The following is a 72,089-nucleotide window of genomic DNA, read 5'->3' on the forward strand; positions in this document are numbered from 1 at the left end:
TTGCCTGTAATTTGTGTAATCTGAGGCGCTTGAACACAACTCCAGGAGAGCTCAACTTTTTACAATTTTGTCAGCTTGAAACCAGTGTTCGAAATATGCCTCCAAAAGTTACAGGCCAGCCGGGCTTGACCTTAAAAAGTTACCGGCCAGCCGGACCAGCAACTGAGATGCCAGTCAGAAAAGTTACCGGTCAATCCAAAAAGTTACAGGCCAATGGCCGGCTGACCGGCCCTATTTCGAACGCTGCTTGAAACTCAAACTAATAAACTCTTATGAAAAGCACAATTTAGGCCTATTTAAAAGACACTATTTCGCACTATTCGTTTTTTACTAGAATCCCTACTCAAATTTGATCTTTTTTTTTTGTTCTCATTCTTGACATGACAAACTACTAAAATTTGTTGGGTCATGATTTGTGACATGCAAGAACCTATTATTTATTTTTTAAATGACAAGGTATTTATCAAATTTGACGAGTTTCTTGTCATGATGAGGATATCCGATTTATTTTAAGAGAAATTTGTTATATGTCCCCATCTGAATAGTTTCCCTTGTCAACTATTTTACCCAACATTGAGTAAACTTTACCCAGTGTTCTAACAGTGTAGGGAAGCCAAGAGGCAATTGCAGTTTATCATTATATTATTGAAACATATAAATCACTCTACTGAATGGCGAAAGGTTCAAGAGGGATTTCATTCTATTATACACTCTTGAAAAAAATGGTTCTTGGCTATCCTGTATATAGAACCCTCCAGAGAAAAGGGTTCTTGGAAATTTAAAGAACCCCAAAATGATTCTTTCTCGTCTTTCTAGAACCCTTTACAGATCTAAAATGGTTCTTTCTAGTCTTTCCAGAACCCTTTTCAGATCTAAAATGGTTCTTTCTAGTCTTTCCAGAACCCTTTACAGATCTAAAATGGTTCTTTCTAGTCTTTCCAGAACCCTTTTCAGATCTAAAATGGTTCTTTCTAGTCTTTCCAGAACCCTTTTCAGATCTAAAATGGTTCTTTCTAACCTTTCCTGATCAATTTTCTGTTCTTTGTAGAACCATTTACCACAGGACAGCCCAAGAACCATTCTAGGTTCTACATAGAACCGTTTTATCTGTAAAATGGTATAAAGATAGGCCTATTGAAATGTTTTCGGAAAAAGAACCCATGAAAATTAATGAAATTGGGTAAAAAGGGTATCAAATGGGCTAAAATCAAAGAAAAGTGCGGAAAGTTGGACAATAATATCCCTCCTGAATTCAGATTGCAAAACATAATTCAGAGTCAAACAAAACCTGTTCAAAATATTATCACTTTACTGGTTTACAAGGCTATTAGAGCGAGATATAAACAGTCTTGAACTTGTTACCGATCAAAAGATGAGTACCTCCCGGTGTGTGTTTTTCGTCATCATTGTGGAAATCAACTTATTCGATCACTTCACTGAAAAAATACCTACTGGTGCAAACAGTATGCACTCCAAACCTTATAATTGGCGTTTAACTTGAGCTTTTCTGATACTATGAAGCAATTTAGGCGAGTTCAAATTAGTCGAAATTGTCCCAGTGCCGCGTCTGTTTAAGGTAAATTAGCCGCCAATTATACTCGCCGACAGACAGCAACAAAATTACTCGGCTAAACACGGGGAGGGTAAATATACAGTGCTTGCGTTAGGGGAGGTGAACTGCGCGGGTGAGTAGGGTAGAAAATGTAATACTGTTACAAACATATCAACGAGAAAATCGCTCGCGCTGCAAGACAAATTTGAGGTGATTTTGAAATGATAAGCTTGATCTAACGTGCTGATCATGCAAAGTCTACTTTAAACAATATGATGAAGATGAAGATATAAAGGAACATGATGAAGATGGAGATGAAGATGAAGATGGAGATGATGATGAAGGTGAAGATGAAGATGAAGATATGGAGTTGGAGATGAAGATGGAGATGGAGATGAAGATTGAAGATGGAGATGGAGATGATGATGGTGAAGATGAAGATGATCGATGAAGATGAAGATGAAGATGCCGGGTGAAGATGAATATTATTATGATGATCAGGATGATTCTGTGAAGGCGATGAAGATTGAGATGAAGATGAAGATGAAGATGGAGATGAAGATGGAGATGATGAAGATGGAGGTGGAGGTGGAGGTGGAGTTGGAGATGGAGATGGAGATGGAGATTGGAGATTGGAGATGGAGATGGAGATGGAGATGGAGATGGAGATGGAGATGGAGATGGAGATGGAGATGGAGATGGAGATGGAGATGGAGATGGAGATGGAGATGGAGATGGAGATGGAGATGGAGATGGAGATGGAGATGGAGATTGGAGATGGAGATGAAGATGCCGGGTGAAGATGATGATGAAGATGAAGATGCCGGGTGAAGATGAAGATGAAGATGATGATGATAAAGATGATGAAGATGAAGATGCAGATGGAGATGGAGATGCTGGAGATGGAGATGAAGATGATGGAGATGGAGATGCTGATGAAGATGGTGAAGATGAAGATGAAGATGAAGATGAAGATGAAGATGAAGATGAAGATGAAGATGAAGATGAAGATGAAGATGAAGATGAAGATGAAGATGAAGATGAAGATTTGAGATGGAGATGGAGATAATGGAGATGGTGATGGAGATGGAGATGGAGATGAAGATGGAGATGAAGATGAAGATGCCTGGTGAAGATGAATATTATTATGATGATACGATGAGGAGAGGAGAGGTGGGGCGAGGCGAGGCGAGGGGGAGGGGAGTGGAGGAGAGACGAGAGGAGAGGAGAAGAGGGGAGATGATGATGAGAAGATGACGACGACGACGATGTGATGATGACCATATGAGCCTGATGAGGAGGATGGATAAGAGCTAAGAGGAGAACGCGAAGGGTGAAAAGGGATGGATGGATGCACGAAGATGAAGCTAACGGAGTAGCGGGAAGCTGGAGAAAGATAACCCATGCTGATGCAGCAAACACAAAAATGTTTTTAAAACGTTATAAATGTGTTATAATGCGTTTAGGTTTTGATAACATTTAATCTCAAAGAACTTTTTTTTGGTTCCAGATAGAATCATTTTTCTAGAATGGTTCCACTATAGAGGGCAGACAATGATTAAAAGTGGACCATAATTTCTATATAAAAGAGTGATAATAAATCTACTCTCTAAATGTAAAAGAGTGAAATTTTCACTCCCTGTCAAGAGTGAACTGATTTTCACTCTTATCGAGGAAAATAGGCTCCTATTCGAGTGACAAGAGAGTAATATAATTCACTCTAAAAAGATTGATTAGTTTTCACTCAATTAAGAGTGAATTACCACTTTATTGGAGTGAGAATCATTTCATTTCCACTCTTTTGAGAGTGGGTTTCAGTCTTTTAGAGTGAGAAAGCACTCTTTTGAGAGTGACATATTTTCACTCGTTACAAAGAGTGATTTTCACTCTTCAAGGACTGGTCCCTAGAGTCACTCTTTGTAAGAGAGTGAAAGAGTGAATTTTCACTCTTTTACATTATTAAGAGAGTAGCCTACCTGCAAAACCCTAACGCATAACGCCTACATCATCTATACGGTACAAACACCACAGTACTCTCCAATTAACCTCTATTTTGTTGCAATCTTTGTCGGTCACGCCGATATCATCGGCAGCACGCAACATACGAGTATACCTTCACATCTCCCTTGGATAGCAATTATATTGGAAATTGTTACCACTTATTCCAATCTTCAGTTTTTATCTTTTTACCAATTTGTGGCTTTTTGCGAGTGCATGGAGGACGATTTTACTAGCTGATAAAAATAGCTGCCATGAGTGTACTTTTAATCGAAATGAACCCAAAAGACATGCTTAATTCTTGTTTCAGAGAAATAAAAACGACCCACATTAATTATGATCATGCATGATGTTTATAATGTATACACTCTTAGAAATCGCCGTTTTTTACGGCACACACCGTAAAATTTTACAGTAATTTACCGTAAACTACGAGCAAATAAGCATGTTAGTTCCGTTAGATTTGATTATTTGCAATAGAACTGCCAGGTATTTTACCGTAAAATTTACGGAAAAATTCTAACAGTAACAGTGTACCTCATCCTAAGGATAGAAGCGAATTTCATGCTGCTCTTCAGTGTGTGATTTGTTTTTTACTTAAAGCAGCTTTTGATATTATGTTACAGTTACGTCTTTCTAGCATTTACACGATGACCATGATGACGTGCTGCCCACCAAGCCTCGATGATCACAGCGAATTGAATCGTAACCTTATCAACCAATAAAAATTCCTTTAAAAAGGAATGGGGCGCCCAATGTGAGCTTGGTCGTGATGTGGTGAATTTCATGGTGTTTAGATTTGTTATTATTATCTCTTGCAAACCCGGTGACACCTCATTATAGAAATCAGACCTGTTGATAGGTTGTAAGAGGGGATAGCCTTTTCCAGGCACAAATTGCGCCATATATAAAGAAAGTTCTGCTACTTTGCAACATAATAAAAAACTTAAATGCAAATGAGATCCTGTAGTGGCTACCGAGGGGGATTAAAAAAACTAAATGCAAAATGAGGTTTTTTAAAAATATTGTTTTCCAGAGTCAAGACGCAGGTATCATTATTAAGCCTCATATCACTTATTTATTGTCGAATAAGTGCAGAGTAGGTTAGATATGAATATTAAATGTTAGACCAAAGTAGCTCAAAGCACATGTACTTTACATATGATCCGTGAACTTGTCTTTTTTAAAGACAAATTCTTGTTTAAAGGTAGTTCTTGTTTCTGTTGAAAAGACAATATTGATGTCTAAGATCTTAATTATATTATTCCAGGGATATCATAGCATTTAAATTCAGGATATAATATTATCTATAAGACTTCCCCTATGGATACTGGATCTATTCCCTGATCCAGCATGTCTGTAAATATATATCATTAGAATTAACACCTGATAACGACTATTGACTAGTATTATAAAACTTCGAACATATTTCATATCTGCCTAAATTCTTCTGGTAGAACAAACAACCTTATCTCTGTTTCTGATAGCCAATTTATCTTGAAGGTCATCACAAAAATAATGCATACGCAGTGGTGATGATTTCTTGTTGGTAAGAAGAAAAGCCCAGCATTATTTCAAAAGAAAATATCACATTTTCATCAAAATGTACCAACTTTTAATGTTTTTGGTATCAATCTGGACTGGAATTGAATCATTCGCCAGATTCCGTTGATTACAGCAAAATTCATCCACAAATAAAAATCATATTATTGGGTCACCATATTGTAAGTTTGGCAACTGTAGTTTGACAATAACCACTATATGGATTTTATGGTAATTAATTACAAACAAATCAAATTTTGCACTATGATTGTTTAATTGAGGTTATTGGACTATGCCATTGAGATTAGGCTATTGTGGTCCATGGTGTTGGTCACCGTCTATCGGGTTCTAAGAGGCGGTAAACTGGTTTTTAACTGGTACAAAGGTCATGGTTTATTTGGTGTTTTTATAAGTCCATTAATTTTGTGTTTTAAACAAAGAATATACGCACACCATTTTATTCCGTGCATAACAGAAAACAATAATAAAATAAAATCCAAGCATATTGTGGTTTTATTTCTGAGCAAGGGCATAATTTTAGCAAAACAATTGCGGAGTAAATCTAGTAAGAGTGAAATTAGAAGCTTTTCACAAACTCATGCCTATATGGTGGGCGCCTCCGTAGAGGGCGCCCCAAAAATGTTGACAACGTATGGTATAAAGAAATCAGCAACAAATTTAAACCTTTTACAAATTTGTATCTCTCCATTTTGCATGTTTGTTAGGCATGTTAGGGGTTTTGATGTCGAATTAGGGCACGAATTTTTGCTACTGTTACGATATAGACTCATTTTTCAATCGGCATGCCATGCACCAAGGATTTATACTAAACGATCATGCTGGTATAAGGCCTCCAAACTTTTTATAGGACTACTTTGTTGGAGGTACGTGCACAGTTAGATCGTCATTGAATGAATGTCCTCGGTGCAATTTATTATTAGGGTCTATGAGCCCAAATAATGAATAATAATAATAATTTACAATGTTTCTTTCACAATTTGATGAATTTCAGTGATAAAACATAATAAAAATTAATGATTTTATTTTAATGATTAGTGATTAACCAACCAAATTATACAGCTGAGAGCCCACGCAACTCTCTTATGCAAAAAGAGCAACAAGTGTTAATAGGCTACATTAACACTATTTGAGTAACACTTTCTAAACATGTTAAACCGATGTGTTAAAATACTAACATTTGTGTTAAAATATTAACACTGTTACACTTTTATTGACACATTAACACTGTGATTAAATGAGGATGTTCATTTTTAAACGCTTTAACACGTTAACACCACTTTCCAAAAACAAGTGTTAATATATTAAGTGTTACTTTTTAAACACGTTAAACCGTTAATGTGTTAAAATATTAACATTTGTGTTTATATTTTAACCCACAATAATGTTAATATTTTAACATAAATGTTAATAGGCCTACATTAACGGTTTAATACGTTTAAAAAGTGTTACTCAAATTGTGCTAATCTATTAACACTTGTTTTTGGAGTGTTATAGGCATGCATATTGCATAGCCATGTTAACATGCTTTACGGATACTCTTTTTGGATTGGTAGAATTTCACTCGACAAGGAGTTAGACTGGAAAAGATTGAATTAAAGGTGGGTAACCTGATTGACAACCTCATCCCCTCACTTTACCCCATCAAAATGCTGATTTTGGTATCCGGTAAAAGCTCATATTTTTCTCATTAACATGCTGAAATTAGGTGTTCCAAATCGGTGTATTTCCGGAGAAATCTTCAAAAAAATGTCGAATTAGTCTCAAATATGGTATACCATATTTAAGACTAATTCAACAGTTTTTTGATCATATTTCGGAAATACACCGATTTGGAACTCCTTACCTAAGATCTCTCATTTGATATCAATTTATTACGTGAAACATGGGAACTAACCAGCGAACTTTATTTCTGCCTAACTATATGATAAGTGTTTGTGGAATAGTATGGCACGCGAGACAAGACAAAAAACGGCGAGACTTAAAAAATGACGTCCAGTTTAAAAAATGACGCCGAGAATAAAAACAATTAACGTCGAGAATAAAAAACAACGTCGAGAATGAAATGATAACGTCGAGAATGAAATAATAACGTCGAGTTTTAAAATACAACGTTGAGTTCAAAACGATGACGTTGAGATTGTAAAACCAACGCCGAGTTTGTAACGGGCCGAGTTTTTTCGCGTCCAGATTTTTTTCGCGTCCAGATTTTTTTCGCGTCCAGAATTTTTCGCGCCGAGAAGCGCCCTCTATAGTCTTTCTGTATATATTATATCTCAATACTAGTAATTATTATAAACCATGCAATTTATTGATTATTTACTAATATTATTCATATTTGAAAGAAACAACAATGATAAAGATAGCACTTTGAGCTGTGATTATTGGCAGTATGTTGTTCATGTTTCATTGTAGGTAATTGCTATGCGTGTTTGTTTAAGTCCATGATAGTGATAGTGTCTCCTTATCTATGGTCGAATCCAGCATGGTCTTGACTTGGTGGAGGTCAGTGCAGAACTGCCTAGCACATGAAAAAGCACATAGTATGGGGTGGGTTACCATGGTTATCAGGTCAAATTGCAAGGATAGGACAGGAAATGGGCAAGGTCAGTGATGTAATGTTAGGTATGGGTAGCAGGTAGGGTCAAAATGGGTTAACAAAGACACATTGGGTATGGAGGCAACATAAGACAAAACATGAAATTTATAGGCCTACCTGTTACAATAATTTGAGTGATAATTCATGTTTGACCAATTGGCTCTGGGGAGTGTACAGGGTGTCCCAGAAAAATAAAACTTGAACTGGACCTAAGTTGAGAAATAGGCATCAGAATCCAAATATTTAAAAAACAGCGTATAGCCCATTATAATACGATGATTTTACTTGAATCGGTTGAATGATTGCGAATAAATTAGCGATTACATAACGCATGAATCAATCACTTCATTTCAAGTTTGAAAGAAAGTTCATTCAGAATCAGAATCAGCATTTTATAGACAATCACCCAAACAAAGCAGGTATAAGTCAAACTAGATATTAAATGAAAATACAGGATCGAACATAGAGAATACAACATATTATTATGAACATGAGAAATTAACTATCATTATTTAACATGTTTAAAGAACGTTTTTTAAGCAGAATGAATGAAATTAGCAAGATCAGTGATGGCATCATTCTCATTATCGCTCATAATGAATATAAACTTATTATTATCATTAAGGTTGCCAATATCAAAAATTCAAACAAAGTACATGTCAATGGGCTTTATATTTTGGTAAAATTCTTTTCGTTCTTTAAATAATCTGTTAATAAGTTTAATCTGTTCAATAAGTTTGTTGCAGAAATCAAAGTTTTCCCGGACAAAATGTTACTTTAAATATTGTCCTGAATAATGAATGCAAAAGTTTTAAACAAAACATTGCACAGTATCAACAATTACACTGTAAATTGGCTAGAACACATTGAACACGTCCCCCTAAAATCATAATAGAAGAAACAAAGTAATAATTCCCATGTGCATCTTCCTTTTTAGCACCTCTTTTGGGCCCAAATGGGTAAAATTACACAATTGTACGCGCTTCGTGCGCGATGATCCATCAAATAGCAAAACGCACTTTCATCTAGGGCTAAAATAGTCCAAAATTGAAATATTTTCGTGCGCACAAAAGTCACATCAGCGAAACCGGAATGCTCGTCCCCTACTAGCCCCCCCTAGATGTTAATGCTTCCACCGCGACTGCTTAAAGCAGGATTAACATAACACCGTTGGATTATAAGAGGACTAAATTTAATGAGATACACAATCTTTATAAGGAAGGGGTAAGCAGTATGAAAAAGCGGAGGGGGGGGGCACTTCAATATGAAATGGATATAGGTGTAGGGCTGACACTTTCACAGTAAGGGGCATTTGGTGAGAGCAAAATATAAAAAAATATGGGGTCATTGGGTGAGAGCATACATATTGGCATTTGGTGAGATAAAAATGCACAAAATATGGGGTCATTGGGTGACAGACGGACCGTTTGGATCTAAATTAGTCGGGGCATTGGGTAAAAAATAGGGTCTTCGGACGAGACCCTCGAAAATTGAATTTCTAGTTCTAAATGGCTTCAAATGGCTTTGTTATTTCAAAATAAGTAACAAAATCAGTGATAGATGACTCGTTCCTGTTCAAATGGATATACATGTATAAGGGTCTTTGGGTGACAGATCAAAAGGAAAATATAAGGAGTATTTGGGTGACAGAGCATGTGAAAAAAAAAAAAAAATATGGGGTCTTTGGGTGACTGCGGTGCTGAAAGGGAGTCTGGCCCTACATACGCGTCACTTCCCCGCGGAAATTGCATTGATGCGGGCATTATTATGATTATGTAGGCCCTAATCGCTCATTTCTTCACAAACAGTCAACCGAATCAAATATAATTTGCGTACATAATAATATTATAATAATATGATGCACAATACAATGAGCTAAACGCCGCTTTTTACATTTTTGCCGATGCCTATATTTCTTGACTTATGTCCAAATTCATTCACCAGGGTATTTCTGGTACACCTTGTATATCATGTTATGCTGGTTATTTAAATTTCACACGACATAAGAGTCATTCCATTGAACTGACTATGGCAAGTATACATGCAGCTAGAAAGGTCGTAACTTAATTACACAAATGCTCTTCTACCAGTCTTCCAAGTCTTTCCACGGAATTAACCTCGGAATCAATGTCTGTCCTCTGAATCTCACTCATAAGATTTGCCACACTCACCATATTCTTAATTTCCGCCATTGCAGATATTGAAAATGACTAGCTACTTGGACCATGTCAACATGGCCAATCAGAAACTATAGAGGGCGCTTCTCGACGCGAAAAAATCTGGACGCGAAAAAATCTGGACGCGAAGAAACTCGGCGTTACAAACTCGGCGTTGGTTTTACAATCTCAACGTCATCGTTTTGAACTCAACGTCGTATTTTAAAACTCGACGTTATCATTTCATTCTCGACGTCATTTTTTCATTCTCGGCGTCATTTTTAAACTGGACGTCATTTTTAAGTCTCGCCGTTTTTTGTCCGGTGTGGCGTGCCATAGAATAGCAATGACATGTATATTTAATTAGCCTAACTATGCGATGATGCTCAAGCGCTTTCTTACCGTTCCACGCCAGCACCGTTCGGTGCACTGCTAGTGCGCCATCATTAGTAACTATTGCGCTCTTTTAGGTCTTTGGGCTAGTTAGCAAATTTACTTGTGTCCTGTGCTTGCTGAACGTCGACAGACGACAACTAAATTGTAAGTGACCGTTCAGTAGGCCCTACTGTGATCAAATTACTTCTCAATATTGAAACAACAATTCATTGATAACAAGAAACGAACAGCTTTTCTGTTTCATAAAATTAATAGAAAAATATACAACTTTATTCAATAAATTACAAATAAACAACTTTTTACAGAAATGGTCCATCTTGGACCTATATAAATAACTTCAACTTGAACATATTCTTCATAAATCATTGTGTTTTTATGCTAATATATTTTTTACCTTTTCTCTCAGGTCAACAATAACATTTTGTCAAGAAATAGAAACACAAAATACCACTTTAAAAAGGTTGGTCTAAACCCTGGAATTATGGAAACTTTCGGGCCTCATAACTGCTAAATTGTTGGTGTAAAGTACATAAAAGTATACATATTTAGAATGGCAAAGACTTGATAAGTTCATCTGTTAGGTCAAATTTGGGCCAAAATGCCATTTTTGGCCAAAAATCCCAAAAATAACGGTTTTTGGCCCACTTCTTATTTCGTGCATCGTAACAAAAAAATCCTTGGGCCAAATTGTTTTTAGATTAATTTTTAAAAACTAGATCAAAATATCTAGGACCCGTTTTTTCATTTTTTTTAATTTTGACCAATTTCACCAAAAATATTTGAAATTTGGGCCAAAATCGGGCTTTTTATGATTTTTTTGAAAAATCAGCATTTTTTACCAAATTTCTCAAAGTTGGTCGAAATTCAAAAAAAATAAAAAAACAGCCCTAGATATTTTGATCTAATTTTTAAAAATTAATTTAAAAAATTGGCCCAAGAATTTTTTTGTTACGATGCACGAAAAAGAAGTGGGCCAAAACCGTTAAGATTTTTGGGCCAAAAATGGCATTTTGGCCCAAATTTGACCTCACAGATGAACTTATCAAGTCTTTGCCATTCTAAATATGTATACTTTTATAGGCCTATTATACTTTAGACCAACAATTTAGAAGTTTAATGAGGCCCGAAAGTTTCCATAATTCCAGGGTTCAGACCAACCTTAAAACAGTCAAAATTGAAAATGATCGACGATTGATCAGAAGATGGGAGAAACAGATCGAGAAAGAGGAGAGAGTGTAAGATATTATACTCTTTTTTTAAACAAATAATTATTCATGCACGTTTGGCAAGGTCGCAATATTTCTTCTACTCAATATGTGTCCAACAATCATTCAAAACGATGCAGTTGTGATCTTATAAAAAACCACTGTTTCCGAAAGATTTAAGTTATTCTCTAGTCTCGTCTCTGAGAAATGATTTCTAAACTTTAAGAAATTGGTTTTCCAATTTCTTCTTTATTTTCCTTATTTTTGCAATACTAAATCTTTATATATCTCAAAAGTGCTTTTTCCGTCAACTACATTATTCTGATGTCATTGTGCACAAAATACATGAAATACTTTTATTAGTTAAACAGACAGGCAAAATATAGGCCATATACGGTACGGTTTGCTATCAACAAGTCGGGCTCGACAGTTGGTGAAAAAATAAATATTAATTTTATCATCGAATTAAATACTTTTTAGATTGTCATATACTCATCAATATTCTCCTGTTTAGGTAAATATAAAAACACACACAAATAACAAAAAAAAATAACAAAAAAAAAAAAACAAAATGTATGTCTATTTTGACTGAGTTAAAAAAGAGAGCTCGCATATTTCCTCATTCGGATTTTTTGAAATCTTTTGAAACGTGACAGGCCTACCATTTTCTTGGCCTTGCCCTATACCAGAGGATGATTTAAGGAAGCCCCATCATGCACTGCAAAAGTGTTATCACTTTACTTTTCAAATCCCATTGAACTCTGTGCAAAAGATGTTGTGTTAGAACTGTGTGTGTCATTATTACTTGGTCGATTTCAGATCTAAAGTGATGTATGCATAAAGGATAATTCACACCTTCTGTAGATAACATAAAATGTGAAATCGACTAGCTTTTTGAAGGTGTTTTTATTGTAAATACATCAGTCCAAATTCAAATTTAACCATGCACGTCTATGCAGTGGGCGGACAGTGGTGTCATGTTCACTCACACAGCTATGCTAACCGCAAGACTTGCTGGGTAGTGCTTAAATCATCCTCTGGCCCTATACCTAGTGATGCAATTCACTTTTTGAGATCATATACAGCCTGAAAAATGAAACAGTTTTGTGGAAACATACAATAAAAAATCCGATTCATTCGACATCCGCGTTCTTTTTCATTAGGCACGTTATCCCGGGACGTTATCATGGTTATCATGGCAAGATGTTTTGCACACAGAAGAATCGTTCGGTTTGAAAAAGACAAAAAAAAATAAAAAATGAGCGCTCAGCGCAAAACTGTCTCATCGCCATTTTGGATGAAAATAAGATTATGGTTCCAAAATTTTCAGTAAATAAAAGGCTTTCCAGTGACAACATTTTTCCAACCAACTATTTCCAACCCCAATAAAACCCACTGACCAGAAAATCTAAAAGACTTGTCGTTCAAATTTCACATAGCGACGAATCAAGTTTACATCTACCCGACTTCTGTCTAGTCTATTCACCATCATCTGTCGATTCACACTTTACATCAACATATCTGGCAACTCCAGCTGGAAACGGCACAGCTGGATTAAACAAAAACGCCGGCGAATTATACTGCTTCAACATGTGGGGATGGAGATCACGGAATGCAGGAAGACCTGCATTGGAGACTAGTTTCATTGGCGATTTCCGTTGGGAAGCACCAGAGGGCGCTATGTATGTAGTATGGCGGGGTGCCGGACACAGTTTGGCAGTGTTGCCAAGTTGAATTAGCTGTCCAGAGGTGGTGGCTTCTGTTTTTACTTGAGTCTGATGAGGTGCTTGCTGAGTTACTCGTTTAAGTTGTGGGAAATGAGGCGGGAGTTGGAGTCGCATAGTTTGGGCATGTTGGCCGCCATTTTGCCGTTTCCATTTCATTCGCCGATTTTGAAACCAATTTTTCACCTGTTGCAATAAAAAACAAAACAAATAAAAGATATAGGTTTTCCTGGCCAATTTCGCAACTTGTGCGTTCGATTTAATAAAAGTGTCATTCGTTTTCGCGCAAGATTGAATGTTTGCAACGAATCCCGATTTCTTTTTCGCATTATGAGCAATCGATTTCATTTTAGTTCAATCAAATTAATGTATGATCAGAACAATTCATTATTGTGAATTCAATTTCGTTCTCGAATGTTTCAATTTCACCATTAGACGTCTAATTTAAAGGAATAGGCAATCAATTTCGCAAAAGATGCACGGAGGACTGCGAAACGTTGTTAATCCTATTTTCAATTTCATGCATTGACAATCTAATTAGCGAAAAGGAATTCAATTTGAAATTATGCGGATTTTCAAGATAGGCCCTACGTCTACGTTGCAGCAGAAAAAAAGTGAGTAGCCCTATGTAACACAGAATAAACACACACATGTTTTAATGGGTAATGCTTAATGAGAAGTATACTTAAGGTACAGTGTTCATTAAAGCACATTAATACTTGCAAATACGAATACGAATGTAACATGTTAATATTGTTTTTAACACACGAACACATTAAAATATGTTTAAAACGGCGCTTAACACGTTCGGGTGTTAGCAATATTAACACTTTAACATGTCAGTTAATCCAGTGGCGTAGCGTCATAGGGGCACGGGGTGGGGGCACGTGCCCCCAATCGATCTGAATTTTTTTTAAATCCCACAGGAAAATGGCCGAAAAACGGCTTGTGCCCCCAATCAGACCCGGTGCCCCTCAATCGTGGTCGATGCCCCCCCCCCAATAAAAATTAATAAAATGTTATACTATATGCCTATATAGTTCAGATGTTCACACAATGAAATGGACACGATTGGGGTCTAAATAAACAGGATGTGATGTGAAGGATATGTTTATAAGTCGACTGCAAAATATGCTTATTTAATTTCTAGATGTTGTTTTGACTGTGTTCATTCAGTTTTTATTCTTATACGATAGATAAAGGTTATATTATACAATTAAAAATACGAAGATTGAAAAAAGATCTATCGTAAGAAAAAGTAGCATTAACTTAAAGGAAAAGTTTCATTATATTTTTATAATTTATATGATTAACTAGACTGAGCTTGATTGAACTATGGGACATACATCACTTTATGGTTTCTGAACTAAACCGGAAAAATGCTTTTAAATATTATAATTAGTTGTAATTCATTTTCTGTTTTACTAGGTCTATGCATACGGCAATTTTAAACACTACTTAAAAATATTTTTTCCCTGCCTTCACGTTTAATATAATATTATTCAAAAAATACAGTTTAAAAGTGAAGATTGTAGTGAATGATCAGTCCTTTATCATGTGCTTGCCACTATCTACTTTATAGTAAACTATACATTGCGAAATAATATAAAATCATTTTAAAATAAAATGTGCATGTAAGTTGAGTTTATATAGCGAATTAACTAACAACTGCAGTGTATTTCTTGACTTTAATATAACAACGTGCTTGTTTGAACCATGGAAATAGTAGATGTTTGAACAATGTTGACGATACATGTATCTAATGTTCAATATAAACACGATAAATAGCATTTTTATATTTGAACCATTGTAAAATATTTAAGAACTTCTGGATTTGATTCTGCACTTTGCGAATTCGATTGAACATTTTTCCATTTTGTTTCCGCATATATGAATTTGTATTTCCAAATAGGCTCTGAATTCAAGGCCACGTGAATTTGGCTGCACAATTTGCGAAATTTGCTGCACAATGTGCGAAATTGGGTGCACTATTTAGAATTTTGAATGCGTATTAATGAAATAGATTGCACATTTGCTAAATTGAAATCGAGAATGTAAGCGTTCATTCAATTTCGCGCGAAAAGGAATGAAACTTATACTAAACTGAACGCTCAAACTTTGAAATTGGACGGGAAAACCTATATTTAAAGGAGATTGATAAATGGTAGGCATTATGCATCAGGAAAATATTAAGCTTACGTTATTAAAGGGGTATGCCGACGCGTAGCCCCTTTATCAGGCCCATCGCTTTGGAATTACCGAAACTTTCACTTACATTGATTTGTTCGCGATTTAAGTTTGTCTTCATAGCAGTTTCACAAAATTGACCTTTTCGACAAATCCCATAATTCCTTGCGGTAAGACCTGAGATGTCGTCATTTGACGTCACGCATCGGCTTGACGTCAAATGACGACATCTCAGGTCTACTCCCAAAGGTTTATGGGATTTACCGAAAAGGCCAATTGAATTAGCAATCAACAAATTGCTTTTAGTATCTCTGCCTCATTTCCAATGGTTTTTGTGACTTATTTTGTTTTTGATAGCGAACTGCCTGCAAACATGAGTCAGTGTCGCACTGCCTCGTCGTACGCGTAGCGGCCCAGAAAATTTCAGTCGACCGACCGTAATTCGGTCTATGAGAATAGGGCTATATACTAGTACTTATTTAGCTCAAGAGTCGAGAGTTTTCATCTCTATTTTGAAGCGATTGGGTCATTCGCCTCCATGCAATGTTGTTGCGAGGGGATATCGCTGCACTACAACTCTACAGAGAGCCCTTCCCGGCATTTAATAAAGCTGGTACCCATTTGTACACCTGGATGTGGAAGGGCAGTAGGGTTGAAGAGCCTTGCCTAAGTGCACAACACGTAACGCAGCGGGGACTCGAACCCACGACCTCGAGCTACCTCGCGATTATGAGTCGAAGTCTTAGACTGCTGCGAAGCCGTGCCCCTGAGCCACAATCTTATAGTTTTCCATCGTTTTTTCCAAATTCCAATACATTTCGATTTATATGACCAATATGACCCGATCCTAAAATAATATAAGGTCTCCACTAACCTGGACATCAGAAATGCAGAGTTTCTCAGCCAATACCTTCCTTTCATCAGCGGCAATGTATCTACCCACAGAGAATCGTTCCTCCAGGACATCAAGCATCTGATTGGTGAAGGTAAAGCGACCTTTCTTGGAGCTGCTGCAGCTACTGCTAGCCTCATCGTCGTTGTAACTGCGTTCTGAAATAACGAGTTGAAAAATTGGAGCTCGTCAACATCATGCCTATAAAATTCTTTATCATAAGACGAGGATGGTAGGCCTACTTATTTTATTGGGTTGGACGGACAAATGCGAGAACGTATACGTCGACGTTATACTATTACTAGTATGTCAAAATACGATGCCGGTGTACGATAGAAGGCCAAAACAGGTTAGTCCGTCAAGAATCTATATACCCATAGCAGCGCGGCCAACTCAACCACGCCGAGAGTGTATTTCCTGACCATGTTGACGGATTGAACCGGTTAACTACCCGCCGAAAGTGTGCATCTTGACCTTGTTGACGGACTGAACCCGGTTGTTGACGGATTAAAATCGGTATACTAGCTGGCTTCCAAGTGTGCTTCTTGACCGTGCTGACGGACTAAACATGTTAATTGGCTACCGTTGGTGTTTTTTTGTTTGTATTGTTTTTACCATTTTGCAAGTTGATTGATAGCTGTTGAGGGATTAAAACCGGTTTACTGACTGCCTATAGGTAATCCTTGGCCATATTGACGGACTAGAACCGGGTTAACTGGCAAATTGTCGGTCGTTAATACCAAGAAATTTGCCCTGTTATAATATGATGAGACCCGCATTTGTGGCAATATTATTACGTAAGAGTGCAATGCCATTATCATGGTGTTGCATGCACTTCCCTGATTCGACAATTGCCGAGATATAGAAATACTGTCGAAATGGGGACGTTTTGACAGCACCGTTCAATTATTTATTCAGCATGCTATATTAGTTCGTATTATCTTAGAGTAATTGACCAATTGTTGATTCACAACTCAGCCAGACCTCCAGCAATCTTTTGGTTTTCCAATCTTTGACTCGGCAAGGGAGTCACCGTGTCAAAAGTGTGAAACCCTGAATCGCATTCGATAATATTCATATACCTATACTTCAACGCGCAACCCCTCAACCTGCTGCACAGCGACAACGCCTGATAAATAATTATTATATTGTACAGGCAGGGAAACTAAATCAATATCTGCTCAGTGCACGATTTAATATTCAGACAATAGCTCTTTGAATACCGGGGTAGAAAATGATGAATATCTCCCGTCATTTTTGGTTTCTAAAGAACCCAATTGTAAGGCTTGCACTTGAATATATGTGTTGAAAGCACATGATTGTCGTAACCGTGCGTATTGACAAACGACCGTGCGTTTTGAAATCGAAAACTGAAAAAAAATCAGATTTTATATACGTGCAGAACAAAAAAAGAGAGCTGCCCTCTTTCGTAAACACTCAGGTCACGGAACATAACACTTTACTATAGCGCAGTGTATAACCACTAGTGACATGGTGGAGGCAGTCTAAAGCAGATGACGTACCAGGCTCGCTGACATCTCGAGGTCAGTGACCAGGCTATTGTCAATAGCCTTAGTCTCAAAACTATTAAACAGGGAGGAACAATGTGGTCATGCGTCGCTGTTGAAGAACTAGAGGATTCGACCTACCACCATCAGTGGCGATTTCTGCCATGAAGATATTGAGGCGATGACACCGTGTGGTGCTCCCCGGGGGTGCTCCGACAAATTTCGGTGTCCCATTTAAAAGTCATCCCCTTGAGAAAGTATTTTGGGAATTCCAACCAAATTCAAACAGTTTTAAGGGGGTACTACACCCTTTGATAAATTTGTGTCTACTTTTGCATTTTTCTCAAAAACTAATAACACAGTGGTAACAAAAGTTATGTATATTATAGGGGCAAGGAATCCAATTACTACACTGGAATTTCAGTGACCCAAGACAAGCGGTTTGTTATTTATGATCAAAAATAAGGTACCACTTGGATGTACCTCGTTTCCTATCATATATACTGAACCGCTTGTCTTGAGTCACTGAAATTTCAGTGTAGTAATTGGATTCCTTGCCCCAATAATATACATAACTTTTGTTATACCAGTGTGTAATTATTTTTTGAGAAAAATGCAAAAATAGTTACAAATTTACCACATGGGTGTAGTACCCCCTTAACCATTCCATATCCAATAAAATAGACAGGGAAAGGTGTAGAGATCATTGATTGTCCTCGATCCACAGGTGTGTGGGGCTGAGTGTGGATTTTAAATGGAATAGCCCGTTTTGACATTGCATTTTGTACGGTGTACCATGAGGGACATGCAAACTTAAAATATTTTGTTAAAAAATGTGTTACAAACTCAAATAATTTTTTGCAAACTCAAATAATTTTTGCAAACTCAAATGCACAAATGTATGAGTGGCGGCACCGGGATTATTTCAGGAGGGACAGACGGACAGGGGTGGAAAGTGAAATTATATTCGGATTTTTGCCGAAAATATTGGTTTCGTGAATTTGTTTTGCTCTGACGGGGAGGGGACTGGGGGAAGCTCAAGTTGTTTTTGAGGGGGATTCCCCCTTGGTGTCGCCACTGAAAAAATATACTTACTCCTTGTCCGTGCTTGTCCCGGGAGTCTCTGTCCTACACCCCCTGCCATTACTGCTTCTGTACCTGGCGCAGGAGAACTCCTTCCTCCAATACTGCCATCAACTGTCATCAGCAGTCCCTTGAATGGGTTCCTACCGCCATATTCATGATATTTGGACAGATCTGTCGGAGGACTCAGAGCTGTGCACGCTTGTCTTTCTGTGTATACCGTCAAAGGCTGTAACATTATTAGAAATTAAAATCAGCATGTTTAAATGTTATTTTCACTAATTACTAATTGGTTGAGTATTTTATATCCTACGCCAACAGTGAGAACACTATACCAGATTCACTATTGTTGTTGTCCATAATCATGGCTCAATGCTGCCCAGCTACTTTGTAGTTACTCAACATGCTCAAGAGTACCAGAGGAGTACCAGTCCAGTACCATTACGTGTATTGTAGGCCTACGTGTGATTTCGATTATGTACTCTATAGAGCAGGTGGTGGTCGCATTGCATTCTCTAAATTCAGTAAATTTTCATCGTCAACCGTGTAATTGAATGGGATTATTTTGAAATTTTAAAACGCTTGAAATATCACAAACAAATAGGGCTATGTTAATAAATAATATAAATACAAGCTAAAACCGTTGGGGTTCGATAATGAACCCCACAAAACTAACCAAGTATATGGAAAATGCCATACGGCCGGACGGTTTCACAAGTTGCCGGCTCGATCATGCCATTCGCCGCCTGCTATAGAGTACACACATGGGGTACCAGTGAAGTAGCTGCGCGGCAGTCCCGGGGGGGCACTCACATGTTAAGGTGGTACGGGTATGTGCGGCGCTCAAGGGTCCCTTTTTCAGGCTCTCCGACAGTTCCTTAAGCCCCACATTTGGATCTGCTCCAGTTCTTTGAGCCTCAAACTCTGACAATTGTAGCGCTTTAAGCTCAAATTTGGAAATAATTTAGAAATTTTTAGCTCAACAGCCTATAATTTGGCCCTAATTTCAGTTCTTCAAGCCCCTATTTTGCCCGAAAATCAGTTCTTAGTTCCCAAAGTTCGGCGGCGCTCCGCGCCGCACACCCCTACCAAAATTTAAGTTGAGTGCCCCCCCCAGGGGGGCGGCAGTGTACCTCTGGGGGCAACAGCAGTAAGAATCTGGTTGTGAAATTTGGACACAAGTCACATACAATCTAATTTTATGTAAGTTTAGTTAATAAAACCATTTAAATTTTATCAGGTGACCATTTATGTTGAGGCTTGCTCTGTATGGGAATATACCCTCTATTTTGGTTGCCAGTTGGGTTTTTCTTCTGGGGATTTTCTTGATCCGTGTTGCAGAATCTCATCGAAATTGTGAGATAGCTAATACCGCGCCATTCGTCTCTGTTCATAGTTGTATGCCCCCCCTTTCTTATTTCTACAGCTATCTTACATTTTCGATGAGTTTCTGCCAATGGCACTCCATGTTTTAGAAAAAAAAGGCTAATTTTTTTTACTGCCACTGTCTCAATACAAGATTAGATGGGCTAAAGAGTCCTTGTCATGTGGGGCAGGATTAGATAATCAGACATACAAACCTGGGTTTGTGGTGGGGTACATACAATAGCTATTCAAGACACAGTGTATGTAAAGGATAAAATGTGCATATGAGATATGGGTTCAAGCGGAGAAATAGTTCACTCAGTGAACAAAAACTCAAAAGAGAGTGCATTTGCAGAAAGAGGCAATTCGACTTGTTCAAAATTTCTAATTGTTAAATGTGCTGAATAAGAATTTAAGAATGAATTAAGGAATGAAGAATTTAATGAATGAATAAAATGAATGAAAGGAATGAAATGAATAAAATGAATCAATGAATGAATATGAATGAAAGAATGAATGCTTATTGATGATTGGATGAATGAATACAATAAATGAAATGAATGAATTAAATGAATGACTGAATGAATTAAAATGAATGGATGAATGAAAAATTTAATGAATGAATGAAATGGAAGAATGAATAAATAACGAATAATTGAATAAATAATTGAATGAATAATTAAGTGGGTACTACACCCCTGTGGTAAATTTGTAACTATTTTTGAATTTTTCTCAAAAAATAATAACACACTGGTAACAAAAGTTATGTATATTGTTGGGGCAAGGAATCCAATTATTACACTGAAATTTCATTGACTCCAGACAAGCGGTTCAGTATATATGATGAGAAACGGGGTACATCCTAGCGGTACCTTATTTCTTATTATAAATAACAAACCGCTTGTCTTGGGTCACTGAAATTCCAGTGTAGTAATTGGATTCCTTGCCCCTATCAGAGGAGGCTTAAAGGCATTCCTACAATGCACTATGAATATGATTGGGAAATTTGATCAATATAACCTAATTTTAAAGGCAAAGTCCCCATTGCCACACACACAAAATGGTAATTTTAAAACTGCAGCCAACGAGCTAATAGTTGAGACTTAGGACTGATATTTGATTTTCTTACAGGAAACATTCATATTGTATTGTCCCACTGCATTAATTTTATTCCTAAGTCTCGATGTTTTGAATGTTAAATAATAGGATGAAAACACTAGATATTTGCACACAATTCCAATGCAAGGCATGGTCAACTGTATACCACATGTGTACAAAAGCCAGACATACAAGGTCATAAACCCCATTGGGTTGTGGGAATGTCTTTAAACATCCTCTGCCCCTATAATATACATAACTTTTGTTACCACTGTGTTATTAGTTTTTGAGAAAAATGCAAAAATAGACACAAATTTATCGAGGGGTGTAGTACCCCCTTAAATGAATAATAGAATGAATTAAGAAAGAAATGAAATGAAATGAAATGAAATGAAATGAAATGAAATGAAATGAAATGAAATGAAATGAAATGAAATGAAATGAAATGAAATGAAATGAAATGAATTGAAATGAATTGAAATGAATTGAAATGAATTGAAATGAAATGAAATGAAATGAAATGAAATGAAATGAAATGAAATGAATTGAAATGAAATGAAATGAATAGAATAATTGGATGTTTTGAGATTTCTTTATCTTTTAATAGGTTTCCTATTATTGTTTTGTTCTTTATTGTTGCATGCAGCTGGATAGGCCTATAATGTTAAATTAAGATGTCACTATTGAATGCAGCCCTCGTTGTGGGGGTCGGTAAACCGAGTACCCTAAAAACCGAGGACCCCAAACCCTGGTCTGAAATGCATTAAGGTTAACTATTTTAAACTGTTGCGATTTGGTAATTCACAGCATCTTGCGAATGGTAGTGAGCTTTGGCAAAAATTGCATTGATCATTTTATAGCGAGTGTGTAGAAGAATTCAAATATCACAGATATACTTTTGTAGGTCACGTGGTTCTTGAGTTATGTTGTCAATAGGGCTGAAACAACAACATTTTTATAAAACGTACATAACTCATTAACAACAATAAATCAAGGAAGTTTTCAAAGTATATGATTTGTATAATGAACTTTTGCAAAACATCAAAGTGTTATTTTTTAATAATAAATTAATTTAAATAATGGAAATCGATTTTTTGGCTGCTTCGACCAACAATATACCGGTCTACCCTTATGGATGTCTTCATTTGCGGAGTTTTCGTTTTCGCGGTCTTCGTTCATGGGGTCTTCGTTTTCGAGGTATGCGGTTTATCGACACCCCTCGTTGTGGGCAATCCAGAGAATCTTATATACCTTCTGCTGTGTCGTTAAGAATGTTAGGGTTAGTGTTAGGCCTACTGGTGTCAGAATGGCTTACCTTAATATCAGGTACTTGTTGTACAACGTGCATCCCATAAGGATTCGAACCCGAACCCAGGTACTGCTCAACCATCCGAGCCATCCCAGGACTTGGAAGAGGAGGTGTGGGGTACATAGCAGGTATCGGGTGACGCTGAGCCGAGAGGTGCGCGGCGTGCGATTCATACAGACGCACTGCTGATTGTGGATATCCCGCATGTGCGGGCGCTGCATGTTGCGCGCCTGAAGGAACTGGTGGTTTCATTTCTGGAACTGCATAGTGTTGTGCGCTGCGGACATAGACGCTGTGCGCCGTGGGAGCATAGTGAAGTCCATCATGAGAAGCCATTGAATAGGAAACTGAAGAAGGTCCATCTGGAGTCTGAGAAATGTAGTTGATCGGTTCATGCGGAGGATGGCTATCCGCTGGTTCTTCGGGAGAATTTGGACGACTGACTGGCACGCGTTCAACTAGCATGTTTTGATAGTACTGCGTCTGTAGAAGGAGCTCAGGTGTGGTTATCTGAGCACTGAGTTTCTGTCTTCAAACTTCAGAGCAAGTGTTGCAAAATTGCTGGATAGGGAAATGAGGAATGGAAAAACTGGATGTTTATCGTGCCGTTGTTGTAAGTCTAGACCAAAAGGATGTGCATGTGTTAGACTCGGTGATGACCGCGTTAATGATGGTGATAATAATGGTGATGATCAGTCTTGACCACGTTGACTAAACCTTTCAGCACCAAAGCGCGGCACATCATGTTGAAAAGCGCTCAATTTTGGCCAAAACAAACATTGACCGTCTAAAGTATCGGCCCAATGTGGTCTTTGATCTACAACGATGGCAACATAATCACAGGTGATGAACATAACTGCTCATTGACATAATCATGATAATGAGGGACAATGACCAAGAATGCAAACTGATTATCCGATAATCGCTTCATTTGGTGGCATATTGTAATCCCGGAATAGCTGCCATCAGTTGTCTGCGCTAGCGCTCTCTAGAGCCACGGAAGGGATTACCACCCGGCATTCAGGTTTTTGAAAAAAAGGGGAAAGAGGTGTACCAACCGGGGCCCCTGGTTCGAAATACATGGACTAAATTGACCAAAAGTTGTAAATCAGTGCGTCTCCCTTTTGGCCCGGTTCACTTTAAGTACTTATATAGGCTTATCTTTTTATTACCCATTTTCGCGTAAAAATTGCACATTTTTATGCGCTTCTCGCGCATTTGTCTCGGTAAAGTAATTTTAGCAGCGGGATAACCTGTGTAGGGGGCAAATGAAGCGCGCTTCGGGCTTTACCTTGGGGCCCTTGGTCAGACCAAAATCTGGAGGCCCCAAACTCCCGCATGTGCACTGACGTGGCCAAGTTTTGGTTTACAAATGGGCTACTATTATTTACAAGATCGACAGTGGCGGCGGAAACAAATACAATTTACGAGTATATTTTGCTCTGATATTATACTTGGACAAATTTGCGCGCGAAAAAAAATCAATTTCACATCAATTTAGCCCGAAGTGAAGGCGAAATTTGCTAGGGGGCCTAAAGGGCCAGTGCGTAATTTTACCATATCATTTTTTGTTTCAGCACATTGGGATTTCAGGCTAAAAAAAGAACATGCACATGGCAATTTTTGGGGCCGTGGGCCCGGGCCCATCTGGCCCAATGGTAAATTTGGCCCTGCGGTTCGCTCGCCTAACATGCCCACATTATACTGTATTTAGCCGGGCCCCATGCCCCTTGGATCGACCGATTAATTCAACTTAGCCAACCTCCTCGGACGGCAGCTCAGCGGCCATGCATGCACATCATATTTTACGGTGGGTTCAATCCGAGGCAATTCCCGAACTCAAAGAGTGGACGGCGCGGCGTATCTCAAAAATTAGAGTAGGCCTAGGTCTAGTAAGTTCTAGCCATATTGGTCTTTTGTGTTAAGGGGTGGTGCAATAATTATGTGTACCCCCGGGGTGATGAATTATAGGGGGGGCAAACATTTTTTGGCAGGCCAAAAGGCGGGGGGGGGGCAAGCATTTTTTGGCAGGTCGAAAGGGGGGGGTCAAGCGATTTTTGGCAGTGCGAAAGGGGGGGCAAGTGATTTTGGCAGATATTTTGGGCGCCGTTTCTATATTACACCCTAGGAAAACATTAGGAACACGTTCAAATAAATATGCACAATTTCCTGCTCGCTGCACTCGCATTATATGATCTTTAGGTTTAAAAATTCGGGTTCCCCAAAATCTTAGTGTGTAAAGGGGGGGGGGCAAAGATTTTTTGGCACGTCAAGGGGGTGCAAAGGTTTTTTGGCACGTCAAAAGGGGTGGGGCAAAGATTTTTTGGCAAATGGGATTTCTGCCAATTTTGGGTATTATAAGTTTGTAAAAATCTTAATGAAAAATATCTCGCGGATGGCAGCTATCACAAAATAACAATGTGCATGCACTGGTACATTGTAAACAGCCACACGCTTTGAGTGGTGATATTGAATGGAAATGGGATCACTTTGAAAACCAGAATACCTGAACCTCTTCAGCAATAATTACTAATCGATTTATTCATCAGAATTAGTCCATTTTTCCAACTGCTGTTTTGTACCTCAAGACTCAATCATTGATCATGTTGATGATTTACAGGTCCTAAACTCGCAAATTGGCCAATAGGGTATACAAAATGTGTCACAAGCCAATAATTTCATAACCCCCAAAAACTTATGACCTGACAAACTGAATGCCTCTTACATGTTGGCCAAAATTCAGTACTGTATTGTTCACTTTTTATTTGAGATTTAAAAAATAAACAGACAGACAGAAAGAAAGAAGGATTCAAAGAAAGAAAGATTCAAATAAATAAAGAAAGAAAGAAAGAAAGAAAGAGAAGAGAAAGAAAGAAAGAAAGAAAGAAAGAAAAAGAAAGAAAGAAAGAAAGAAAGAAAGAAAGAAAGAAAGAAAGAAAGAAAGAAAGAAAGAAAGAAAGAAAGAAAGAAAGAAAGAAAGAAAGAAAGAAAGAAAGAAAGAAAGAAAGAGAAGAGAGAGAGAGAGAGAGAAGAGAAAGAAAGAAAGAAAGAAAGAAAGAAAGAAAGAAAGGAAGAAAGAAAGAAAGGGCCACAAACCGGGCCAAAAAATGGAAGAGAATCTAAAGAAAGGGAATGGATGGAGGAACGTATCAATTCTCTTACACAGTCGATCAGAATGCAGAGAACAAGAATGTACTTATTTATTTATTTCTATTTATTTATTTATTTATTTATTTATTTCTATTTATTTCTATTTATAGTATCGAGCACTATCTTCAGCTGTTTTGATTAACTACCGGGTATATATTATTTCTATTTAGGCTAATGAAAGTCAATTCCCAGTTTCCCGTTACATAATTTTTCATGACTGTGTAGGTGACCATTTCATTATTCATTATTCATTATTTTATACCATTTTATTATTGCATCTGTTACAGGCATAAACCAATAACTGGCCATGTATATATGTGATAAATCACAGTTTGTAGTTTACAGATGTAGTTTACAACCACATGAAGGTGATTGTACAACTATTATCAAAAGTTTCACAATATTTTTTACGGGATGAGATCAGAGCAGATCAAAAAGTGCGGGTCAGAAATTTGAGTAGGTATTCATTATTAATTATTAGCCATATACCATGCTCCTACTGCAAAGAAAATCCCTGAAAATCAACAGAAAGAGATTTATGATATATTTAAAAACACAATTATTTATTTGTATATTAAAAAGTTTGTTAGAAATCAACATTTATTCAAAATAATGAAATATTTGGCCAGCAATTTGTTTTGAGCGGAGTAGGGTAACGGGAAACTTTGAATCGACTTTCATTAGCCTTATCTATATTGTTATTATTATTTATTTATTTATTTATTATTTATTCATTCATTTTTATTTATTTATTTATTTATTTATTTATTTATTTATTTATTTATTTATTTATTTATTTATTTATTTATTTATTTATTTATTTATTTATTTATTTATTTATTTATTTATTTATTTATTTATTTATTTATTTATTTATTTATTTATTTATTTATTTATTTTTGGTTTATTTATTTATTTATTTTCATCATAAACACATCAAGTATGGCATTAAATTTTGAACATTTTTTCCCCTTTTCTTTTTCTTCCAATTTCCGAAAAAGAAGTCGGCGCTTTTGAATTTAACTTTTGATTGACAGCGGATATTGACTAATTGCCTACAATCTGGCAATAAATCATCTAATTGGGTGACCGGCTGTATGTAGCGTGTCCTTTGACACGTTGGCTTTGTTTTCCTGCTGCGGATCCGCGGAGTGCACGTAATAATATGCGACGACGAATTTCTGCACATTCTAACCATTTTATTGTCAAAAGATTACTATTTGGTAAGTATAGATCGCTAGAATTATGGTAGGAGAAATACGTGATGAACTGTTGTTTCTGTGAAGTACGTTAATGATGGATCAGTGCACGGAATTCTGATGAAATTGCATGACAAATTTTAAGCTTACTAAATTTAATAATTAAAGTAAACACTGACATATATGGGCCCTTAGACTTAGTTTATTATATTACATTCATGTATTGCACTTGCTTGCTGCTGAGAAGAATGACACTTAATTACCTTTATAGTAGTGCATTTTTCTCTGAAAGCATTTCATTCATTGTATGATCATGATGATTGTAGATCTGACAGGCCTACAGGTCCACTTATCAAACATGTCAAAACTGCTCCATTCATAGCATTGTTGTTTCACGTTACGACACAATGTTATACACGGGGTATACATGTGATATAATTTCAAACGGCAGTCTGGGCATACACACATTGAAATTTGCATAGCTAATGAGCTTCGCCCACATGTATGCAAATGGCGCACACAATATGTTTTACCATTGAATTATCGACATCGATCGTCCACAACAACCATATTTTGATCCATGCATATCGATTGTGAGCTCACTTCCTGGTAGTGCTGTCAGCTGAATTCTGCACCAAAAGTAAAATACGACTCTCAACTTTACACTAAAAACATACCCGATTGCTGAAAAAAATACTTAAATGATAGGAAGAAGCAATCAAAATTGACAGTTAAATTTACTTAAATTTTGCAATCCCGAGTTCCGAGCTGCAAAAGGTCATGTTTTTTATGTTGGGACCCCAAATATGGTGGTTTTGTGACATGCAAGAAAAAATTTCGCACTTAAGATGTTGATATTTTTCTAGTCCTACATCACAGGGACCTGGTTTTGGTCTTATTTTGAAAGCAATTCATGAATTTAGCAGGCTATAAGAATCAGAGGAAAAAACTAAAACAATTCACTTTGACTAATTAGTAAAGCTCGTTAAGTGGAATTAGGCAGGGGTGGTTGTGGTGGCGGAGCAGGTGGTGGCGGAGCAGGAGAGACGAGCAGGATGATGGTTGATGTTTGATTTTACAATAGTCCTACATCACAGAGACCTGGTTTTGGTCTTATTTTTAAAGCAATTTAGCAGGCTAAAAGAATCGGAGGAAAAAAATAAAACAATTCACTTTGACTAATTAGTAAAGCTCGTTAAGTGGAATTAGGCAGGGGTGGCGGAGCAGGAGAGACAAGCAGGATGATGTTTGGATGTTTGATTTTACAATGAACAGTATATATTGGTATGATTAGCCTAAGGTGACACACTAAAACATTGTTCAATGAGTAAATAATATTTTGGAAGTATTTATAATATATTAAATCAAATTAATTAATGGAATCATTAAATAAATTAATTAAACCACCGCAGCATACAGATAATACGGAAATGTAAAAATGGTCTATTAGCAATAAATAATACATTTAAAAATATACAAGTTTATGTATCACTGGGGTAACAGAATATAAACATGTAAATTACCTTAGCTTGATTAGTGAATCAAAAATACAGGTACAATGTCTAGTAATCCATAAGTGGCTCACACAATTTAAGTTTGAAATTCTGCATTCTAACTATACGGTAACAATACAACATGTGTTGTTTGGGCCACCCTGTAAGTGAGATTTCTTGTTTAATATGAAAAGTATACAGTTGCTGTGAATCTGAATATGCATAAAGCTTCATCCAAATGATTTTCTGCCAATCTTTACATTGTAATATTCAAAATTAAAGAATTGTTAGTTTGACCATGATTTTTCATGTAAATTATTGACACATTTTTTACCACCCTGTATCTACGCAATCAAAGTACTTGACCGGTAAAAGTTCCATATGACTGGGTGGGCAATTGAGTTAGATGTATTAAACATGTGTCAAAACTTTACATTATCAATGTATGTTCAGGGGTGACCCCCATAACTGAATTAATATTTTTGTCCTAATTTTTTTGTTACACCCTGTATATTATATGAGTCACCCTGTATAATGACTCCTATTGTATAATTTTTGAAATCGCTTGAGTGTATGCTCTCAGAATATATATACTTTTATAGGGTTCTCATGTAAACCTATTGAGTTATAGCACCAAACCTGTAAAAGCATGTGATTTGCTTGAAAAATGCACATGTCACGCAATTGGTACCCAGTATAAAAAACATGACCAAAACTGACTCGAAGCAGTGATGAAAAAATTGCTGTAACTTTGGTAATAGGATTTTTTTTCGTATAGCAAAAATGCTATGCAAATTTTAACTTGTGTAGCAATTTATAAATTTTGCATAGCAATTTTGTTGACTTCAAATTGCTGTTGTTGAATCATGGTTCGCAAATAGGTATAAAAATTGTTTTCAACAGCATTTGTGGAAATAAATAACTTTCTAGAATTTATTCAGAATTACTCATTTGACTCATTAGCTTTGTGCTCTGTTCACAACATGAAATGATATATATTACGCACGCGTTAATGTTTTCACGCACTATAATTACGCGGAAATCGCAGATTGTAAGCTGTGCCATTTGCATTGAAACTATTAATTTCTCTTCCCAAAATCGATGCTTTTAACCAAACAGATGACAAGAATCTTAAGATTTGGTAAAACAAATATTGATTGCTTTTTATTCGGGGCATGGTCAAAATTATAGGCCCACAGTGATCTCAAAACCATGACTATGCCTCGGGGCATAGTCATGGTTTTGAGATCACTGCGGGCCTATAATTTATAATAGTCATGGTTTTGAGATCACCTTGGGCCTATAATTTTTTAACCATGCCCCTCATACATGTACATAGCAGTATTTGTATAATTCAACCCTCTAAAAAATTGCCCTTCACATATGGTCATTTTCACGGTAAAGGGTGTAACTTTGGATTTTTAACACTTTGATCCGTAGTGGTCTAATAAAGCTGCAGAATTCCACAAATATGGGCCACATAAGTCATCTAGTTAGCAGCTAATCATAATCATCTTTAGGAGTTACTTTGTCAGTTTTGGCAGGCTAAAATGTCCATAAATATGGCCTTTTTGATGTACTAAAAAATAGTAACATTTTTGTAAAGCCCTGTGTTTTCTTCAGTTAGGGGCCGTCCATAATTTTCGCCATTTTCTCTTACGTACAAAGCGTACGTAAGAGGGAGGGAGGGGGTAAAAATCATGGGCATGTGTACGTAAGAAAAATGGCGATTTGTTTGAGCAATAAACAAAAATGAAAGTGAAAAATTATGGTATTTTTCAATATTTTATTCATAATTTATAACCAATTGACCTAAAATATTGTTCAATTTCTATAACATGCCATGCAAACAATGATTTTCTCTTTACTTTTTTGTCTAATATGCACAGTGGTCCTATTTTACATTGTACATTCATACAAAAATACATTTAAAAAGTATTTTCTATCTGCGCTAGGTTTATTTGCAGAAGTGTGGATTGTAAGTGTGGATTGTCAGTGTGGATTGTCAGTGTTGCGACAAAAGACTACGAAACCCATTGCAATAACATACGTGGTGCACGCATGTTGTAATTGTACCAAAATGCATGCCTAATTGAAGGGGTCCATCTGGTTCCCCCTATATATGATGTGATCCCGGGGGTTCTTAGTGGAAAAGAGAGTAGTGGGATGTTCAGCAGATGTTGGGGTGCATTAGTCATTTAGTTTAGATTCGGGCTGCATTTTAAACTATATTTTAATTTATTGGTGGCTCTCGTTTACATGAAAATATTTTAAAGTTTAAAAGGGAAGTTTTTCAGCATTTCTCAACTTATCTGTAGAAACATTAATCCAGAACCAACTGTCCTTCTGGAACATTAGCCCTAACCCTAAACCTAATCGAACCTTTAACCAAAAACCCTAACCGCGACCCCAACCCCGACCCAACATCTCAATTTTGCTATAGTACGTTTGAGGCATATACTCACGGAAATCCTTCGCCATTTTATTTGTACGTAACTCGAGGGAGGGAGGGGGGTAAAAAGTTACGTACGCTTTGTACGTAAGTGAAAATGGCGAAAATTATGGACGGCCCCTTAGCTCATGGATAATTTTTCTTATGCTGAAAGTGTAGTCATATGCTCAGTAAAAAACTGCCACATTAGTTTTAATTGTGAACAGCCCTGTATTTTTGAGAACCAGACTTCGATATTTGTCGTTTCGGAGGCTTCATTTTCCGTCAACAATTGTTAACAAACTTTGTGGATATAGCTTCATAACAGTTGATTACTTAACTTGAAATAGGTAACAAAAATTAGCCGATTTGCAAGCTTTTAAATTTTTTATAAAATCTTGACTTCATAGAGGCGATTTTCCGTTAACTCTCTTGAAGCCTCCGAAACAAACTGTTCAGCTAGCTTGTGCAAATATAAATAAAAGAGCTCATCCAATCTATTTATCAAAATGTAGCAAAGTAGACCCTCAAGTCACTTGTTTTTAAACAGTGGAGATGTACATCACGGTTTGAAAATGGGACCCAATACAAACTTTCCGTTAACAATTGAAGCCTCCGAAACAAATGAAGCCTCCGAAACAACAATAAGATTAATTATCATCTTTGCACATCTAAATTGGTGTGTTTCATACTGATATCTGCATTGTAAATATTACTTGATATGTGCAGAATGACATGAATTTAAAAAAGTGTTGTTATTATGGTTACTGTTTGAAAAATATACTGATAGTCTGATACCCAAGAAAGCCTGTTTCAGAGGCTTCACATGCAAGTTAACACCATACTTAACAAATGGGTGAAAAAATTAAAGTGTGATAAATCTACAATATCTGCCGCATAGAGTCATTGATTCAATACACTCAAGAAAATAACAGCTTAGATGATCCCAACAGTGTTCTTTTCAAAACAACTACTTCTGCAATGTTTTTAAATGGTTAAAACCATTGTTAACACGAAGCCTCCGAAACTAAAAAAATCACTTGCTGTGATAATTTACTTTTTGTCACAACTGAAATTCAATACTTAGAAGCAAAGCATAAAAATTGGTACCGGTAATTGTGATATTTTCTACCTATTTTTTCATGTCAACTAGTAGTAGTTAGCCAAATATTTTACTTTATGATCACTTGTGTTATTAACTGAAGCCTCCGAAACACAAATTGCTTGAATTGCCAATTCTCAAATATAACTCCAATTTCTGTGAAACTTGGCTGGGAGGTTCCTTTTATCAAGTAGTATTTGTACATGAAGTTAGACATTCAAATTATTTTAGGAACCGAATTAAAACTTAAAAATTATGTTTAAGGTTGGGAAATTTCCATTGTAAATGACACTTGGATGTTAAAAATTTTCAAAACTGCAATTACAAACATAGCAAAACATGGTATAAAATTTAACTTATATCTGTTGACTTACTTTGGAATGGAATTTCACATGTACATGTATTTCAGCTTTCATGTCATAATATTCTGAGCTTATGTAAAATACATTTTTCTTAGATTTAACCAAAATGTTATGGAAATGTCAAATTTTTTATTATAACTCAAAAGATTTAAGCCTTGAAACATTATTTTACTGGAATTTAAGTTGTTTCTATGCATGATTTCAGTAAACAAGGAATTTTCTTCCTTCGAATTTTTGAATAATTCTCATTTTACTCAAAATTTTTGTTCTTTGAAATGTACATGCTCTTGGAGCTCTTACTGCAGATACTCGAATTGCAGGCTTATTTAATTTGGGATGGGGCTGTGATGGGTTTTGGGGGGTTTTTTTTTCCATAAATTGTTTTCAAAAATCGAAAGGTGGGATGGTCCTAGAGGTGATTTTGCACCTGTTTGTCCCATTCTTTTCGCTGGCATTTTATTCTATTTACTTTGTTTTGATTAGTATGTGCAATATTTATATAATTATATTTGTCTTTGTATTTGTATATGTGCCAGTGATGAAGCATAATAAATAAATATTTAAGTGGTTTGAAATTTTGACCCTAAAAATCAAAAGTTACACCCTTTACCGTGAAAATGACCATATATGTATTATGAACATATGCTGCACATAAAAAAATTATTATAGGCCTAATCACTATGTACATTTGTGCCATCTGTGCTAAATACAAGTCATTAGTGTCATCTCAATGATCTCATACACATAGGCAGGCCTGCAATATACATTTAAAATACACGCAACAGCCTGTTCATGAATGTTTACTATGTATTCAGGGTTTATAATAATAAATAATACTAAGTATCATAAAGCACCTTTTCATATAAAGCCCTTTACAAAACAATACATAAAATCAACAAAAATATAATTTTAATGCAAGAAAATCCCATCAATTTAGCAAGAAATACACGTACAATATACTAAAAGTTTAAAATACATCTATAGCGAGACCAGCTCATTGCTAAAAGAGCAAGAAATCATGCAAACATTAAAACAGCTCAAGATGAAATACTTTATAGGCATGGCTGGTGGGCCTAACATGATTTGAAAACATCATTAATAGCAAGATATAGAGAATAATTGGATAAAAGACATAGAGACCAGCTCAATAGTGAAAGAACATTAGCAATCAAAATGCAAGATTATTTAAAATAACATATCAAAATTAAATGTACGCAGGCAAATTACCTACATTTTGTACCTAATGACCAGACAGCATCATGCACTTCTGCACCTGCTGCCTGACATAGGAGAAACTTCCATATGGTGGCCTGGTCCTTGGTAGCAAAGTACAATGTACGTACATCATATCAAAAACACACAATTGTAAAAAGCACAGGAGCATGAACAAATGTTATAAAAGATGCCTGGATGATGGATAGTTTGTTTTTTTGTTTGTTTAAACGGTCGCTCCATGTGGAAACTTGGATTCTGATGGGACCCAGAGGCGTAGCAAGCGGGGGTACAGGGTGGACGAAGTCCATGGGCCCCGAGGGTTCAGGGGCTCCGAGCACAAAAGCGAAAATTAAATAAAGGCTGATAATGGAGAGCAGGGCCGGATTTACCATTTGGTCAGATGGGCCCCCAAAATTTGGGGGGCCCCAAAATTGCCCTTTTAACCCCAATAACAGCATGTTTTTGGTCAAAATAGGGCACAATTATTGTAAAATTTTCCACACTTCGCGCACATTCAAGTGGCATAAAATTCATGTTGGTCTAAGGCTAAAATAGTCTGAAATTGAATTTTTGTCCTAGTAATATCGGGACAAAATATGTTAGTCCCCCTCTGTATTATATATGTAAACCAAAACTTGGCCACTGACTTGAGTGCACATGCCTTTCTCGGCACGTGAGTTAAGAGCTTCCAAATTTTTGCCTGGCCCAGGGCCCCCATAAGGTATATCACGCCCTGGTTAAAAAGGGCCCGTACTGCTCCTTGTCCATTGGCCCCTGATGCTCTTGCTACGCCCCTGATGGGACCAGGTTCAAGCTTAATGTTCAAGCCAGGCTAAACAACCTAATACATGTAAGCATGCTGGTTCAGTTGTTCCCAGCAACATATTACACTTTAAGTCATTATATCATTAGATTTATAAAGTTTACTTCGAGAACTGTTAAATATCAAAAATATCAATTTTTAATCATTTGCCATAAAATGTGCATTATATTGCAAATTTAAAAAAAAAATCAAAAATCTTTGATATCAGAAGGACATTCTTTGTATTTAGAATACAATTTGATATGTCTGATGTGCTCTCATGTTCCACAAAAAATACTGTCCCCAAAACACCAAAAAAAATTAGGTCTATTTCCCGGGTCTATTTGGGAGAAAATGTATATCTTCAATATGAAAGGTCAAAATTTTCAAGTGATCATCGGCTTTTCCTCCCAGCTACATACACTTTAAATACATATCATTAGATTTATAAAGTTTACTTCGAGGACTGTTAAATTTCAAATGATTGAGGTCAACAAAAGTATGACCTCAATCATCGGCTTCGAATTGCTGTTGATAATACATGTATGTCAAGGCTTGAGGTGGGTAGGTCCAAGCTTCAAATTGACGCTTGCATAAAAGTGCACTACATAACTTGAGAAGTTAAGATGTGTTTTTTGCCATATAAATTGGCAAGAAATTGCAAAATATACTCCTCGATACATCAAGCTATCTTTGAAATGGTACTCTTTTGTTAGCAAAGACTTTTAGAATATATATCATTATAAACCAAATAAAAACATGTTTGTTTTCTGTAGCAGGTCCAGAAAGTCAAATGCGAAATGTGTTTTTTTTTTTTTAATCCATGTCTTGAAATGGAAAAAACAAACCCCTTTTTGCTGCAAATTGGAATGGGAATTTACAGTGGGTTTCTCCGACACACACACACACACAAAAATCATATTTCTTCACATTCAAGAATATTTATATTGTTTATTTGTTGTGTTATGTGTAAATGTTTACTCCAGTAGTGTTTTATATTTGTTTTTTAAATAAATAATAATAATAATAAATGCACACATAAGCCGTCAAAAACGAAATGCGCACGCTACAGGAAACAAACTTGGTTTTTTTTGGCCTAACATGAAGGTAATTAATCTTTTTGTTTTTCAGATTTCTTGCAAGAATGACTTGGATCTTAATCAACAGAAAACTATTTGAATAGATCTGCACTTGACTTACGATGAATGAACGAAAGTGACACAAACAATTGGGAAACAGAAAGATGGTGCTAGATATTACATCAATTAATGTGCAATGGTGACAACTCAATAAAACATCGATATGGCCATCCCGTATCGTTTCATTTCCAAAGTTTTAATGGTTCTCCTCGTCGGTGCCAGTCTAACTATGATTTACCTCGCGATCGACGCTGAAGGCGACTGCTCCGTCATCGATTTAAATGTCACGCAAGATCCGCTTTCTGAAATCGCAAGTGCTCGACTTGGAGCAGAAAATATCGGACGCAAAATTTGCTCAAAAGAAGGATGAGGTGAAAGAGCGAGTTAAAGACAGTGCTGAACAAGGAGAAAATAAAGAAGGGAATGGAGATGAGGGGGAAGATAATCTTAGTTGGGGACCACATAAACTTGCCATCATCGTGCCGTATAGGGAACGTTTTGAGGAACTCATGGAATTCTTACCGTACATGCATAAATATCTAAACATGCAGAGTATACGTCATCAGTTTATTATAGTTAACCAAATAGATAGTCACAGGTGAGTCAATTTGACCTTTTCTTACAGAGCCACTGATTGGTTATAATTACATGATATATTCATCTGAGTAACCAATCAAAGTAGAGCTCTAAAAGCCATAATATATAATCTTTTAATATGAAATTTTAAAAAAAATGTTCAAACATGTTAAAACAGTCATTTATGGGGGTATTTGGGTCTGTGCCGACATTACGCATAATTGCATTGCGTTGATGCAGTCGGTGCTTGGTGCCATGAAGTGTGTCTAGTATCGTGCACAAGCACCTCTTAGTTTTGGGTGCATTTCAAGCAAAACTCAAATACCCCCAATTTTTGCACCATGTGTGAAGGGTGGTCGTGTACAGATTCTCTGGTTCTAATTCTTTGGCTGGGAATCAAATGCGGGCAAAAAAGGACTTAAAAACAGAAAGAAACATGTAGTAGACTACTACACACAGTGTCAACAGCCAGTGTTATAAACTTAATACTCCGTTGGTGAGCGACGCGACGGGCGATTGGTATTTCACCGAACGCAAGAAAAGGAGGCCTACCGTATCTGATTGGCTAGAAATCGATCGCTTTGTCGCTCAGAGGTGTACATGTAGTACAAACTCAAAATGGAGACATGTATTCAATTCGATTGAATCGATATTCTATTATTGACGCAGATAAAGAAAGTCGATAAATGTACATTGTATTATAAATACAGCACCTGGGTTTTACACGGGTTCCTTTGTATAATTCATTTCTCAAACAGTTGAAAATATCACAATTTTTACTTTGGAATTCAAAATCTTTACTTATAAAATGCAGTTAAAGATATCCACAGCAAACAGCAAGGCCCCGCTAATTAGTGTATTGCTTTTCGAGTTAGTGTACTGGAAAACAAATCGAATTTTCTATAATAGTAACACCATACATATGTAGTACTGATCATGCGCAAATCGTAGAATAGAAACTAAGCGGCAGGCTCTAAAGCAGGGCTATGGTATCTCATATCATGTAAATGGTATGCTTAGCCTGAGTCGCTCGGCCTATCTCGAACAAAATCGCCATGCGTAGCTTTTGAAAAATGAGAGGATTCAAGGTACTATCACAGCAATTTTTGACACAAAGATATAGGGATGATGACGCAGTGCTACATGTTTCTGTAACATACAAATAATAACAAGATGTGCTTGGTCATTTTAATACACAATTGATTGAATGTGATCACTTCTTTTTCTTTCATTACCTTCCAGATTTAATAGAGCTTCATTAATTAACATAGGATTTTTACACAGCAAGGAGGACTGTGATTATATAGTGTTACATGATGTAGACTTACTCCCCAAAAACACCAAAATTAGCTACACTTTCCCGATGGTAGAGGAAGGCCCTCATCATGTGTCGGCACCAGATCTTCATCCTAAATATCACTATAAAACTTTTGTTGGAGGAATACTAATGATGAAAAGTGATACTTTTCAAAAGGTAAGTACGGTACCAGGGTACACACGGTTGTTTGATGGGATCATTTATTAGTTTTTCAAACAAAACATCACATACAACCAAAATTTAGGCTTAAACAGCTAAAAGTAATATCATGCTAATGTATACAGATGCTTTTGAGTCATTCTCAACTTTAATTTCCCCTCTTTTACAAAATTATTCACTTTTTAGCATTTTTTAAGCTTTTTCGGATATAAAATGTACATGTATCTATTAATGACAAAATTGGTGGCGCTAATTAGTTGCTGGAAATTACTCTTTCAAGCTTTTAATACAAATCATTCCTTTTGTTTGATAAAATATGCTTATAAAATGTCCTTGTTGCTTGTTTCACCTATTCCAGGTGTTTTAATGGCAGTATTAATCACCTACCCCTTGCAAATAAAGAAATAAAGATAAATAGCGCCATCTATAGTTTGCATTTAGTTAATAATGAAGCCAATTCTATATATACATCAAACAACCATGGGGTCAAATTGGTGTCAAGTTCAATTTGTGGGATGGGTGAAGAGACATGTATTTTTGGTGGGTATGCTCCCCGCAGAGCTGAAGACGTACCAGTGAAAGGAGGTCTTGCCGTCTTGGAGCTGCGCACCATCAGAATCAAGGGTCTGTCTTGGCTGTTTGATTAGAAATTTGCCTTGAAAAAATTAATAAATAAGAGCAGATTAATCTAATAGATTTTAAAGATACAAGTTATAGCTGTATCTTTTTCCCATAATCCTACAATTTCTAATTTTGAATGTTGGAATTTGTGTGCCGCTTTCAATCTCATGTATGGGTACGAGATTTCCATTACATAGAATAGAGCATGATGGGATATAACAGAAAAGATCTTCACTAAACTTTTAATCCTTCATAACTTAAGTAACAGTTCATAAGGTTCTGAATACCCAATACTAGATGGAACTTTACGAAGGGTCTCTGTAGTAAATCTCTATTACATACGAAGGGTACCGTTCGTAAATTAGTTTAGTGAAATGGAACTTATGACTCGTCGTAAGTTACAAATGATTTCGAGACTTACAAAGCTTCATAAAGTTTAGTAAAATGGACCCCAGATGTCTCTCTTTCTTTCCAAACCTGCTCTCTTTTTTTGTACAACACATGGAATCATGATGTTTTCTTTTCTTTTCTTTCAGTTAAATGGTTTATCCAACCTTTTCTGGGGATGGGGAAGAGAGGATGACGAGCTGTATTTAAGAATGCAAGAACTTAATCTCAAAGTAAGTGTAGTCAGAAAGTTCCCATTATCAGTCGTGAAAGACATTGATTACAATGTATGCTGTAACCTAAGGGGCTGTGCAATAATTTTGTGTACCCTGCAGAGTAAATATCTCGAAATGGTAAGCCAAAAATCGCTTGTCTCTGGCTAAACAAAAAAGTCAAGTTTCCTAGGCTGTGCACATTTAGTTTCTGGGAGCAATTTTCCCGCATTTTGCTTTTTTATTTGGAAAAATCATAACATTTCCAAGCAAAAAATGATGACATCATTAATTTATTTCTCATACATTTTGTTTACAAGTATTATGAAATTACTAAATATCCTCTGATGTCTCCTACTTGTGGTGTTCAAGATCCGTTTCGACCTGGTTGACATCATAAATGCGATGTGATCAAGAAAAATGAGTCTCAGGTATAATGATTTTGAGATATAGCCAATAATAGTATTCAACTTCCCTTGTATTTTATCGTTCTGAAAAACACTAAAATGGCTATGCAGGGCCTAGATTTCGACGAGGATCACAGAATCGATTCTCGTAATGATTCTCGTAAGGCACGGTGGCTCAGTGGTTACGGCCTTGGACTCATAATCTGAGAGCTTGCTCGACGTATGCGTGGGTTCGATTCCCGTCCCACCACCGTGTTGCGCCTTGGGCAAGGCGCTGCCTCGCTTGCCTCACCCCACCCAGGTGCAATGGGAAGCTGTTAGGGGTAGTCACAGTCGTTGTACTGATGGACCCCTGCGCCACTTGTAGGCTGCAAACGTGGTTCCGACATATTCTAATGACGGCGGAATAAATGTAAAGCGCTTAGAGGCTGTTTACGGCATAAAGCGCTATATAAATGTCTACATTTATTTTTTTTTATTTTAAGATTCGGTTGCAAGAATCGGCTTCTCTCATTGAATTATACAGTAAGTGCAGTGACTATGATGGATTTTGATTCTCGCAAACGAAGACGAAATCTAGGCCCTGCCATGTCTCTGGAACCATAAGTCCAATTATGATGGGGATTTCAGCAAAATAATGCTCTGAGAATGGCTCATGTAATGAAATGAAAACTGAATTTTGATTTGCATCAACATCAGACTTCTTTAGCTTGATCACATCACGTAATGGAATCACTACATCATCCTTCATCTCCCAGAGACCATTCATCCAGATTCATGCAACATCAAATCTTCAGTGTTTATAACTTCTACTTCCCACATATTCAGGATTGGAACAAATCTCCCAGTGGATCCAGGAGATACTACAGTCAAGTATTAATAACTGCTTCATGTACTTTGTTATTTTCAATTTATTCAATCTGGTTCTATATCACTCCCAGATACCACTGTCTGCTTTACGAAATCACCTATACACCGCTATAGCGCTCCCAATTAAAGTACACCATTGATTTCCCCACAAGCGAGGGCTCCCTTTACTGTTAAATTTTAATATCACTTTCTGTCCAGTACAGTATCATAAAGAGAGCCCTCTCTTGATAAGTATCATAGTATGAAAAATAATGGTGTACGTATACAGTGTCCTCTTTAGCAGGGACAGATTTAAGCGGTGGCCCTGCGCCAGTGGATTTTGCGTCGGGCCAGTAAACTTCCAACAATGCTGGCCCCGCTGGCCACCAGATTTTTGAGCCTGATGAAACACATAATATAAAGAGACAAGATATAATCAGTGATGGACATATTTACACAGTTTTCTGCTCTGCCTGTCACCTGCAATTTATATGTTTATTTAATGATTTTTCGTGTATTCATATTCTTATTCTTGCGTTGCTAGCAAGTTGGAAATATACAGCCGCTTTTTACGGCGATAGTAGGCCTACGTACTACTTCCAAGCTCTTTTGTGCTCTATCTGATGGTAATAGCGATACCGCAAATACCACATAATTGAACATTTGTGAACTTTTGGAGCTAAAAAAGGCAGGACTACTGATCAGACTGAACTTGTGTTAGTGACTACACTCTTTACATTGAGTACATTCAGTACAAAACAAATTAAAATGTTTTGCTTGACTTTAAGGGCTCGGATAGCGATGTTTCCAGATATTTTTTGTGGGACCTGAGAGCACATCGGACATATCGAATTACATTTTGAAAATGAGGAATGTCCATCTGATATCAAATAATTTTGATTTTTGAAATTCGCGATATAATACTTTTTCCCCAAAACATTGGAAAAATAGGTCTTTTATTTTTATTATTATTATTTTTTTTTTTGCAGTAGAACATATTGAAAAAGCTGGGCCAGTAAATTTATTGCAGGGCCACTAGGTTTGCCAATTTACTGGCCCGGAGGGCCAGTAAAAAACTGAAACCTAAGTCTGTCCCTGCTCTTTAGCTATAAAAAATAGTTCTTTGAGTATAGAAAATCTGCAAAACGCAATGGTCGAAGCCCTCTCTTGATATTGATAACTGCACCGAGTATTTAAGCAAGAAAAAAAGCCAAAAAAAGGAGTAATTAACAATCAGACTACACGGTTCATCTTAGGCCATCGGTACACGATGGGCCTTGGCCCCCAAAAAAATTGAAGAAACAAATGTCGCTAAAATATTTCAACTCTTCCTCTTTGGCTGTTTACGTTAGCACATTGAATGATATTGATATATAAACGTAAAAATGCTGTGAAAATTTTTTGGAAAATTTTTTGCCCCCAACCCCCCCCCCCCCCCCACCCATTGGGGTCAACAATTCACAACTTCCGTCGGCAAAAAATATTTTCCGTCGGTACATTTATAAGTTATGCCCCCCGTTCCAAAAACCTGGCTACGCCACTGCACAGAGTAGTATATTGACAGCTTCAAGACCATGTTGAGGGATTGTCCACTGAAGTAGTCTCATCGCCAGCCTAATTTTACTTGCACAACTCCACATTATTATATTTTACCTTTTACACCATTATTTTCATGCTATGTTTATTGTTCCGACCCATGTACACCACGCAGTGCATTTTATTCTCACTCATGTGAGTTTTACACTTTCAAGGATGGAAGGAAGGAGGGAAGGAAGAAAGGAAGGAAAGAAGGAAGGAAGGAAGGAAACTGCCCCTACATATAACCTGTGAACTGCCCCACGCAATTTGCCAAACTTGGCAACCATGGCAACAGAGGCATTTGCACTTTAAATTATATGATAATGTCGCCCTTATGGTCAATATGATTTACTAGTGTATGGAAGTTTTCATTGATAACCACAATGATATGAGGAACACTGACTGTATTGTGGTATAAATAATTAATGCTCTTAAGGGGTGGGGTATGAACGTTTGGGCAGTATTTATTGTGGGACATTAGAGCACATCAGACATATCGAATTGCATTCTGAATACGAAGAATATCCTTCTGATATCAAATAATTTTGATTTTTGAAATTCGCAATGTAATACACATTTTATGGCAAATGATTAAAATTTATATTTTTGATATTTAACAGTACTTGAAGTAAACTTTATAAATCTGATGATTTATACTTAAAGTGTATGTAGGTGGGATGAAAAGCCCGACGATCAATTGAAAATTTTGACCTTTTCAGTATTGAAGATATGGATTTTTTCCCAAAACACCAAAAAAAAAAATTAGGTCTTTTGGGAAAAAATCCATATCTTCAATATGAAAGGTCAAAATTTTCAATTGATCGTCGGCTTTTCCTCCCAGCTACATACACTTTAAGAATGTATCATTAGATTTATAAAATTTATTTCGAGGACTGTTATATATCAAAAATTTGAAAAATATCAAATTTTAATAATTTGTCATAAAATTTGTATTATATCATGAATTTCAAAAAATGGAAATTATTTGATATCAGATGGACATTCTTCATATTCAGAATGCAATTCGATATGTCTGGTGTGCTCTCATGTCCCACAAAAAATACTGTCGAAACGCCAAAACGCTCATTTTAGACCCCTTAATTTTGTCTAGATTATCGCAGTTCTGAGTATATTGGCTGTGATATTGACTTGAGGAAAAATATCTGAAATTAATTGGCAATCCCTAGATTAAATCCAGACTTCAGAATTGGGTAAATGAATCATGAAAGAACTCTGTCCTTTAGTTCAGAGGGGACATTCAGCTGCATGTTGGTTCCGTGTACAGAGAGCTATATCTGTATGTATCTTGTAGCCAGTTTCAAAAAGAGAAGGGTGTTAAACCCTGACTGTTCCCAACCTGTCCCAGTGTTCAAATGGACCCCAATGGAAATAAACTTCGATAGAGGCTTTCTTGGGTTATCCAGGGTAGTCAAAACCCAAACAAATAAAAAAATCTGCAGGTTGTTTTATTCTTCTTCAAAGAGCTACACTCTAATTTCAAAATGGCGATATTGCAGATATTGGCAGCACATCTAATTTAGTGCTAAAGCACAATTGGTGCCCGGTTAGGTACTGGTGACCCTTTTTATCATACCCTGGTGATGTAATAAATTGTATCAAGCATAATAATTAACATATTGCCATAGTGTTTGATATCGTTTTTCGTTCAGATAAAAAAAACGAAAGCACTATGCAAATAGTCAGATTACGAGAGGATGTGTCTGAGGAAGGAAAATTGCCTTACTAGGATGATGAGAGGCTGGTGTCAGTCATACAAAATGTAAAGGTGACAGTGGCATAAGGGGGCAAAGGGGGAAGGGGAGCAAGGCAAGTTTTAAGAGGGACAAACTTTGACGAAAATGGTCAAAAATGGGCTAAAAAATACAAAAAAAGGGCTTTACATATCAGGGCAGCCAGCATCACATGGGGGGGGGGGGTAGAGAAGGCAAGCCTTCTGACAGGGGGGGGGGGAAAGTCTTCCCACAGGGGGCAGCTTCCCCCCTTAGCTATGCCACTAGTGTAAGGCTCTTCAATGATGTTGAGCATTACTTTCTTATTTTGAAATTGCAGATTTCTAGACCAGAAGGAATCACCACTGGTTATGACACTTTTTATCATATACATGACAGAGAGAAAAGGAAAAGAGATATGACAAGATATGGCAACCAACATAAGGTAAGCATAGGCCATTTGGTAATTCCACTGGGAATCGAACCACCGACCTATCGATTACGAGTCTAACTCGTATACAACTACATCATGCAGTCTGAGTCACCTGAAGCTTGCTCTTTTGTAGTAGTTCAATGCATAATGAATACGTACCACAGCAATTTGGATACATATTTTAGGGCATTATTGTGTGACATGATCAAGGGGAGTGAGTCACATGTTGCACACAGTTTACAAAATGCTACATTTTGATGCAAACCCCATCAAAATCGGACATCTGGTTACAGAGTTATGAGTAATTTATCAATGGCTGAAAACAATATAAAACAAAAGAAATTTAAAACCTGTTTTTGCTAATATCTCAAAAACATTATTAGGCAAAAAAAATTTGTTATGTTGGCGTAACCCGACCGACCCAATTATTAGGCCCGACCCTACACTTTTTTGTTGTTGAAATTTTTTCCTCTGGAAAAAACGGAATCTTACTCAACCCGGAAGTACCAAACCAGCATTCGTCATGGCAGCCTCAGCGGCCCGGCTACTCTGACGGCTATTCTGTTTCAGTGGTTGGTAAATCTGGTTCAAAAACAATAATCCAATCGATTAAAACGGTGGAATTACACGTTCTGGTCAGAGACTTTGCGCAGAAACTGTGTGATGAATTCCAACACAGATATGTTGTGCAAAGAGTCCAAGCGGTCCCTATCAAGACATGCAATTGATCGAGCCAATCCAAACCGTACAGGACCTTTTATACCGATATCTGGTATGCAGTTTTGAAGAAATACAAAGAGTATTATATTTAAGATTCATACTAGTGGGTACTTCCAACAAACTAAAAGGAATGTTTTAACTTGTTCAACATTGTTCAAAAACAGTTCCTAAAAGAAAAAAAAAAGATCCCTACCTACCTACCCTATTTTTGATCAGCCTGTTACGCCAACATAACAAATTTTTTTTGGCCTTAGTGACATCCGACTCATTCCCTAGATCATGTCACATATGTGACCTGCTCCCACAAAATGAGCATAAAGTTGCAAGTTGGTGGTTTCAAGACCTTCCAATTTGAGTTGCTGTTGTTCTTTAATTGTTTAAAGATACCGGTATAGTCAGTGGTATGTCCTTTGTGAATGGGGACATGATATGCTGTACTCTGTTCTGTTCACAAAGGATATACCACTGCAAATACAGGTGTCTTCAAGCAGAGAACATCAACTCAACAGTTGGAACGTCTTGAAACTCCTAACTTGTGACTTGACCCTCATTTTGTGTGAGAGCTGAGATCGTATATGTCCATAACTTGAACAAAATGAACTTGACAAAATATAGTAGACCTGACTATGGGCTTGTCACTTCTGTAATGGAATGTATGTCATTCATATAAATCAATGCATACAGACACAAACAGCAGAATAAATGCAATGAATAGTAGTAACAGACAGCTGAATAAATGCCATGAATATTAGCCCTTCACAGTTCAGTCAGAGGCCCTCTGGATTTTGTCCCAAACTCAGTTAAACACCCTCTGGAGTTCATCATTTACACCTGTAGGTGACTGATATTCACAGTCATAACCTGAACTGCATGTTGAATAAGCCAATATTGTTGTGTAAATATATTTTCAAGATTTGAAGCAAAATGAACTTTTAGTGATGATTGGTTAATTACATTGTTGCTCAATTCTGCCCCCAGGGTCTTAGGCAGGATTCAAAGGTTTAGGTGTGTAAATTTTAAAAAAAATGGGTGTGTAAATTTAAGATTTGTGTACAAAGTATAGGCCATGTGGGCAAAAACTGGGTGTGTATTTACAAATTTGGGTGTGTAAAACACTCCCTACACCGCTGGCTGCCTAAGTCCTTGTCTGCCCCCAATCAACCCTCCCCCCGCTAGGGATGTTCATAAAATTTTGAAGTTCAATATTTTTAGCTAAAAAGTTCTTTCATTTGAAAGAGAATTAAATTACCTAAACAATAAGGGGTCAATCATGTTTCTAGTGCATATACTTTTGAAGTTAGAGACAAAAATAGTGTCATCAAATTGCCCAAAATTTTGTGTGTGAAATTGTGACAGCAGGCACATGTACAATGCACACTACTGTATGTGACCCCAGATGACCTCCTATTCTTTACTGTAAGAAAAGCTGTTTTGAATGGTCTTGATTTACACACAAATTGCTTTTGAGCTAAATCGAGCGTCAACTTGGTGGAACATGGATTGCACTATGTGATAGTTTATGAATCCAGTATCATGCCAGTACCAACATAAGTCAACATCACTTAGGTTTTGGTTGTCAAAATTTATTTTTAGTGATTTTCTCCATTGAGCCCCACAGTAAAGCCATTTTTGGACCGTACATGCACATTCCACTTCCCTATGGACGAATAGCGCCACCTATAGTGTGTGATGTGAGCTAGCCTACCCCCGCCATAGGTACACATCATTACTGAACACTCCTTGTGGCTTTAATTTCGTGGTTCTGGCTAGATTCATGAATTAACAAAATAATACCCTCACAAAATATAACCACTTAAAATACCAGAACCGAGCATGTTATATGTTGTCCCATGAAATCAGCTATTCCAGTTGAAATCCATACACCCCCTGTGGAAGACATGACCTTAATCTACTACACAGGGAGCGTACATTTCAAATGGGAAATACCTGAATGGGTAACTCCATTTGAAATCTATAGGCCTACCCCCTGTGTGGGAGATTTAGGTCATGTCTTCCATACTGGATTTCAAAGGTATGCCTTTGCCAAGCACCCAGGGGCACTATTCAATGTTGCTGCTGCTTTGCTTTACAAAATGCACCAAATAAAACAGCAACAATTAATGGCACATTATTTCTTAGGACTTCTCATTTATGTGTATTACCGTATTCGTCCGAGTATAGTCCCACGTTCGAGTATAGTCCCATCCCCCATTTTTCGAAAAATTCCGGAAATTGTAAAAAAAAAAAAAAAAAAATTATTTTTTTAATATTTTTTTTTTCGGTTTTGGAATGTCCCTGGACCTAGACCAATAAAAATTCTAGATGTTTTGTATTTTAATATGAAAATTGATATTTTGTATTCATGTCCCACAAAAAATACTGTCGAAACGCAATAAACGCTCAATTTAGATCCCTTAATGATATCAAAATGCATTGAATTTGAATGCATTTTGATATCATTAATAGAGTATGACATGAATACAAAATATCAATTTTCATATTAAAAATACAAAACATCTTGAATTTTTTTTTTTTTTTTTAGTTCAACCATGAATTATCCTAGCATCTAGGTCTAGGTCCAGGGACACTCCAAAACCGAAAAAAAAAAAAAAAAAAAATATATATGTTTTTTATTTGTTTTTTAATTCGAGTATAATCCCACCCCCAATTGTAAAAAATGTTCACCTAAAAAATGGGTGGGACTATACTCGGACCAATACGGTATATGAATTTAACAGAGAATGCTTCTCTTTTACAATTCCAGGAATCTTTTAAACGTGATCGTCTCACCGGACTGGACACAGTAGAATACGAGCTGCGAAGTTCACAAAAACTCTCCGTCGATGGTGCTACGGCTACAATTTTACACGTGGAGTTAGACTGCAACAAAGACTTAACGCCCTGGTGTGATCCACCTGCACCCGTGAAAGTGATGAAGCAAAAACAAGGTGCAAAAAAGCCATGAAAACAATAATGATGGTTTCAAAATGTGAAATTGATTCAAAATTGTGAAATTAACTCAAGAGCTGTAAGCTATGAGAACATCAGTGGCGGCACACTGGGGAATTCCCCAGTATTTTTCTTATCCCCCCCCAGTTCGCCTCTCCCCCCACTTTCAGCCTTAAAACACAAAGTTACAAAAATTCAACTTTTCCTCCCTGAAAATCACTTCCCTCATGCCCCCCGAAAAAGTTTTGTGTGCCGCCACCGGAGAACATCACTAGGTCTGCTAGTTTACTACATCACAGCCTAGCTGACCATGGGAAAATAGGGATTATCCCACCAGACACCAAGTATCATGGCACTAGTTTACGAAACTGATTCAAATGGTGCAGCGCCCTCAGGTGTTCAACTGGCGGAGGATGTCATCACTCCTGTTCAACATTCCATGTGACCATATGGCTGTATAAAGTTTGATTCACCCAAGTTTGGTAGGGACATAGTTGTACTTGTCTTGTACAGGGACTGTCTTTTGGAATTTGTAGGAGAGCGTTAAACAGCTCTTCTGGAACCTTCAAGGAGAGCTGTTTAGAGCATTTTGTATAGAATATAAGGAGAGAATGGTCAACTAAGGAGAGCTAAAAATCACTGTTAAATCAGATTTAAGGAGAGCAGTAGAGAGTGATTGCTCTCGCTCTCCTCAAAAGGCAGCCCCTGCTTGTAGATGCATATATTTCATTGGTCCCAGTATCAAATCATGCATGATAATTTTAATTGCGCAGAGCTCACATAGAAGAGTGGTTTATCTGCATGCTTGCTGCATAACCCCCAAAAAGCATTGACGTCACTACCGAACTTGTGGTGAACCAAAGTCTATAGGAATTATCATACCAAGCACCAAGCAACTGAGCCCGGATGTCTCCAGTGCCACTATTGAGATATGCTCCATTGAACTTAACAATAAACAACAGGAAACAAAGGATTTATTGACTGTTTTATTGATTTTTCACTACTTAAATGTCAAGTACTATAAACATGATATACATCATTTTAAAGCTAATTTCAAGCAGAATATTTTGGTTGAATATCTCAAAAATGATGATTGGCGACTTCAGGGCTCAGTTGTGCTGGATGGTCACATATCACATATCAGTCAGCTGTACAGATTTAATCTGATTTGTTCAGATATTCGATGAGTTTGCAAACACTCCAAAAATGTAAACAAAATGTGAAAGAATGAAATCAAGTATTGATTGCAAATAATATAAGTGGGAAAAACAGCCAAGTGTATGAAATTTTGTTACACCTAAACAATTAAGTGGATATTTTGCATGTAAAAATGGCATTTCTTCATTCTTCATAACCACAATCAGAGACTGTCTAGGGTGCTGTCCTTGGACCCCTACTGTGGTTCCGACCATTTGCATTCTGGATCTTACCAGTTAGGTCAGGTATATGCATGGGTGCACACAAGGTATTTTTGCACTTGAAACATGCAATAGAATACCTAAGTGGAAGAAGGGTTCAATGCAACCATTTTACAAAAATGAATGTGTTCGTATTAAGACCTGTACCTTGCCATTGAAACATGTATCAATTCACATGTATGTTCATGTACCATTACTAAAGGTCCCTTGAAGATGAAAACAGTCTGTCTTTAAAACTTTTCCAAATTTTAGATTTTTTGTTAATATTTCAACAAAAGTTTTGATGGAGTTGGGACCTTCTTCCACTTGGGTATTCAATGTCTCGAAGAAATTATATGAAGTAAGACAGGAAAATTGGTTTTACACATTAATTACCTCACTTGGAACAATGCAACTTAATTCCTTTTTGAATAAGAATGAATGCGGAAGGTCAAGTTTCTAGAATCAAGTTTTCATGGACTTAAAAACCCGCATGAGCAAATCTTGCCCTTTGTCATGAAAACTATGATATCTTATTCAAAATTCGATCATGTTGAAATAAGCGAGTTTTAAAAATGTGTAAAATTATTTTTTCTGGCTGCAGAAAAACTTTTTATATTAAGTAAGAGTGTTAAATTATGTAAGTGAATAGTATGAGTGCCTGGGGGTCACTCAAACATAATGTGTTGTCATCCTCAAGCAGATATTTATGAGAATAGGTAGGGATTCACCTAACATCGATGACTCTTCAGATCATGTTTAGGGTCCCAATTTCAGGCTCCATTGCAAAATAGGGTAGGCTTATTCCACAATTGACCTGGAAGTTACCATTTAGGGTAGAAATGACAATGACAGGGTTATATGAAACTATTTTACTTGGCTATTTCACCCCAAATTTCACTCTCAGGTAAACAAATCTCTTTCATCCAAAACTGGTCAGTGAAAAAGTTCCCCTTCTCAAGAGTATTTCAAGGAAGGTCAGTAATAAGGGTTGGTATTTTCAGATGAAGTAGGCCAGTACAGTGTTTTAGGTTGGAAATGTGAGTGTCTGATTGAGGATGGTAACACATGATAGTCTTTACTATATCACTCATACATAAATTCTAGACAGTTCATTGGTCGATTGCCATTTATCATTTTTACCATCAGCCTCTCCGTGTGATAGTTTTTACCGTCATAGTGCTGCGCTGTACTATGCCTGCGCCAGGCCGTGCGCTGACTTTTAGACTCGCCGATTTAGTTACGGGGTGGACACAAAAATGTGAAGTATGTCACGGCGTTATGTTGATGAAAATATGTATTCCCTATGTTAAATAGTATTATTAAGAAATCGAATTTATGTATGAGTAATATAAAACAAATATTAACTGTCTTAAATTTGTGTAATGGTCAAAATATAATCACTCGGTGAAAGATGGATTGTTCCATTCCACTCGCCGTTCCGGCTCGTGGAATGGAACAATCCATCTTTCACCTTGTGATTATATTTCGACCATCACACTCATAGTTAATATTTGTATAATATATGATAGTAAGGCTACTTTACACTGGGACTTTACAGTGCACACATACATTGTACATTTTCTTGTCATGTTGCACTCTAATAGTACATTGTGGTCCGTATACACAAAACAAGTTAAAGACCAACCTGGTTAGACCGACCTGGCAAGACAGACCATGGGGGTTAGATTTGGGAGGATCCTTTTCCTCAAAGTTATGCAGTTAAGCTGCATCCATCTAATATTAAGCTACATGTATTTGCCCTTAACAGGATCTACAATAATATAAACATACAAGTCCACAGAAACCCCAAAATACCTCTAAAAGATTTCGCTTTTACGGAACTCATCCACATTACATCGCTCGCGGAGTGATTTGGTGGTGTGCGCCCATACGCACCGCGGGCACGCGTTAGCGAGCTGCGCGCACGCGATAGCGGGTGGACAGAGGGACGGACGGACGGACACGAAATGATTAGTATTATGATGGTATACCAAAAAGTAATTACATGTACCCCCCCCCCTTTATTATGAGATAACTCAAAATTTGTGCATCAAACTTAAAAACAATTTAGGAAACCCAGTTTTGTTTTGCAAATTTTGATGCTTCATTTTTCTTATTAGCCCAAAATTTGATGCCATGGTGACACTTTGAATGAAAAAGATCCCTATTCAAAAGTTGCACCTAAACCCACTGGTCACCGTGGGTCATCCTTGACCAGTCATGTAGGGAATGTAATGGTACACTGACTTGGTAGCTGTTTATTGCAACTTTTGAAAATGCATCTTTTTCATTCAAAGAGTCGCCATGGCTACAAACTTTGAGCTATCTAGACAAATGAGGTATCTAAATTTGCAGAATTAACCTGGATTTGTTTTTGCTATTTCTGTTTTTAAATTTGGTGCATAGATTTTGAGTTTTATCTCGTAATAAAGGGGGGTAATTACTTTATGGTAGGTGTTTAGAATAAGGTATGTAAATCTAACTTGTTTTGTGCATGCGAACTTTAGTTAAACTATAGGAAAACTATGAAAGTTTTATATTTGTCATTTTCTTGCCAATGCCATTCACAGAATTTTACAGTTTGAGATCGCTTCACAAAAATGTCATGAATTAATGAGTATCAGAATATAATGTATTTCATATTGCACAAAAATTCCCTTTAAAAGGGGGTGATCACTTGCAGCTGTATAAATTCAATTGTAATATTTAAATTGACTAACTAGGAAAGCTTAATATATTAATTTCATTAATGCCATATCTATATAATACTTACCACACCCTCTGATTAGGGTTTAGGGTACAGCCATCATTTTTTCACGATACTTAAAATGGAGAAAAATCATGTAATTGGTAAGTAGCAGATTTGAGTAATTATGAAATGTCATTAAAAAAACACCTAAATTTGACAAATCGCTACTTCAAAAATAATATTTGATAACACACGACCATGTTTGAACTATTGACAGTCCGTAACCCATATGGTTTCTGGTAGTGTATGTGTCCATATTCTACAATGTATTTCAATGTATGTATAATACAAGTGATATCGTAAGCCGGCGAAATTGAATTGAGCACGGTGTTGCCAGTGCAAAATTCATTGTACCAGAGATGCGATATGAAAATATCCCAGGATTTTTAGATTTGTTAGTGGGTTTTTTTTAAGAAAACAGAAAAAACAAAAAATGGGAAATTGAGAAAATGGAAAAATTATGGCTTTTAGTTTAGTGTAAAGTTAAGTGTTAGGGTGCTGATAGTTATTGCAAATAACATGGACAGTTTGATGCTCATGCATTTACATGTATACAAAATGCGATATACTGCATTTGATCTTAGGTGCTCAAGTAAGCGGGGTGCTTAATAATTACCATTACCGTTTTTCGTCAAATAGTCGCCCCCCTCAAATAACACCCCCACCACTTTTTTCAACCAAGATGTTTCAAAAATGCCGATATTTCCATGCTATCTTGTGTAGTAAAGCTTACCAAGTTGCCCACATGGTCGATAATAGCGTCACCTTTTGGCGAAAATCTGGATTGGAAACTCGGAAGTGAACCAGAAGTCAGTGTTTCTAGTTCATAGTTCGTCATTTTAGCGTGAGTTGTAAGTTTACCTAATGATTTTAACAGGAATTATCGTTCTAAAATTGACCTTGAATAAACGCCCTCCCCCCCCCCCGGGAAAATGTAACGTCCCCGGGGGCGTTTTTTTGATGAAATACGGTATTTCAGTTTAAAGTCAAAAGGAAATAGAGGCTGTATCAAAATGTTTGGTACCCATCAGGTTTTAGTGTTTATTGACAAGCCTGCATCTTCTATATAGAATTAATTATGACCATGTATATTATTGAAATAAGGTAACTCCTCTGTTGCATTTTGATGTGGTCAGTGGCGGCACCAAGAATTTTTTTCGGGGGAGGGGGAGCAGTGGGGGAAAAGTGAATGTCAGGGGGGCAAAATCAACAAATTTTGCGCAAAATTGCTTCAAACAGTGGAAATGTTCGTAATTTTGGGTTTACTGGGAAGCAACTGGCTGGGCAAGAGTTCTGACATGGGGGACGAGGTACTTGCCCCTCTGGCACCGCCACTGGATGTGGTAGTCATGTCCATATCACATGGATACCGATGGGTACTCATCATTTTGATACATCCAATAGAACACATCTGACAATAGAAATAATAACAAATGTTACAGCTATTTGGCTATTCTAAACTGGCCTCAAAAAGAAACTTATAATTTTTCACAAGGTCATATCTTAAAATCCTGTCTATAAAAATGAACACAGGATTACTTCAATACTCTACTCTCAACACATGTCAGTAACCAAGCAGCTGTCCAACTAACACAACAGCAAAATGCACTGACACAGAACAGCTTCCTGGACCACATTCACAGGCGAATAATTGGCACCCAGCAAAAGAAATCTGTGAGAATCTGTGAAGATCTTTACACCGGTGATTATTTCCAAAGAGTAAGTGGAATAGTGTGGAATGGAGCTGCTTCTGCTTTTCACACACTTCCTTCAAGAAACAGGTCTTGCTCCACACTATTCCACATACCTTCAGATTTCTTGTGTTGGGTGCCAATTATTTGGCTGTGAATATGGTCCAGGAAGCTGATCCATGTCAGTGCATTTTGCCGTTGTGTCAGTTGGACAGCTGCTTGGTTACTGACATGTGTTTAGAGTAGAGTATTGAAGTAATCCTGTGTGTAATTTTTGTTCATTTTTATGGACGGGATTTTAAGATATGAATTTATAAGTTTCTTTTTGAGGCCAGTTTAGTTGAAATCCATACACCCCTACGGAAGACATGACGTTAATCTCTCACACAGGCGGGTGTAGATTTTAAAATGAGTTCACCATTTGTGTAACCCCACTTGATATTAACACACCTGTGAGGAAGCTTAAAGTCACTGTCTTCCATAGGAGGTGTATGGATTTCAACTGGTAGAGCCCATTGTATATGTTTTGAAAATGTTGTAATTCGTCCCACTTGGGAATTTGTAAAAGGGCATTTCGTGATCGACAGTCTTATCCGCCACTTTTCTTAAAAAGGTTGTGAGTTTTTGTATTATTCGAAACCTCTGGCTACATAATGTTTGTGTGCAAAAGAATTCTTGCAGATTCATTCACTTTAGCATGTAAGCGCTTTTGATTAAAATTTCATTGGTTCCTGCATGTTGCCTATCACACGGTAGACTGCAGTGTCTGCAATGTCGCGCAGAACACGCTTGTTGAGTTACGCACAGGCTGTGTGTATGTAGTGCTTTGTAAGCATGTGATGCATAATATACCACAGAGTATATGCGCAACTGAATTTTAGACAAGTTTCGTTATTTTAGAATAAGGATTTTCATGATGGAAACTTTTTTTTTCTTAGATAAAACTAGTTTTAGTTGATTAAAATTATATGTAATTGACTATGAATGAGAATAAACGATATGAATTTTTGTTTTTTACTATCCACTACCGTGTGATAGATGACAGGCAGGTCAAATTTTTTATCACAATGCGCCGGCATCCATGACTCAAAATATTGGACTCTGTCTCACAGTAGAGGAGAGTAAGAACAAAAATTCTTGTTGTTTATTCTCTAATTGTGCAAAAGGCTGTTTTGCTGATAGCTCCCTTGTGCAAAAAGCTGGTTTGCTGATAGCTCCCTTGTGTATATTTTTGAAATGTACAATTTGTTCTCAGAAATATTTTATTTTTAAAAACCCATGTATTTTGGGTAAAACTTAGTATGTAGTTAGACAAACTTAATATATTGCATGGACCATTTGTTAGTGGGCTATTCCAAATGAAATCCATACACCCCCTGTGGAAGACATGACCTTAATCTTCCACACAGGGAGTGTAGATTTCAAATGGAGTCACCTATTCAGGTATACCCCATTTGAAATTCAACTAGATTCGCCCAACATTATGACATGGGCTGATGGTTTCAGGCCGAAGAAGGCAATCGTTTCTCTGTTAACCCTATGAGAACTACCTGCCTATTGGTCAAAAAGGAGTTTTCATTATCAATTGGACCAATCAGCAACATTGTTAGAATAATTTCATCACACAAAAAAATTGGGGTGAATTATTTGCAAAACTCCATTCTAATTGGTGATTAAAATGAAGATATCATGTAATTGACCAATCAGATGCAATGTTAGATCGGCAGGTAGTGCTCATGGGGTTAATAAGAAAAAAAGTTGGTTGTATCTGATCCAGAAAATGCACTCACTTGTGTATGTTTCAGCAAATGCTGTTGCCTTTGTCAACACCTGATGATGAGGGATTGCTACTGGCTGATTTTCCATTTGGGGATTTTCTTGATTCCAGTTTTAGAAATTCATCGAAAATGTGAGATAATTGATACTGTCTTTTGTCGCTCTTTATAATTTCCAGTTGTCATTATCAAGCACTCCTCATCAAGTTTTGACAAAGGCAACAGTGCTTGCCGAAACGTACACAAATAATTGCATGTTCTGAATCGGATACATCAAACTTTGTTTACTGAGTTTTATCCACCGATCCTGATTAATTTGTTCAACCAGGCAATTTTTTTTAATTGATGTATCTTAAAAATGTATATACCGCACACAAAGAATGTCGTTACAATTACACAATTTCTTGAAGAGAACCCGCCAGAATAAAAATTTATGAGTTTTATGTGGTTCTAGCATATCAGAATCCACAAACTGATTCTTGATAGCAAAAATGTGTGTGGGCGATGCAATTTAACACTTTCACATGGTTTGTGTTACGAAGTGAAATTCTAGGTTGGCAAAATGTAGGAGTTTTTGTTCTTCTCGGAAGTTCTTAATTTGCATTTTTTTGTTTTATTGAAAATCATTAAAGTGCATAATTTTAATCAATAGTCAATTCAAATCATGTTGCCTGCTGGGCATATCAGTCTTTGTTTTGTTTGCCCGGCATCAAATTTTTGTTGTCATGGGTAGCCGGACAGGTCATTCTGCAAGCCGTGGTGCCCACAAAAACTTTTCTTACTAAAAATAACATGATGTATTATAGCAATAGCAATGTATGTGGCTGTCAAACTGTCGGAAATTTAAAATGTGCCCCTTCAGGTCAATTAGTCCCAAGGGTCATTAGTGTGAAAATCCAAAAAGCACAAATTCTTACCCTAACCCCTAAACCATAACCGAAACCCTAATCCTAACCCTAAAGATAACCCTAACCCATAACTCTAATCCTATAAGACTTGCCCAAACATATCCCTAACGCTAACCCTGATGCTAACTCTAACCTTACCCCTAACCTATAACCTAAGCCCTAATCCTAACCCTAAAGATAACCCTAACCCAAAACCCATAACTCTAATTCTAAGACTTATCCTAACCTATCCCTAACACTAAATCTGATGCTAACCCTAACCTTACCGCTAATCCAAACCTATAACCTATAGCCCTAATCCTAACCCTAAAGATAACCCTAACCCAAAACCCATAACTCTAATCCTATAAGACTTACCCAAACATATTCCTAACACTAACCCTGATGGTAACCATAACCTTACCCCTAATTCTAATCTATAACCTAAGCCCTAATCCTAACCCTAAAGATAACCCTAACCCAAAACCCATAACTCTAATTCTAAGACTTATAATTCCAGGGACTTATTAAAATGACAAAACTTTGAAAAGACTTAAAATTCAAATCTAATCTATACTCTAATAAAGCTTTGAATTGTAAGTCTTTCAAAAGTTTTGTCATTTTAATAAGAGAGTATACCCCTACTTTTCCCTAACACCAACCCTAACCTTACCCCTAACCCTAATCCTAATCCATCCCTACAACCTAAGCCCTAAACATAACCCTAACCCAAAACCTAACCATAACTCTAAGCCTAACACGTAACCATAACCCTATCCATAACTCTAATGCTAACCCTAACCTTGCTCCTAACTGTAATCCTAACATAAACTGAGCTCAAAAAGAAACTTATAATTTTTCATAAGGTCATATCTTGAAATCCTGTTGATCAAATTGAACCAAAATTACACACAGATTTACTTCAATACTCTACTCTTAACACATGTCAGTAACCAAGCAGTTATCCAACTGACACAACAGCAAAATGCACTGACATGGGACAGCTTCCTGGACCACATTCACAGCCCAGCCCTTTTTCATGAAAAAAGTGTATGAAAAGCAGAAAGCAGCACCGTTTTATCATCTGTGCAAGGATCTTGTGTGCATTCTGACAGATTTTTTGTCCTGGGTGCCAAATGTTGGGCTGTGAAAGTGAAGGAAGTCCAGGAAGCTGTCCCCATGACAGTGCATTTTGCTGTTGTGTCAGTTGGACAACTGCTTGGTTACTGACATGTGCTTTGAGTAGAATATTAAAGGGCATTTCGTGATCCACAGCCTCATCCCCCACTTTTCTCAAAAAAGTTGAGATTTTTATATCACTGGAAACCTCTGGCTACATAATGTTTATGTACAAAATATTTCTTGCAGATTAATTCGTTTAGCAAAGATATCGTGAAATTTGAATTTCGTTCTGGTGCACCAGAACGAAATTACAACGCATTGTCTATGGAGCATAATCATGCATAACTCGCGAACGCAAAATCGGAATCAACTGAAATTTTGGGAATAGGTTTTTTTCGTGGATATCTAATGAAAAATGACATAAATAGAGAATGCTAGGATCACAAAATACTCCTTTCAGGTAATCCTGTGTGTAATTTTGGTTCATTTTGATTGACAGATATGACCTTGTGATTCACAAGTTGTAAAAAATTATAAGTTTCTTTTTGAGCTCAGTTTATAACCCAAACCCTAATACCCTAAGCATCACCTACCTCTAACACAAGACGTAACCATAAATCTAATCCGAACACCCTTACCATATCCGTAACACTAACCCCTAATGCTAACCCTAACCATATCCAAAACTAGCCTAAAATGACCTAAACCCTTTCAGAACTAATGACCCTTCGCACTGCTGGACTGTTCCCAACAGATACACATTTGCCATAGACAGTGTATGTTCACACTTGCAATGCCTTTTTGGGCCAGATTAATTCAGATTGTTTCATATTAAACTGCATTTGTATAAATGGTTTTTATGAAGGTGCTTTTAATAATACAATGTATTCCAAATATAGTAAAATAAAAAACAATTGTCAACTCAAAAGTAACCTCTAATAGAAAGGCAAATTTGAGGCCAAACTTGTTGATAACAAATTGGACAGAAAAAATAAGTGTGTTTTTACTGTGTATTCTATATATTATATAAAACATTTGTTCAAATTACCTATGAAATAGGGAGAAAAATGTGGGAAATATGTGACCCCTCAGCACAACTGAGCCCGGATGTCGCCAGTGCCACTATTGAGATATGCTCCATTGAACTTAACAATAGGAAACAAAGGATTTATTGACTGTTTTATTGATTTTTCACTATTTAAATGTCAAGTACTATAGACATGATATACATCATTTTAAAGCTAATTTCAAGCAGAATATTTTGGTTGAATATCTCCAAAATGATGATTGGCGACTTCAGGGCTCAGTTGTGCTGAGGGGTTACATATTTGTTTTCTCTGTACTACTGGTTTCATTTATAAAGGGTTCATAAATTTTGAGATCAAAAAATTTGTTGACAAAATTAAAAAATAATGAAGGAGGCGGCGGCCTATTATGTTTCACCCTAGCACTAGCAGAGCGTATGACAATGCAAGACACAAAAAGTTAATGGAATCCTGTTTTGTTTTGCACAGCTGGTCCAATATACAATGACAAACAGTGTTGTATTCTGTCACAATAGCTTATTATGTAAAGAAAAGATGTAGTTTTGAAAGTTGAACTTGGGTCCATTCAACTGTCAAAAAGCATGCAGAATATATGAAGCTAAATGTTTAGAATAAAATATTGTCCCGTATTTAAACGGAAATTTTTGGGAAGGTTAGTATATTATTGGGTCTAATTTTCGTCAATTTTTTTTAATTTGATTTGATTTGATTTGTTCGGGTTTGACAACCCTGGATAACCCAAGAAAGCCTCTATTGAAGCTTATTTCCATTGGGGTCCATTTGAACACCGGGACGGGTTGGGAACAGTCAGGGGTTAACACCCTACTCTTTTCGAAACTGGCTGCGAAATACATCTACAGGTATGGCTCTCTGCACATGGGACCGACAGCTTAACGTCCCTCCGAAGGACGGAGTACTTTCACGATTCATTTACCCAATTCTAAATGAACCATGGGGGAGAGCGGAAGTCTAAATTTAATCTACAGAAGTTGCCAATTAATTTCAGACTTTTTTTCCAAGTCAATATCCCAGCAAATCTCCACCGCCGGGAATTGAACCCGGGACCTCGTGCACTAAAGGCAAGTACCCTAACCATTGCGCCACGCTCATTTTTGGGTATGTTTTTGGAATTCCATGCGCACATCCATACCCAATCCAAATCAAGAACCCCAGGGGCCTAAACAACTGGTTGAATAAAATAGGGTAGGTAGGTATAAATATTAAATTAATACACCCAAAGTGAAAAATTTAAATCTTTACCCGACTAGAACCAGCCCTGTTCGCAAACCACACTACAGCCCTTAAATAGGGGGAGTGAAGTGAGCAGTGACCAGAGCGATTGTGGGGATATCTTTTTAAAATCATCATGCATGTACCAAAATCCTGACCCTAAATATTTTCCTCACTCAAAATGGAAAGATTGGTGCTTTTCCGCCCTAAATATTTCCCTCCCAAAAATGAGGGTAGGTGAGGTTATGCCAATATAGCAATTTTTTTCTTGGCCAAGTTCAAATATTATATTTTGGATGTGGGCTGGGCAGACATTTGCTGTGATTTGGTCCCGTCATTGTTATTCTTCAAGTTTGCATATGGTTTATTGAATTTGGGTCACATGGGTTGGGTTATTCCAGTTGAAATCCATACACCCCCTATGGAAGACATGACCTTAAGTGGACTCTAGTCATCCATTTAGGTAGCCCCTGTTTTGAAGATGTGTAGATTTCAAGTGGAGTTGCCCATTCAGGTAACCCTATTTAAAAATAAAGGACATGTCATCCATAGGGGGTATAGATTTCAACTGGAATAGCATATTTATCACCCATCCTGAGTTTGAAAATTTGTCCACATTGGGCTATTCCATTTAAGATCCACACTACCCCTGTGGAAGATTTTGGAAATATCTTCCACAGGGGGAGTATGAATTTTAAATGGAATTAGCACATTCGCAGCTCCATTTGAAACTCACACTCCCTCTGGGGAAGATTCGGGTTGAATCTTTCTCAGAGGGTGTATGCAATTCAAATGGGGCTGCCTAATGTGCTAATTCTATTTGAAATCCATACTCCCCTGTGGAAGATATTTCCAAAATCTTCCACAGGGTAGTGTAATTTGAAATGGAATAGCCCAATTAATTGGGTGGACTGGGTTAAACTGTTTTCATGCTTGTTCATTGTCTCATCTTTGTTATTCTTGAGTAGTCATATTTCTCACAATTATTTAAACCAAAGCTAAAACAAACTTTGTTAGGGTTACTGGGTGGTACAACTCCCACACTTTCTGAGTGAAATTGGTGCAATCAGGTATAAATCACACTCCTATAATATAGAGAATGTTTGTTGGATTTACTTATTTTACCTATTTTTTATAGGTGACCTGCTGCCTCAATTTTTCTGGTAATGCTAACGAATGTCGTTATAGGTATTAAATGCTAAATCATTTGGTAAGCAACAAGAGGGTGTTTTTTTTTTAAGTTGTCCTCAATAAGTTGTAATAGCAAGGCAAGTGGGTCACTTCTATGAATGTAGTAATGTCTGATTTTCGTACTTTTTAATTTTTAAACATATGTGAAGGTGCTTATTGTGCCCAATGGGGGGAAAATGTACATTGCACACAAGCAAAATAGGGAAGGTTTTTTTTTCTGTGCTGCAATCATGAGTACAAGCTGGTATGGGTTTCGTATTTCTGATCATGGTAAACCTATTTAGTGTTCATTTAGGTAAATTTGTAAGAGCTTGTAAATTGAGCATTAAAAGGGTACTTTTTCCATATAAAAAGCTTGCTTTTGCGGGCAATATTTTTTCTTATTGTGTTTTTGGGGCGCCCGCTACGGCGGCGTCCCCCATTATTTGGCTTGACTTTGCAAAAAGCTTCTAATTTCAGTCTTGCTAGATTTACTTCGTAACTGTTTTGCTTAAAATTATGCCCAGCTTAGAAATAAAACCACAATATGCTTGGATTTTATTTTATTATTGTTTTCTGATGTGCACGGGATAAAATGTTGTGCGTATATTCTTTGTTTAAAATACAAAAGTAATGGACTTATAAAAACACCAAATACACCGTGACCTTTGTATGGTCAGGTATGGTTTAAACTGTAGTTTACCGCCTCTTAGAACCCGATAGACGGTGACATTTGACCATTCTAATTATGTATGTTTTGAACATGTTTGCACATGAACTAGTTGTTTACAGTGTGAAGAATCTACAACATGCTCATCTATCAGGGCACAGTTCTTTAACCCCAATACATTTGTGCATTCATTGAATGACCTTTGAAAATGTGAGTACAAAAACTCATACTCTGCGACTTAAGGTCAAATTTTGCACTATGATTGTTTAATTGAGGTTATTGATAATATGCCACTGGAATGAGACCATTGTGGTCCATAGTGACCTTTGCACACCTAATCCTTAAACCAAACAAAACAACCACTGACCAATCATGAAATCACTAATAAGTTACGTGCTTCACTGCTAACTGATTGTGACCAAATATTAGAACACAGCTCAGTATCTTTGTGGTGACTATCTCTGATAAAACACATTAATTAACGAATTTCAATTCTGCTCAGCAGAGAAAGGAATAAATTCGAAAGACATGATTGTGTTGAAGATCAGAAGTGTATTTGCAACCCGAGTTGCCAACCCCGCGATATGGTAGCCCAATTAGGCGACTTTTAACTCGTGGTTCACCGTTGTTGGGCAGTTTAAAGCAATAATGTACTATTTAGGCCTACATCATTTTGTTAGTGTTTACCCAAAATGCTGAATGAAATAATATTTATTGTAATATGCCTAACTGCTGGGAAGGGTTCCTAGCAAGGTAAAGTGAAAGAAACCCCAATGGCTATTTTGTCCGTTTAAAATAGAGTTCTATGGCCGATTCAAAGTCATAATTATGACGTAATTTTGTTATTTATTAATTACTATTTTTAGCAGAATTAATAACATAAAAATGGGCTGTGCCCGTCTCATGAAGAATAACGATCGATCTTACCCTTGATTTAACAGGCCTGTCAATTTCTTGGAATTGTTTGATATGAAAGGAGGGTATGATTTTTTGTATTAGTTTTAAGTATTTCCTAGCCTCTCTTAGCTACAGGGTTGGCTACAAAAGACACAAAGTATACCTTAGGATAAACTGCCATGAGTGCGCTGACCCCAGGTTTTCAACATTTCAGGATTGTTTGTGGATGGAGGTTGGGTGAAAAACGAAATTACGTTTACATGACTTTGTCGAAATTCGTCGTGTGACAAGAATGAGTGTATAGATGACTAGGGGGGAAGCTTACTTATTTGTATCTTCTATACTATCCATCATATACCCTAGGCCCTGCATAACAAAATTCAACAATATTCAATATCCAAAGCAATATCCTCACTACAATAGGCCCCCAAAACAGAACTCCCACCCCACATAATCGCAAATTGACACGAAAGCTTCATTCCATGAAGCATTTCTCTCGTATTTGATCATCATATCCCGTCCAGCTCACATTGGGCGCCCCATTCCTTTTTTAAAGGAATTTTTATTTATCTGAAACATGGAGGCATTATATCCTTCGACTAGCACAGGCATGTAATTGTCGGTGTGAGCTAGCTGTTTAGTATTAACTGTCACGCATTATATAGCGGGTATGGATGAACCATAAGGCTGCGATCACATAGAAGTATACTGTATATGGTACCGGGATATGGTATTCGGTATGTGCTATAGGAATGATACGCTCATTCGATCAGGCTAAGTTCACATAGTATACTCCTATCATCCTATGTGAACTCAACCTGATTGAATGAGCGTATATCATATAGCGAATACCGTAAAACGTATACAGCTAGTATACTTCTATGTGATCGCAGCCTAAAGAATGGAAGGATTATGGTACTGGTATGTTACCAAACCAAATATTTCCCATTTCTGTTAAGGGGTCTCATATCGACCTTTTTCAGGTTAGCCCCTATTGGCATGACCTAGACGAAAGTGCTTAGCCCCCCCCCTCTTTCAACCAGCCAAAACAGCTTGCCCCCCTATAATTCACACCTGGGGTGCACATCATTATTGCACCGTTCATGGCATGATGGGTGGAAAGGTGAAGAAGACATTATTTTGACATTACATTTTGTTGGTGTGAAATGTTTCACTCTCACACATAATCTTTTTATTTATAAGAAATTTAAGGAGTATTTCGTGATCCTAGCATCCTCTTTTTATGACATTTTTCAGTAGACATCATGACACAAAAAAGCTTATTCCCAAAATTTCACGATATTTTCGCTAAACGAATTAATCTACAAGAAATTTTTGGTACATAAATATTATGTAGCCAGAGGTTTCCAGTGGTATAAAAATCTCAACTTTTTTTTGAGAAAAGTGGTGGATGATGCTGTGGATCACGAAATAAGAGGTAACTCTTGGGTCATTTTCGTCCAACAATTTAAATCAAGCTTGACTCGACTTCAAGCATGGCAACCAGAGGGTGAAATTTTAAACGTCATCCTGTGTTTGGTCATTTGCATGGCTGGTGACTACTGACCCAGTCAGTGTAAACAGTAACACACACCAGTTACTGTGTTTTGGCCCTGTCAATTGTTTCTTTAGGCCCCTATATTATTTGTCAAATTGAACAAAATATAAATATTATAATATATTTTGGAATTTAACGGGTCAGTGCTTAAATACATAATGGTCGTTAACCATTATTTGCTTGTAAATAAATCATCCAGTGAAACTCAATTCCTAATATTTATTCAAGTTTCAGAGCAAAAGTTTGCTAAATAAAATTACTGTGAACAGCCTTTTTTGAGGCAGGTCGGAGGGGAGTATGGCCTAGTGTTGATTGCACTCAAATATTGAGACAATTAAAGCTGACATACAAGAGGAATGGTTTGGGTTCTATTATAAATCTATCAAGGACGGTTCCCAAGGCTTGATATAAGGGGGTGTCATTTCCACCCCATGTGCATGCTTTTTCTCAGGGAGGCGCACTGAACTTTTTGTTTTAATATCAAAACTTATTGAATATAAATATGTGATATTAATAATATTAGCTTTCTTGGCCCATTGTCTATAACTTCAATGTATTAATATTAATACATTGAATTTATAGACAATGGGCCAAGAAAGAAGTACACCACATCTTGTTTGTTAGTTCCTATGACTGAAACTGTAAGAATATGGCTCCTGTCTCGCCACACTCGCCTTAAGCTCAGGAAATTGGCCATATTATGACAAATGCACAAAAAGAATTTTTCCATTTTTTTAAAACTAAAATATCAATAAAATGGATTTTCCTTTGTTTATTGGAAGAATTATATGATTAACACTTTAAGGGGGTACTACACCCCTGGCCAATTTTGTGCCTATTTTTGCAATTTTCTCAAAAATTATAGCACATTGGTGACAAGTAAGATATGTATACTAGTATTATAGGGGCAAGGACTACAACTACTGTACTGAAAATTCAGCAACTCTGAGCAAGTTGTTATTGATTTATTGATCAAATATTGGTTTCCCCTCATTTTTAACTGTAACTCCACAACTGTTGTCTGTGCTGAAATAAAATTTCCAGTGCAGTAGTTGTAGTCCTTGCCCCTATAATACACATATCTTACTTGTCCCCATTGGGCTATAATTTTTGAGAAAAATGCAAAAATAGGCACAAAATTGGCCAGGGGTGTAGTACCCCCTTAAATTAGTGAAAATGTAAGTAAGGTCACACCATAAAACAAAATTTGTGGGATTTAAAACTTGTCTTAGACGTATACTTTTTAAAACTTTTTAAATATGACCTTACAAAAGTAATCGAGGTATGATGAGCCATGAAGAATGGAAGGATTATGGTATCGAACCAGATATTTCCCATTTCTGTTAAAGGGTCTCATATTAGCGACCGTTTTGTGGATCTAATTATGTGGATCTAATCTGCATATGCTTGGGAAGAATTGCCGACCATGTGGCATATTTCTCTATATGAAATATATATTTATGTGCAAAATACCGATTTTTCACTCATTTACCCAAAAATCTTTGCAGATAAATGTTCGTATAAACAACGAAGATATATGACATGTACTGACCCATGGCATTTCTCATACATGGATAGGTCACATTTACTTTCCAATAGGGGCTAATCTTAGAAAAGTCGATATAAGGCCCCTTAAAGCCGTGGATTTGAAATATTTTAAGCTTCTTAATCCATTGTTGGACATGAACTGAACCAGGTAGAAATAAAACTGACATTAACCATTTTGAATTTTGGTAAGACATTAATTTTATTTGATTTCATTTTTCCAACATTTCCAAGAAAAGATAATAGCTGATAATCCCTTGATCCCTTTTAAAGGTTTTTTTTATTAGAGAATAGTCATTATTCCGTGCTGAAACACATGTTCCTATAAATGTAAAATTTACATAAGAAAGATACACAAATCATGCCGTAGGCCACATTAAGATTTTGTCTCAAAGCTCAAGCGCGCGCATTAGTCACACATAAAGGTCCCAAAAAGTAACTTACCAGGTAAGAAATTCGTCTGTCAAGTTCAAACGACAAATCGTATTATACTGAATAGCATATGAGTGGAAGCGGTGTACATTTACGCGGAGTTTGACACCTCATTTGTCGCAAACAGATTAAAACTTTTGAAGTTATGCTCATTTGAACAAGCCTACTATCAAATTTGAAAGTTGCAGGTCCGCCCCAATGAATTCACACAATAAACAGACACATGAAAGGATGTTCAGAACTTTTATTCTTTGTCAACTCACACTTTAGTTAGTCATGCAAAGAAGAAGAGGAGAGCACTGATTACACCTGTATACTGCCAACCATCTCAAGTGGTATGAGTGCAACTTTCATTCCAGTGGATAGGTTCGGTTAAATAAGCATAACTTCAAAAATACTCATCCGTTTGCAACAAATGAGGTGTCAAAATTCGCGTAAATTAACACTGCTTCCACTCATATCCCATTTAGTGTAACACAATTTGTCGTTTGAATTTGACAGACAAATTTCTTACCTGGTAAGTTTCTTTTTTGGAGCAGTTTATATTGCTTAAAAGCAATTTTACTTTATTTTATAGGTTTTTTAAATGTTCTGAAATTGCTTTACTGTGCCACCCAGCTAGTCACATGTACCGGTAGTGCATGGTTATTGTGGCTTGCAATACGCATATAAAATATTGAATGTCAGTGCGAATGCATTTTTAGTCTGCAAGTGTCGTCCATCTGCACTGAATAAAATATCATTTAATGAAAATAAACTGACAAATAGATTAAAATGAAAACCGCATAACAGCTTTAAATTTTTAACATCGGAGGAGCCTTGAGACAAACTAAATTTAATTTGGCCTTAATACCAAAATTACAAACTAATTCAAAGCAAGATTAAAGAGATTCAAACCTATTACCAGAGCATTATTATTAATAACACACGCAAAAGTAGCGTTTTATTTTAAATAAAAAGCTAAAGCGTTCTATATATAGAAAGATAATTTTCTTCTGTGCATTATGCATGTCTTACTTATCACAACATGGACAGTGCGACCTAATTTCTCCATGTTCATTAATTAATTAAAATTAATCTAGTTAATTAATAATAAAAGATAGAATTGAAAATAATGACATCTTATCTTTTCATGGATATTATTTCTTAACATGGCAATAATTAACAAGACAAATGAAATCGCCATAAAGGGGTGAACTTCGGCGTCGAACATCTCAGTTCGTCATTTTTGAAATCTCACCTCAATTCTTTAGGCTATTCCAGAAAATAAATGCACACCCCCCTATAAAGGAGTAATTTAACCAGAACAGATATGTCTGGATTTCCAAGTTTGCTTTCTGAAAACGACTGGAATTCCAGTTGCCAATGTTATTTGAAAAAGCTTGGAAATGCAATTAAATATCACGGAAATGTCCAAAATGAGGCCTAAAATTGCGGATTTCTGATTTTGAACTATATTTCTGCTGGAATATTTGGCACTTGGACACTTTAAAAGTCTGGATTTCCAACAATTACGACTGGACTAAAAGTCCGGAAATCCGAACTCCCGGTTAGGGGTGTGCATCTATTTTCTGGAAAAGCCATTGCTGTTTGCTGCGTAAATCCAGTCGTACTAAATATAAGGTATCAAAGTACACAGAACAACAGTCTCATTTTGTAGAACCCGTTGATTTTACGAAGTATACTATACTCAAAAATTTAAGGTTCAGTGTTTTTTAAAAATTTTGCCGCATTAACATTGCAAGGCCAATTTATTAATGTAAGGAAGTACATAATCGACTCACATTCAGTTTAAATTCTTATATTTTTGATATACATGTATTCTCCAATACATTGGTCGGGACATTGGTCCTTGTGATTTTTCCATTTAAGGTTTTGGTGAATTCTACTATTCCTTTCGGTCCAACTTGATGTACCGTTTCCTAACAATAGTAACCGAAATGGTAACCTGATGTTTATTCCTTTTTATTTGAAACCAATCCTCTTATACGATTTTACATATCTCTCACTGTAATAGATATGATTTACATTTCCTAATCTTGTTTTGCTTAATATGTTAAAGTCCATTCGCTCTAAGAGTGAAGGTTTTGACTGGATATGTTTACTACACTATCAGAAAAAACTTGAAGGTTCAACTGAGAACCTTTTTTGTCCTGTATGCAGAACCGACTGGCGCCCCAAAGCCCCCCCCCCCCCAAAAAAAATACGCACATTTTATTTGCACAATTTTCCTACACCCGGAGGGAACCCCTCCCCCAGAATAATCACCATGAAAAATTTGGATCCACCAATTTTGTTTTTGAGTGGGCCTCCTCCCCCTTCAAAAACCTGGATCCGTGCGTGGTCACAAGAACAAAATAGGATTGAGATCAGGACTTCCCATGAGAAAATAAACACGATATTACACCAACTATATAGTTAGGATTAGATTTTAAAATTAGGCACAACTTTTAGGAACATGGGCTGTATGTTGTGCCCTAGTCATAAACATAGACTGTACGGTCTATGATATAAGTTTATTAAGTTCCCTCAATATTATCAAGAACATTTTATCACCTTATGGCAAAAGAGCATAACTAACATATTGGTCTTTTTGCGACCATAAAGCACGTCAGACACACCAAATTACATTCTGAATACGAGGAATGTCCTTCTAATATCATAATAATTTAGATTTTTTTTAATTCGTGATTTATCAACTTTATGGCAAAGAATTGAATTTTTTGACATTTAACAGTCCTCGAAGTAAACTGTATATTATAATGTGCTTAAAGTGTATGAAGCTGGGATGAAAAGCCTGTCATCAAATTTGGCCTTTCGTATTGAAGTTTACCAACAGACATTAATTTTTTGATCTTTTTTGAAATTTAAAATTTGTGTATTTTTATTATGTGTGTAAAACATCTGTGGTCATAACCCATAATGACATTAGTGTCAGTTATGCCTTTTTGCCATGGGAGGGTTGAAATTTTCACCCAACTTTATAATTAGGGCCTACAGGGTGTCTCGAAATGATGTCACGACCGTTTTGAAAAGTTGCTGCGACAGACGACGGGTCCCAAACTGGATGGAGCTTCCCCCTGTGTCAGAGCAAAGGTCTTGGAAAATTACCCCTGTTTGGACTATTCCAGTTGAAATACATAGACACTCTATGGAAGACATGACCTTAATATTCCACACAGAGAGCGTATATAGGTTTCAAATGGGGTCACACATTCAGGTAACCCCATTTGAAATTCATACTCCCTGTCGGGAGATTAAGGTCATGTCGTCCACAGCGGGTGTATGGATTTCAACTGGACTAGCCCATTTTGGAACACCCTGAACAGCCCATTTTGGGACACCCTGTATGTCAATATCATAATCTTCTATTTGCCAGGCTGCACACCGCCAGACGATTTTTTACTTAGCTCCTTTTTAAGTTCTATCAACAAAAGTTCCCTCTCGATGTTTTCCAAGATATCTTTCTCCCTCTCTTCAAGCGTTGTTTCTAGCTCCCCTTCCTCATTCTCTAATTCTGTCTCCAATTGTTGCTCCCGATTATCCAATTTCTGCTCCTCTTTTTTGTCATTTTTCTTCTCGAGTTGAGCTGCTTTGAATAGTGCCTCTCCGAGTCCGTCTTCCTCTTTTTCAACAACCTTGATAAAAAAAAAAGTAAAGTGGTATGATTACACTGTAACAATGGTAACCATGTTAATACACACCCCAGGCCCACCCCCCGCAAAACAAAACAAAAATCCACAAAGTACCACTTTTTGCTATTTTCCAAAATAAAGGTCCAAAAGTCGGAGAAAATTGACAAAATTCCCACTTTTGGAGATAAGGCGTTCAAAAATCCGAAAGGGACAATTTCAGGGCGTGTAGGTCCACAAAAAATATACGCAAGCGCACTCTTCATTTGAATAAGGTCCACTTTTTGGAAGTCCCGCATCTACCCACCAAACAGAGATTCTAGACTGTATCCTGATAAACTTCTATTTATCTCGCTCCCTCTTTTGTGACGAAGGAGTATGCAGCTTGAACCCGAGGCCTATAGAACATCGCAATGAGCTATTCCATATAGATATCTTCCACAGGGGGGAGGAAGTATTAATTTCAAATGGAATTGGAGTATTAGGCAGCTCCATTTGAATTTCATACACCCTCTGAGAAAGATTCAACCCGGATCTTCCACAGAGGGAGGATGAGTTTAAAACGGAGCTGCCTAATGTGCTAATTCCATTTGAAATCTTGTAGTAGATTTTAAATGGAATAACCCAATCTCCCTATTCCATTATACGAACCTGGTCTATCTGCTCATTCTCTTCTCGTTCTTCTTCCAATACTGCAGCAGTGTCATCAGCTTGTTCATCTGCTATCTGAGCGTTGTTACCATCGAGATACTGCATCTGAGGAAGAAAAATCACAAACAGAATAACCTTTAGAAGTATAAATAATAAAGTACAATAAGCTTAACCAAAGAGTAAGAATTATCATGAAAGCCGTTTCAAAGACAGACAAGTACATGTAGGCAGACAAACTGACAGACAGAAGGACAGACATCATGGCAGTCGAACATATCCAGACAAACAGTAAACAGTGACTTTAAATCAACCAATAAAATGGATCAAGCAAGCAGGCATAGAGGGTAAGCAGTGGCGGCGCCACGGGGGGCAAATTCCGAATTACGAAAAATTCCACTTTATACGACAATTTTGCGCAAAATTTGATGATTTTACCCCCGAAATTCACTTTGCCCCCTCAATGCTCCCCCGAAAAAAATTCTGGTGCCGCCACTGAGGGTAAGACAGACAGAAAACCAGGAATACAGACAGATTGAAAGATAAAATAATTGATGCGTAACGCTATCGCACTATAATAAAGTATGACATGAGAGGTACATTATAAACAATTATACAAATTTGTGTACCTCTATCAATCAAAGTTATCACAAAACAAAAAATAAAAAACACAAAAATAAAACAAACAAGACAAAAGAAACATCAACCAAAAAAACCCGAAACAAAACATTAAAAGAAAGAAGTTCCATCTCATCTGCAGAAGAACGAATCAACAAAAAATATTATTTCATGATTTATTATTGCATGCATATTATATTATATACCAAGCAAACACAAAACGTTTTAGAGGAAACGTTAGGGTATAAAACGTATTAATAACATTCAGAAAACATTTTTGAAAACTTGATGCATGATGCAAAACATTCTCACATAATGCTATTAAAAAATTTGCTAAAAGTATTTGACAATAACATTTTGACAAAGTTTTTTTTTAAATGTAGTTGTAGTGTTTTTTCATAAAAAAACGATTTCAAAATATTTTCATTATCTTTAAATGTTATATTTAACGTTTTAACCAACACTAAAACGCGTTAATAAAACGTTTATAACGTTTTAAAAATATTTTGTATGTTTGGTGGGCAGACATCCAATACTTTAAATTGTGAATAAGCGACAATTTCGTAAAACGATAAAGGTTTTAAGAACAAACAAACAACAAACGTGCCCTCTTTTCCAAAAATGGTGCTATCTACTGAAGATAGCAAGAACATGCATACAACTTGCTTTCGTTGATTTTGGTTTATTTGTGCATATAAAATTTGGTCACTATTTGGGTGATTTTGCACAATTATTCACAATGTTTATAAAAGTACACAACTTGTGTACAATTTCAGGCACCCAATATAATTGATATAAAATTGGATGGTTTGAACCCAATACACAAATTTATTGGTAGAGCGATGGGTTTTAAAATATTGGACGAGACGTAGTTGAGTCCAACTCATAGCAAGACCAATACATTTTGTATTGGGTGACAAACCCATCCAACATTATCATGTTTTCAAAATCTTTACTTGGTCAAAAAAATGTGATTATTTTTTGGTCAAAAACATTTTTGTAAAGGTCTAGGATTTTAACAGAGTTCGCTGCAAATTAGTCAAATATTATTTATCCATGCATTATGTAAACAACCAGTTTAAAAACACGGGTCAAGTTTATCTATCCATTTTGTCATGGGCTAATGGTCATTTTGAAAACTTTTTATACTGTGGTATTTTTAGACAATAAAGGTCAATCCGTGTTAGTAATATGATAATGACCTTGAGCTTGCTACATTGTATTTGTAAGAAGGTTTACGTGCAAAAAATGACAATATTGTACAAGAATTCAACTTTTTAAGCCTCGTCTAACTGCATGAACAGCTAAAAGCTTTCAAGGGGAATGGTATGTATTTTATATATAAAGGAGATCCAAGGCTTTATTATGGGGTGTCATTGCCGCGCCGCCCCATGCGCATGATTTTTCTCGAGGGAGAGGAAACGCCACAGACTTTCATTTTTTATTCTTCTTTACAAATTCGGCGTAAAATACATCAAAAAAGCAAAATAAAATAACACATACAATAAAGAAAACAAAAAGAAAAAAGACCCAATGGGCTAGCATGGAAGAGTAA

General features: G+C 36.6%; 3 protein-coding genes across 5 annotated transcripts in view; 1 reads left to right on the forward strand and 2 right to left on the reverse strand.

Moving 5' to 3' along the window:
• Window positions 1–12,704: 12,704 nt before the first annotated feature.
• Window positions 12,705–23,326, reverse strand: LOC140162301 (uncharacterized). Its single transcript, XM_072185540.1, has 4 exons — window positions 22,639–23,326; window positions 18,873–19,089; window positions 16,252–16,427; window positions 12,705–13,376 (listed from the first exon to the last, which is right to left on the reverse strand). The coding sequence occupies exons 1-4, from the start codon at window positions 23,095–23,097 to the stop codon at window positions 12,945–12,947; spliced, it is 1,284 nt and encodes a 427-aa protein (XP_072041641.1). The 5' UTR covers window positions 23,098–23,326; the 3' UTR covers window positions 12,705–12,944.
• Window positions 23,327–26,882: 3,556 nt separating this feature from the next.
• Window positions 26,883–47,581, forward strand: LOC140162959 (beta-1,4-galactosyltransferase 7-like). Its single transcript, XM_072186275.1, has 6 exons — window positions 26,883–27,005; window positions 35,518–36,123; window positions 37,344–37,575; window positions 38,736–38,819; window positions 43,703–43,807; window positions 47,280–47,581. Exons 2-6 carry the CDS (start codon window positions 35,807–35,809, stop codon window positions 47,478–47,480), a joined length of 939 nt encoding a protein of 312 aa, XP_072042376.1. The 5' UTR covers window positions 26,883–27,005; window positions 35,518–35,806; the 3' UTR covers window positions 47,481–47,581.
• A 17,884-nt stretch (window positions 47,582–65,465) lies between these two features.
• Window positions 65,466–72,089, reverse strand: part of LOC140162960 (uncharacterized) — a 19,377-nt gene continuing 12,753 nt past the window's right edge. The window contains exons 3-4 of one of the 3 annotated variants that reach the window (XM_072186278.1): window positions 69,920–69,994; window positions 65,466–69,274 (exon numbers count right to left, since the gene is read on the reverse strand). In XM_072186278.1, the coding sequence (XP_072042379.1) occupies window positions 69,005–69,274; window positions 69,920–69,994 (345 nt within the window). In that variant the 3' untranslated portion in view covers window positions 65,466–69,004. Of the gene's footprint in view, window positions 69,275–69,919; window positions 70,025–72,089 lie in introns of all 3 variants that reach the window. The other 2 variants (XM_072186277.1, XM_072186276.1) reach the window with 2 other exon arrangements.

This window comes from Amphiura filiformis, chromosome 10 (assembly GCF_039555335.1).
Source record: "Amphiura filiformis chromosome 10, Afil_fr2py, whole genome shotgun sequence".
Lineage (NCBI taxonomy): Eukaryota > Metazoa > Echinodermata > Ophiuroidea > Amphilepidida > Amphiuridae > Amphiura > Amphiura filiformis.

What these genes read in the sequence shown, in the direction of transcription:
- LOC140162959 (XM_072186275.1), top strand. Translation starts at nt 35,807, where the DNA reads ATGTCACGCAAGATCCGCTTTCTGAAATCGCAAGTGCTCGACTTGGAG. An exon ending in TGCAAGAACTTAATCTCAAA is followed by an intron (nt 38,820 to 43,702) that starts GTAAGTGTAGTC and finishes TTGAAATTGCAG; the next exon opens with ATTTCTAGACCAGAAGGAAT. An exon ending in GATATGGCAACCAACATAAG is followed by an intron (nt 43,808 to 47,279) that starts GTAAGCATAGGC and finishes TTACAATTCCAG; the next exon opens with GAATCTTTTAAACGTGATCG.
- LOC140162301 (XM_072185540.1), bottom strand. Translation starts at nt 23,097, where the DNA reads ATGCTAGTTGAACGCGTGCCAGTCAGTCGTCCAAATTCTCCCGAAGAA. An exon ending in GGGACAAGCACGGACAAGGA is followed by an intron (nt 16,428 to 18,872) that starts GTAAGTATATTT and finishes TCGTTATTTCAG; the next exon opens with AACGCAGTTACAACGACGAT. An exon ending in TCTGCATTTCTGATGTCCAG is followed by an intron (nt 13,377 to 16,251) that starts GTTAGTGGAGAC and finishes TTATTGCAACAG; the next exon opens with GTGAAAAATTGGTTTCAAAA.